Source organism: Narcine bancroftii, chromosome 5, assembly GCF_036971445.1.
Source record: "Narcine bancroftii isolate sNarBan1 chromosome 5, sNarBan1.hap1, whole genome shotgun sequence".
Taxonomy (NCBI): Eukaryota; Metazoa; Chordata; class Chondrichthyes; order Torpediniformes; family Narcinidae; genus Narcine; species Narcine bancroftii.
This window is the reverse complement of record NC_091473.1, coordinates 201,028,751-201,100,266: the sequence shown is the minus strand read 5'-3', so window position 1 is coordinate 201,100,266 and position 71,516 is coordinate 201,028,751. Positions and strand designations below refer to the sequence as shown.

General features: G+C 46.6%; 3 protein-coding genes, 1 long non-coding RNA gene and 1 pseudogene across 4 annotated transcripts; 2 read left to right on the top strand and 3 right to left on the bottom strand.

Moving 5' to 3' along the window:
• Positions 1-20,200: 20,200 nt before the first annotated feature.
• On the bottom strand, positions 20,201-21,473 carry LOC138765466 (zinc finger protein 239-like; annotated as a pseudogene).
• A 20,454-nt stretch (positions 21,474-41,927) lies between these two features.
• Positions 41,928-42,324, bottom strand: LOC138765465 (zinc finger protein 239-like). The gene is made up of 2 exons (XM_069942505.1): positions 42,275-42,324; positions 41,928-42,228 (listed from the first exon to the last, which is right to left on the bottom strand). The coding sequence occupies exons 1-2, from the start codon at positions 42,322-42,324 to the stop codon at positions 41,928-41,930; spliced, it is 351 nt and encodes a 116-aa protein (XP_069798606.1).
• Positions 42,325-43,818: 1,494 nt separating this feature from the next.
• Positions 43,819-50,861, top strand: LOC138764560 (uncharacterized). The gene is made up of 2 exons (XM_069940650.1): positions 43,819-46,230; positions 49,498-50,861. The coding sequence occupies exon 1, from the start codon at positions 44,843-44,845 to the stop codon at positions 45,755-45,757; it is 915 nt and encodes a 304-aa protein (XP_069796751.1). The 5' UTR covers positions 43,819-44,842; the 3' UTR covers positions 45,758-46,230; positions 49,498-50,861.
• Positions 50,862-50,877: 16 nt separating this feature from the next.
• LOC138764573 (uncharacterized) lies at positions 50,878-53,244 on the bottom strand. Its single transcript, XR_011358194.1, has 2 exons — positions 52,422-53,244; positions 50,878-51,590 (listed from the first exon to the last, which is right to left on the bottom strand). It is a non-coding gene; the product is annotated as an uncharacterized lncRNA (long non-coding RNA).
• On the top strand, positions 52,113-64,075 carry LOC138764558 (zinc finger protein 436-like). Its single transcript, XM_069940647.1, has 2 exons — positions 52,113-52,550; positions 61,656-64,075. The coding sequence occupies exon 2, from the start codon at positions 62,230-62,232 to the stop codon at positions 63,247-63,249; it is 1,020 nt and encodes a 339-aa protein (XP_069796748.1). The 5' UTR covers positions 52,113-52,550; positions 61,656-62,229; the 3' UTR covers positions 63,250-64,075.
• The last annotated feature ends 7,441 nt before the right edge of the window (positions 64,076-71,516 follow it).

Genomic DNA, 71,516 nt, shown 5'->3' with positions numbered 1-71,516 from the left:
CTCTTCAGGGGACCACCTAGAATTACACATGTTGGGGAGAACGACAGGAATGTAAAGGCTGGTCACGGGACCGCCTAGACGTACCTATGTTGTGGAGCACGACGGGAATGTAGAAGCTGGTCTGGGGACTGCCTGAACTTACCCACTTTGGGTAGCATAATGGGAATGTAAAGTCTGGTTAGGATACACTCTTGCCCTACCCACATTGGGGAGCACGACGTGAATGTAAAGGCTGGTCAGGGACTGCCCGAACTTTCCCACGTTGGGGAGAACGACGGGAACGTAAAGGCTGCTCTGGGCCCGACTGGGTTTACCCACATTGGGGAGCACGATGGGAATGTAAAGTCTGTTCAAGGCACCACCTGGACCTACCGATGTTGGGGAGCATGCTGGGAATGTAATGTCTGGTCAGGGGACTGCCATGACTTACCCACGTTGGGGAGCACGACGGGAATGTAAATTCTGGTCAGGGACCGCCTGGAATTACCCACATTGGGGAGCACGATGGGAACGTAAAGGCTGCTCAGGGCCTGCCTGGATTTACCCACATTGGGGAGCATGACGGGAATGTAAAAGCTGGTCAGGGGACTGCCTAGATTTACCAACGTTGGGGTGCACAACGGAAGTGTAAATTCTGGTGGGAACCACCTGGACTTATCTACGTTAGGGAGCACAATGGGAATGTAGTGGCTGGTCAGGGGACCACCTGGTCTTAACCACATTGTGGAGAACGAAGGGAATTTAAAGGATAGTCAGGGGACTTCCTGGACATAACTACGTTGGGGAGCATGACAGGGATATAAAAGCTGGTCAGGTTACCGCCTGGATGTACCCACTTTGGGGAGCATGAGGCGAATGAAATGGCTGGTCAGGGGACCTCCTGGACTTACCCACGTTGGGGAGAACAGGAACGTAAATTCTGGTCAGGGAACCGCCTGGACTTACCAACGTTGGGGAGCACTACGGGAACATAATGTCTGGTCAGGGGACCATCTGGGCTTACCCACGTTGGGGAGCATGACGGGAATGTAAAGGCAGGTCAGTGGAGCAGCTTGACTTACCCACGTTGGGGAGCACGATGGGAATCTAAAGCTGGTCATGGGACCTCCTGGAATTACCCACATTGGGGAGCACGATGGGAACGTAAAGGCTGCTCAGGGCCTGCCTGGATTTACCCACATTGGGGAGCATGACGGGAATGTAAAAGCTGGTCAGGGGACTGCCTAGATTTACCAACGTTGGGGTGCACAACGGAAGTGTAAATTCTGGTGGGAACCACCTGGACTTATCTACGTTAGGGAGCACAATGGGAATGTAGTGGCTGGTCAGGGGACCACCTGGTCTTAACCACATTGTGGAGAACGAAGGGAATTTAAAGGATAGTCAGGGGACTTCCTGGACATAACTACGTTGGGGAGCATGACAGGGATATAAAAGCTGGTCAGGTTACCGCCTGGATGTACCCACTTTGGGGAGCATGAGGCGAATGAAATGGCTGGTCAGGGGACCTCCTGGACTTACCCACGTTGGGGAGAACAGGAACGTAAATTCTGGTCAGGGAACCGCCTGGACTTACCAACGTTGGGGAGCACTACGGGAACATAATGTCTGGTCAGGGGACCATCTGGGCTTACCCACGTTGGGGAGCATGACGGGAATGTAAAGGCAGGTCAGTGGAGCAGCTTGACTTACCCACGTTGGGGAGCACGATGGGAATCTAAAGCTGGTCATGGGACCTCCTGGACTTAACTACGTTGGGGAGCATGATGTTAATGTAAAGTCTGGTCAGGGAACCATCTGGACTTACCCACATTGGGGAATACGACGGGAATGTAAAGTCTCGTCAGGGGACCGCCTGGACTTACCTCTGTTGGGGAGCACAACAGGAATGTAACTTCTGGTCAGGTTTACCCACATTTGGGAGCACAATGGGAATGTAAAATCTTGTCAGGGGACTGCCTGCAGTAGTTTCAATGAGTAACCAATTTGACCCTTAGTGGGATATGGACATGCTCCAGGCATACCTACTTTGGGGAGCACGACAGGAATGTAAAGTCTGGTCAAGGGTCCGCCTAGACTTACCTACATTGGGGAGCATGATGGGAATGTAAAGTCTGGTCAGGGGGTGGACTGTGGAAGATTTAATTATTATCAAATTTGACCCGTAGTAGGGTATAGACATGCCACAAGCTTATCCATGTTGGGGAGCACATCGGGAATGTAAAGGTTGGTCAGGGTACCGCCTGCGGTAGTTTTAATGAGTAACAAATTTGACCCATAGGGGGATATAGACATGCCGCAAGCTTAGTTGAGGGCAGAACAACCCTCTCGAACAATTAATGCAATACAAATGGGGAATGGCCAGGTCTCGTACAAACCAAAGGAAATTAATGAGACCTTCAGGGAATTTTATGAAGGATTATATAAATCTGAATTGTCTGGGACATCAATCAAGAGGACGAGTTCCTGGCCAGATTAGATCTCCCCTGCCTGAACCAAGAGGAAGAGGCAGGATTAGATCTTTCTTTTACTGAGGAAGAACTGGGTAAAGTATTGAGTACATTGCAAACAGGCAAGTCTCCGGGGGAGGACAGGTTCCCAGTATCCAGACATCAAAAGTTATAGAGTGGGGCAGGAGGAACACAAAATTTACTTGTTCGCTGATGACGTATATTTGACAGACCCTGCAACTTCCTTGCCTAGGCTGAACAAGATCAATTGGGTTAAGAGTGAGATGATGCCACTCACTGAGGGTAATTATAATCAATTTAAAGGAATTAGTAGTTTAAAGTGGCCACAGAAGAGGATCAAATACCTCAGAATTAATATTGATAGTGCCTTGAATCATTTATACAAGTTAAATTATGCCCCCTTGCTGGGAAGAGTCGAGGAGGCCCCTGCCTATCACACTGGTGGGCAGGGTCAACTGCATCAAAATGAATGTGTTTCCAAGATTCCAATATCTTTTCCAAACATTGCCTGTGCAATTGCCCCAGGGTTTCTTCAAACAGTTATCACATATGGTTAGGAGGTTTCTTTGGAATGGTAAGGTACCAAGGGTACCAAGGGTATGGAAAAATTAACATAGGACTATAGTCTAGGCGGATTGAGATTGCCGGACTTCAAAAAATATTATTGGGTGGCTCAGTTGAGATAGACCGCCTCTATTTTTTAGGGAGGAGATGTACCATCATGGACACAAATTGATCTGTAGCTGATGGGCAAGAAGATAGCAGAGTATTTTATTTATAAATGGGACATTAAATTGTTGACAGGGAAGAAGTGCAGCCCCATATTAAAACAAATGATTAGTATCTGGGCCAAAATCAACCAGTATTTGGATATTAAGATGGGGCTGTCCCCAAAAATGCCCTGGACTCCGAATAAATTAATATCACTGACAGTAGGTAACAAAATTCTGGACATCTGGCTCTGTAATGGAGTCAGATGGATAGAGGATTGTTACAAGCAAGGGCAATTAATGTTGTTTGAACAGCTTAAAATTAAAATGATTTACCGAATAAAACATTCCACTGCTATCTTCAAATAAGGTCCGTGAGCAGGAAAGGGCTTTGGCAAATACCAGAGCACCTCGGATGCCCCCCCAAGTTCCTCAACATGGTTATCCAACTGCACGAAAACCAACAAGGTCGGGTCAGATACAGCAATGAGCTCTCCGAACCCTTCTCCATTGACAACGGCGTGAAGCAAGGCTGCGTCCTCGCACCAACCCTCTTTACTATCTTCTTCAGCATGATGCTGAAACAAGCCAATAAAGACCTCAACAATGAAGGTGGTGTTTTACATCCAGTACCGCACAGATGGCAGTCTCTTCAATCTGAGGCGCCTGCAAGCTCACACCAAGACACAAGAGCAACTTGTCCGTGAACTACTCTTTGCAGATGATGCCGCTTTAGTTGCCCATTCAGAGCCAACTCTCCAGCGCATGATGTCCTGTTTTGCGGAAACTGCCAAAATGTTTGGCCTCGAAGTCAGCCTGAAGAAAACTGAAGTCCTCCATCAGCCAGCTCCCCACCATGACCACCAGCCCCCCCCCACATCTCCATCGGGCACACTGAACTCAAAATGGTCAACCAGTTTACCTACCTCGGCTGCACCATTTCATCTGATGCAAGGATCAACAGAGATAGACAACAGACTCGCCACCTGAAGAAACACACAAAGATCAGCGTGTACAGAGCCGTTGTCATACCCACGCTCCTGTTCAGCTCCGAATCATGGGTCCTCTACTGGCATCACTTACGGCTCCTAGAACGCTTCCATCAGTGCTGTCTCCACTCCCTCAACATTCATTGGAATGACTTCATCACCAACAACGAAGTACTCGAGCTGGCAGAGTCCGCAAGCATCGAATCCATGCTGCTGAAGACCCAACTGTGCTGGGTGGGTCACGTCTCCAGAATGGAGGACCATCGCCTTCCCAAGATCGTGTTCTATGGCGAGCTCTCCACTGGCCACTGAGACAGAGGTGCACCAAAGAGGTACAAGGACTGCTTAAAGAAATCTCTTGGTACCTGCCACATTGACCACCGCCAGTGGGCTGATATTGCCCCCAACTGTGCATCTTGGCACCTCACAGTTCGGCGGGCAGCAACCTCCTTTGAAGAAGACTGCAGAGCCCACCTCACTGACAAAAGACAAAGGAGAAAAAACCCAACACCCAATCCCAACAAACCAATTTTCCCTTGCATCCGTGCCTGCCTGTCCCGCATCGGACTTGTCAGTCACCAACGAGCCTGCAGCAGACGTGGACATACCCCTCCATAAATCTTCGTCCGCGAAGCCAAGCCAAAGAAAGATTAGGTCCAGGTATGGTCCTACCTTGTTGCAGTAGCATAGAGGTCCTGATTCGAAGAGGGATCGGCAAGAAATTTATTTCAGCAATGTATTACCTGTTCCAGTCAGAGGGACCCAAACCGGGCCTTCATAGGTCGAGAGAAAGATGGGAGTCGGACTTGGGTATTACAATTGGTGAGAAGTGCTGGTCTGACCTGTGCCGGGAAAGCATGACCACAGTCGTTAATGCAAGGTACAGGCTTGTCCAGTATGCACCAGTTGTACATAGCATCGCAGAAAATCCATAGATCAAAGCTAGAACTCCCGGACAAATGCTTCAGGTGTGGTGTTGCAGCTGGCACATTTTTACATGTAACCTGGTCATGTTCAGGCCATTTTTACATGTAATCTGGTCGTGTCTAGGCCAAGTCCTGGAAAAAATTATAGGTAAACAGTTCCTTCAGGACCCAAGGTGATCCTGCTGGGGAATATAATGGACATAAGGCTTACAATGAAGCTGTCCAAATTTCAAACCCAATTTGAGTTAATCGCATTGGCAGTGACTAGGAAGTTCATTGTGGTGACCTGGAAGATGGAACAAGGAAATGCAAAGTTGCGTTCCCCTGGAGAAAATAACTTATGATCTGAGAAACAAGTACAGGACCTTTCGGAAGATTTATCAGCCATACATGCACTACATAAGTGCATGGAAGTGATTGTTCTACCGTTCCTTGCTGCAGCTCCCTCTCTCCCTCACTGATCTCGATCAAGGAAAGTCAAGAATAAGCACCAGAAGCCATCTGTTGAGCCATGATAGTCCCTGTTTCTTTTTATTATTTGTATTCTTAATCATTTTCTTAATGTTAGTGTTTGTTATTGTTATCGACATTGTAGTATGAACAAATTGTTCTAGGTGGGGAGGGGGTGGGCAATGATGCGGGCTTGTATATATAGTCATAGAGAAAAGGAATATATGTACATGTATCTTCTTCTTTGGCTTGGCTTCGCGGACGAAGATTTATGGAGGGGGTAAATGTCCACGTCAGCTGCAGGCTCGTTTGTGGCTGACAAGTCCGATGCGGGACAGGCAGACACGGTTGCAGCGGTTGCAGGGGAAAATTGGTTGGTTGGGGTTGGGTGTTGGGTTTTTCCTCCTTTGCCTTTTGTCAGTGAGGTGGAGATTGTGAACTGCCATCGTTGGCAGGTTGCGGTATATGACAACAAGCCTGTATGAAAAATTAGAAATAAAATATTCAAAAAAATCTTAGGTAAAATGCTCATTTTAATAGAATTGATGATGGAAATAGATAAAGGCGACCATCTTGTTAGCAGTAATTTGATCCGATTAAATAAAGTAGAAACATTTTCCTTAAAAAGATATTTATTACTCCTAGTAATTGTAATTCTGAGATAAGTAAATCGATCCTTCACAATCTTAAAAGGAAAATTAGAGTAACTTGGTATAGAACCATTTAAAGGGAAAAGTTCACTTTTATGCAGATTCAACCAGTACCCAGAAAACAGACTAATATGAGAAAACAAAGCTAATTTGCTTGGTAAAAAACATCTGGATTAGATACAAAAAGCAAATGATCATCTGCAAATAAAGAAACCTTGTGTTCCTATAAAATCTTTACTTTCACAAAGAACAATTGCTAAAGTCAAAGAGTAATGGACTTAAAGGCCAACCTTGACCAGTATCTGTTGAAGATTAAACGGTTTTGACTGCTGCAAATGAGCAAGAATTGAGGCACAGGATCCAATATTGTTTTTATTGTGTAATATTTCAGCAATAAGACCAAAATTGACATTGAATTTATATCAAAAAGAATGTAAAAATTGAAATAGCAGTTGCAAGAAAATATATGGCAGTGTTGTGGAAATCGGATTCGCATTTAGGTTTGGAAAGATGGCATAGGGAATTCATAGTTTTAAACCTCTTGAGAAGATTACATATCATTTAAGGATTAAATATGATGCTTTTGTGAAAATTTGGTGCTCATATTTATATATTGTAGATATAAATTTATATAGTTTTCCCTAAACCTCGTGAAACCTTATTAATTCCTTGGAACAAATAAATAAATAAAACTCAAAAATTTTTGAGGCAGTAGGACATAAATATAACAATTCAATCCATTTAATAAAGCATGGTCCAAAATGGCAAATAGATAACCCCACTCCACCCAATCAAAAGCCTTCTCTGCATCTAAAGAAAGGACACATTCAAGGGCCGAGTAAATATGAAATATTCAATTAATGATTTTTAATAAAACTGGATTAATCCTCAGAAATGATTAATGAGAAAATATTCTCCAATCTGCGGGCCAATATTATGGACAAAAATCTTCATATCATATCTCATGAAATAGGCCTATGGAAGCACATTAATAGAATAAGAGAAATACAAGCTTCATTAAAGGATGATGGAAGATTCCCTTGTTTAAATGGGTCATTAAACATCCATTATTTCAATGCTGACCACATTTTCCTATGGTCCTGGAATAAACTAACTGAACAGATCTTCTTTGCCACCATCAAATAATAAACTGCATACATTATATCACTTATGGAGTTAATAAATGAATAAGCAACATAGGCAAATACTGTCAACATTAATAAGATTATGTGATGGTGTGAGATTATGTGATGGTGTTAACGACTGTTTTTATTCAAATTCAACACGCCCCTTTAAGGGCAACATGAGCTCAGTCACCTGGTGCATTGTGACATCATAATCGCTGCCCAGGGTGCGGGCTGGAAGGGAAGATGGAGTCAGAGAGAAACCTCCGATGACGCCATTTCCCCATGGCTGCCCCGCCACGTGGCGATGCAAGTGGGGCTGGTTCGCCATGAGGATGTGTGCCGCCACAATTAATACAATCTATTAAATCTTTAATATCAAAGATAAACAAAATGAACTAAACAAGCCTAGTTAAAATAAAAACCATGTCATTATTAAATCAATTAACTCTTCAATTGACACAAGAAACGAATGGTCAGATTTCCCCCACTCGAAAAGAGACCCCCCCCCCTTCAAGATAGAAAGAACTTCAGACACAGACTATTTGTTCATATTAAACTTGCAGTTTGAATGGAATCAACCAAAACTTTGCAAGCTTCATCCACCGAATTTAAAAATTTCTTTTGGCCGTTTTCCAAGGTGATCCACAGATGAACTGGATACAACAAAGCAGGTCTAAATCCTTTCATAACCTCAGTCATAACCTCTCTGTAATCTTACCACAGCTCCACAATTTCATGGCATAAACCTTCCACAAATCTAATTTGTTGACCCTGATCATTGAAATTTCTGATCCAACGAGCTTCATGAATAAACACAATCCTTTTCTTGGTAATAATGAAAATGAAGAATTACCGTATGTGAACGATGTTCTGAGGTTGCCTTGGGAACCAGAGAACGATGTGCTCTGTCAAGCTTGGGCTTAGCAGCAAAAATCTCTCTTCCAAACCCCTCCATGAGTAGATTTGAGAAGAGTTAACTGGCCTTTTTCAGTGTCTTCCTTTCAGCCCAGGATCTGAGCATTTTGACGTCTGTTCCTACTCTCCAAATCAACCACCTTCGAGGCCAACTTAGAGTTGGTGGCAGACATGACTTCACATCGAGTTTCTAGCTTATTTATAGCAGGGGTCCCCAAACTTTTTAGACCCATGACTCCTATGTGGTCCCAGGCAAGGAATGCTGGACTGGAGGATGGGAGGGAGGGGGGAAACAGGTGGGCTGGACAGGATGTGGGGGCTGGATGAGGGAGGGGGCTGAGTAAGGTGGACAGACATCCAGTTTTAGGCCTCAAGTTGGACATTAATTTGTCCTCCACTTGGGTGTGTAAACGCTACAGCCAGAAATAGAGGACAAATTAATGGGCAGAAAGGGCACTTACTTGTTAAATGCAGTGTACCAGGGTCCACAGGCCGTACATGTCCATCTGGCACATACGCGATGAGGGGGAAATGTGATGGTGATGCTCGAAGTGCTGGCTGGCACCTGCAGGTCGAGAGGGAAGTGCAACGGCAGAGCATGAAATTAAGATTCTTGACAGGTCAGCCTCCTCCCCCCACCACCTCACCAAATTGGGGGATGGAGCTTATGGAGGTGCTATTTCAAATTGTTTCTCCCACATTTTTGACACCCTGGCATTTATCGACTCCTGGATGGTCCCATTGCCCCTGGGGGTTGATACCGGGGTTTTACTGGGGGTTGGTCATTAACAGACCAAACTATCCTTCAGTTTTCAAATGCTCTTCAATTGCTGAAATCACTTGTAAAACCTTCTCAAGTTGAGAATTAATCTCTCATTGACCTTCTTTCATCGATGTGGTTATTTCTCATGTTATCTCCTGTGATTGTTTTTTCAACATGTCTGAGACAGTCTGCAGTCAAGGGGGCCGTAATTTCTTTACCATTTTTTGCTGCTTTAGTTCAGCATCTGGGAGGACTGCGTGAACCCTTTCCTATACTAGGGGCAAATGAACGGCCGCTCCCTGAGTGTACCCGCTGGTTGGTCAGCAGCTGAGAGTACTGGATGAAGCCCTTTCCACATTCAGGGCAGACGAGCAGCCTCTCCTGCAGTGGACCTGCTGGTGGGCCCACAGCTCATATGACTGATATAAGTCCTTCCCGCACTTGGGGCAGGTGAAGGGCCTCTTGCTGGTGTGGACCCATTGGTGTCTCCTCAACTTGCTGGAGTCACCGAACCTCTCACCACATTCAAGGCAGGTGAAGGGCATCTCCCCCTTGTACATCTGTCAGTGTGTCTCAAGGGTGGCCAACCTGGTGAAGGCCTTCTTGCATTCGGGGCAGGCGAAAGGTTTCTCCCTAGTGTGGACCCGCTGGTGCATCTGCAGGCTGCACATCTAGGAGAACCCCTTGCCGCACTCCGAGCACGTGAAGGGCCTCGCCCCTGTGTGGACTCTCTGGTGTGTTTCAAGGCTGGACAACATGGTGAAAGCCTTCTCACACTCAGAACAGGAGAAGGCCCTCCCCCCGGTGTGGAACTGTTGGTGGGTCAGCAGGTTGGTGAGCTGTGTGAACCCCTTGTTGCATTCGTGGCAGGTGAAGGGCTTCTCCCCGGTGTGAACCCACTGGTAGGTCACCATGGTGGAGGACTGGGCGAATCCCTTCCCACACTTGGGGTAGCTGAAGGGCTTCTCACCATTCTGGACCTGCTGGTGTATCTCAAGGATGGAAAACTTGGTGAAGCCCTTTTTGCACTCGGGGCAGGTGAAGGCCCTCTCCCCAGTGTGGACCCACTGGTGTCAAATTAACTGATTCGACTTTTTAAAGTTCTTCCCACAGACGGGGCACTGAAATGGGTTCATCGCTATGGGGATGAGATATTGACTAGGGGATAAATAAATGCAGTCTTGTCCCAGGGACACAGCACGTGCTTAGCCTGATTGAGGCTCCAGGAGAGCTGGGCAGTGGGTTAAATGAACACCAAGGCTGGGACTAGGGCCAGGACCCAGGGAGAAGCGTCCTCAAGCTGGGCATTGGAAATTCTGGAACCACGGAGCCCCCGTTCCAGAACCTGGTGCTGTGCTCTGCTCTTAGTGAGAGGGGAGGACAGAGAGAGACAGGGGGAGGAGGGAGAGGAGGGGGATGAGGGGGGTGGGTGAGGGGAGTGAGAAGCAGGGAAGGAGGGGGAGGGGGGAGGAGAAACCAGAAGTGGGAAAAGAGGGAGAGAAAAGTGAGGGGACAAGGGGGGACCAGAGGAAGGGAGAAAAGAGGGAGAGAAAAGAGAGGGGGATGGGGAAGGGGAGGAGTGGGGGAAGAGGGGGAAAGGGAAGAGAAGGAGAACAGGGAGAAGAGGGATGATAATGTGGTAAATTGGATCAGCAACTTTGCAGATGACAAAAATTGGTGGCGTGGCAGAGAGCGATCAAGGTTTTCCAAGCTTATAGGGGGACTGGACAATGGAAAAATGGGCTGAAAAATGGCAGATGGAATTTAATGCAGACAAGTCTGAGGTGTTGGATTTTGGAATGACAAACCAAGTTAGGACATACATGGTAAATGGTAGAGCACTGAGGAGTGTAGTAGAACACAGGGTAATATCAATGTTGCTGGGACCTCAGGAACTGAGTGATAAGCGAAGGTTAAACCGGTTGGGACTATTCGCTGGGACTCGGGCGGGGACCTAGGGAGAAGCATCCTCTCACCAGGCGTTGCAAGTCCTGGGTCCACGGGAGCTCCACGTTCCGGGACCCAGTGCTGTCCTTTGCCCCTGGCGCCCAATTCTGAATCGTCTTCGATCTCCAACCAGCGCCTGTCAGGAGCCGCATTCAGATGAATCGCCTGGAGGGTGCGGCTCCAGAGCGTCTGCGGAGGGACGTTCAGGTGCCAGCGCTGAAGGTGGTGTTCTGTCACCTGAAAGGTCTGCAGCGGGGAAATAGGACACAGAGCAAATGCCGGCTCCTGAGTCAGGGCAAGGCAGCCGTCTGACAGCTCGCCACCCCGCTGCCGACAGCCCCCTGGCACGGGACTGGAGCAGTTGGTGTGGGACATCAGGGCTGCTTGACCACAGGGCTGGGGCAGCCGGCGTGGGGCATCAGGGCTGGGGCAGCCGGCGTGGGACATCAGGGCTGGAGCGTCTGGCGCGGGACTACAGAGCTGTGGCAACCATGCGGGAGGTCCCGTGCCGGCCGCCACAGCCCTGACGACACGCACAGGCCGCCCCAGCCCTGTAGTCCCGCTCCGGGGGTTTGTCAGGCAGCGGGGACTGCTAGCCACGTGAAAGCTGCTCGCCGGCTTTGCCTCGTTCTGCTTTCAGGTGGAATTGGGGAATCTCCGAGCCGGAGGGGATTCTCCAAGGCGGAGGCCACTTTCAGGTGGCCACCCGACAGCCGCATTGGAGTAGAATAGGCAGCTTTCCATGCGGGTATTCTGGCCCCCGGCGCCCGATTCTGAATCGTGTTCGATCCCCGACAAGACGCGCACTACGCCCGTCTGGGAAGGACTTCATTGGGCTGCAGCCCCGCGTCATCCTGGCGTCCATCGTGATGATATCACCCAGTGGGACGTCTCTGTCTTTAAAGGGGCGGAGCTCCGCCATGTGCCTGGACTTGGTGAACATGAGTTTCCTCATTGAACAGAATTGGAACAACGTGAGTGAAGATCCGTCATTGATCTGAGTTCTCATCCAATGTGGAATTAGGGCTGTTGGAAAGATTCCCATTTATTGCTTCCACACTGGAGATTAATGCTCCCCTCTGGCCCGGGCGCTGCTGTCGCTGTGCGGAAAGTGGGGCGACAGGGAGCTCAACCGGATCAGGGAGAGGAGACGTGGGTCCGTTTGAAAGGGAGCCTCGTCCACTGAAGCCGCAGGAACATGATGGAGGGAGGGAGGGAGGGAGCGCGGAAATCGGATTCCATCGCCAACATCTCCAGCTGTGTCCGAACCAACCTTTGAGCAGGGTGATGCTAAACCCTCTTTCTCAATCTGCTCTCTCCTTATTGTCCATCACTGAGTCCAGAGCCCGCCCGCCCGACACTCACTGAGCGCAGCTTCACTGCTGACTTTCGGCACCGTTTGCCTGTGAAAACCCTCAACATGAACTCTGACCGTCTATTCTCCCCATTTCGGGCCAGTTTTATCCCACACTCCCGTTTCCCTTTTTTATTTATCCCCCTCACCCTTCGCTGCTTTATTCCCCCTTGTTCCCGGTTCCAATCAGCACCGCTTCCCCGGGGGCAGATTCCCCTGGAAAGGGCTCAGGATCAGATTACCTTGGAAAGGGCTGGGGACCTAGGGAGAAGCATCCTCTCACCAGGCGTTGCAAGTCCTGGGTCCACGGGAGCTCCACGTTCCGGGACCCAGTGCTGTCCTTTGCCCCTGGTGCCCAATTCTGAATCGTATTCGATCTACGCATGCGCAGGTTCAGCCTGGGCACTACCACAGCTCTGATTGACAGCTCCGTCCCCCCCCCACCCACTCCTCCCGGGTTGTGTCCGCCCTGTCATGTCACGGTGTGTCCAAGCCCAGCTGAGTGCGTGCTGACGTTACAGGGCCAGCGAGCGTCCTTGAATTCCATTCCTTCAGCAACGGTCTTGGGCCCGGGGGTGGAGGTGAGACTTGCCGCAGGTGAGCGGGGAGCGGCCGGGGGAAATGGGGGACATAAGGCAGACATGGTCTCCACCACAGGGCGGACCGGCTCGCTGGGGGAGGGACAGGAGGCTCCTGTCACCATCACCATCTCACACACGGACTCCCGGTGCGTCCTTTTGGGGGGAGATCCCTTCTCAGGGGAAACAGCAGCATCAGCCGGGTCCGTGGCCCCACCACTGGGGCTGCTGTGAAGCTGGGTGGCGCTCAGTCCCAATGCCCAGGAACTGGGGACTCTGGGGTCCGGGGCACGGACACACACTTGTGTGAGGGGGAATCCAGGACGGGGAGTTGCCTCCTTGGTGCCAGGGTCACGGATGTTTCAGAGCAGGTTCAGGATCCAGTCTCCTGGACAGGGAGAAGGAGCAGCCAGATTTGGTGGTTCATCATGGTATTGGCAGGAAGAGAGGTGAGATCTTGAAGGTAGAGTTTACAGCATCCAAAATTAGAAATGCAGTGTTGTCATCTCAGGATGTCCTGAACCAGTGATGTAGTAGGTGAGAAATTGGAAAACTTTCCAGTCAAACATGTGACTAAGGAGCTGATGCAGGTGTGATGGCGTCACATATATGGGCACGGGGCTCCCTTCCACAGGAGGTGGGATGTTACAATATGGGCAGATCCGTGTGGTCCTTTGTACCAACAACATCGGCAACATAAACAAGATGAGTTCCTTCAAAGAAAAAGTGAAGACTTCGGTAGCAAGTTAAAAGATTGTGAATTTTCCGATCTGAGGTTTACTCCACATGCCACGAAGTGGGTAAGAATTTAAAGACGATGAAGTTGATTCTGTGGCTGAGGAACTGATGCAGGTTGGGGGCAGGTGGGCCTGAAGTAGAGGAATGCTCAGATGCTGTCAGGGAGATGTGCTGGAGCTTGTCTGGCAGGGGGGTTTGACCCAAAACAATCGTCTTGCAGATGGAAAAGATGGGGCTGATAAACAGATTAAAGGATGCAGGTTGAGTGGACAGGAGAGACAGAGGCAAGTCAGAGGTCAGTGCTGGGCCTGCAACTGTTCATAGTATACATCAGCAATCTAGAAGAGTGGATAGAGTGTAATGTATCTAAGTTTGCTGATTACACTAAGTTGAGTAGAAAAGCCAATTGTGCAGAGGAATTGGAGAGCCCACAGAGAGATATAGATCGGTTACGTGAGTGGTCAAGAGTCTGGCAGATGGAGTACAATGTTGGTAAATGTGAGGTTATCCACTTTGGAAGGAAAAATAGAAGATCAGATTATTATTTAAAATCCAAGCGATTGCAGTAAGCTGCTGTGCAGAAGGACTTGGGAGTGCTTGTGCATGAATTGCAAAAGGTTGGTTTGCAGGTGATCAAGAAGACAAATGTTACTCTTTACGGCTAGAGGGATTGAATTTAAGAGCAGGGAGGTTGCTGCAACTGAACAAGGTACTGGTGAAGTCGCATCCAGAGTGTTGTGTGCAGTTCTGGTCACCTGATTTGCAAACGAGGTTCTCCAGTTGATTCTAGAAATGAGTGGTTTATCCTATGAGGAGAGATTGCACCAGGTTGATTGCTGGGATTAGAAGAATGAGAGGGGATCTTCTAGAAATGTATGCTGTGGCGGTACACACCTCTATGAGCGAACCAACCCTGTTTGTACAGCCGCGCTAGTTGGACAGCTGCAGAAGATGGTGCCTGCTCATTGCCTCGTGGCTTAGGCCACAGCTTGCGCCCCAGGCCACATGATGAAGTCACCTCTGCATGGGGCGGAACTCCCGTTGGCCTTAAAGAGGCGCAGGCCTCTTTTAAATAAGCAGTTCTACTGGAAACCTTCACCGAGCTCAGAGGTGGGTTTCTGTGTTTTGCAGCTGCTACACTGGTGACCCCGCAGAGCACAGACGTTATCTGGTCTCCAAACATGGATTCATCAGCAATCAGCGCTGTCCCCGTGAAGCTCCCCCTCCCTTTTGGACCCATCGGCCTCACACGTGGTTCGGGCAGGCGGAGACGCAGTTTCATCTTCGGCAGATCACCTCGGACTCCACCATGTGGTGAGCATCCTCGATGAGAAAACTGGCCAGAGTGGATGACCTGATCCACGATCCTCCCGAGGAGGGCAAGAACATCACCCTCAAAATCCTCTTCCTCAGCACCTTCAGTCTCTCCTGGCAGCAGAGTGCGGCCAGGCTGATGCACCTCGATGGGCTGGGGGACAGAGCCCTGTCCGCCATAATGAATGAAATGCTCGCACTGGCAGAGGGTCACAAACCCTGCCTGATGTTTGAGCAAGCCTTCCTCGAACAAATGCCAGAGGACATCCAGCTCCTACTAGCGGACGAGGACTTCTCGGATCCAGGAAGGTCTCAGTCTGCACCGATGTGTTGTGGCGGATTAAGCAAGAAAATTAGGCCACTTTGAACCAGGTCCCCCACCCTAGACCCAGCAGACCACAGCCCGCCCCCAGATAGAGGACAAAGGAGCACTTATCAACCTGGTGCTTCTATCACCAACACTGGGTAGCACAAGCCCGCAAGTGCTGCCAACCCTGCTCGTACCAGGGAAATGACCAGGCCAGCCGCTGCTGATGGCCACGACAGCTAGCCACACAAACAGCCTCTTACACAAGACCAATGGATGGCGTTTCCTAGTGGACACCAGAACAGTGTTGAACTGCCCCCAACCACGTTTGAGACCTGCAGGAGAGCATGAGGCCCCACTCTGTGGACAGTGAACGGCACCAACATAAAGACCTTCAGCACACAGACTGTTCAGGTACACCTCAGGCAGGATAAATACCACTGAAAGTTCCTATTGGCCTCCGTGAGAATGGCGCTGTGAGGAACCGACTTCCTCTGAGGCTGGTCAATCTGAAGGGCAAGAGGCTTGCGCATGCCTGTACCTTCCAGACCCTCCGACTTGAGCCATCCAATGCGCACAGCCTGGGGATAGCAACCATCTGCACCCCTAAGAACGTGTACTCCCACATCTTAGACAAGTTCCCCATCATTTTACGGCAACAGTTCATCGTCACAATGCCTCAGCATGGCGTCTGCAGGGCCTTCCACTCCACGCCAAGGCCAGACAACTGCCGCCAGAGAAGCTGCAGTTAGCGAAAGAGGAGTTCTCCCACCTCCAGGAGCTTGGCATAGTCCACGGGTCGGGCAGCCCCTGGGCCTCTCCCCAGCACATGGTCCAAAATGCCTCTGGGGGTTGGCACACATGCAGGGACTACCCCCGGCTCAATGACGAAACCACAGCTGACCGATATTCCATCCCCCACATCCAGGACTTTGTGGTCAACTTACATGGTGCCAAGATTTTCTCCAAGGTCGATTTGGTCAGGGGCTACCACCAGATCTCCGTACACCTGGATGATATTGGCAAAACCACCATCACCCCATTCAGCCTTTTCGAATTCCTTCAAATGCTTTTTGGCCTGAAGAATGCAACCCAAACTTCCAGCAGCTCATGGATTCAGTGGGTAGAGACTTGGACCTCGTGTTCATCTATCTCGATGACATCCTCATCGCCAGTCGAGATCACATATCCGCACACTGTTCGCCCACCTGGCTGAATTTGGCTTCACCGTCAGAGTGGCCAAATGTCACTTCGGGAAGGATACGCTATAGTTCCTGAGCCATACTATCACCATGGATGGGGCAGCACCATCACAAGACAAGGTCAAGGCCATACAACAGTTCCCCAGGCCAAGCACCCTCAAAGGCCTGCAAGAGTTCACCGTCAACTTCTACCACCGTTTCATCCCGGGGGCCACACGCATAATGCGCCCACTGTTCGCCCTGATCTCCACCAAACAAAAGACAATTGAGTGGTCAAAAGAGGCTGAGACACCCTTCGCTCAGATGAAGTCTGCCCTCGCGGGCGCCACCCTACTATCCCACCCATGACCCAACACCCACACACCACTCTCGGTGGACGCATCCACCATGGCCATCGGGGGCGTCCTTGAGTATGAGGTTAATGGGCAGTGGCGCCTGCTGGTGTTTTTCAGCCGGCACCTCCAACCACCCAAGCTGAAGTACAGTGCGTTCGACAAGGAACTCCTGGCCCTGTAACTCTTGATCAGGCACTTCTGCTACTTCCTGGAGGACAGACCATTCACCACCTTCACAGACCACAAGCCACTTGCTCATCCGACACCAGGCGGGTAAGGACAGTGTCATTGCTGACACGCTCTCCAGATCCACCATCCACAACTTGTCCCCTGGCCTGAACTAGGCCCAATTAGCTCAGGCCCAGAGGGATGATGAAGAGACGCAGGCCCTCCAAACCACCATCACCAGCCTGCGCCTTGAGGACCTGAAGCTGCCAGGCAGCCATGACACGGTCCCGCAACCAGTAGTCCCCCCACAGTGGAGGCAGGAAGCATTCCAGGCGATCCATGATCTGGCCCATCCCTCAGTCAAGACATCGGTGTGCATGGTGGTGGAACATTTTGTCTGGCAAAAACAAGTGGCCCAGATGGTGAGGAACCAAGCATCCAAGCCAAGCATCCAAAGTCCAGCACCATGTCAGAGCCCCGATATAGCATTTCGACCCACCAGCCAGGAGGTTTGACCATATCCACATCAACATAGTGGGCCCCCTACCGGTTTCCAGGAACACCCGCTACCTCCTGACTGTAGTCGACCAGATGACGAAGTGGCTGGAAGCCATCCCCAACAGGGACACTTCCGCCGAGTCCTGCACCAGAGCCCTGCTCACTAACTGGGTCACCCGTTTCGACGTTCCAGCCCACATCACAGGCAACAGGGGTGCCCAGTTCACCTCTGCCCTCTGGGCGCATCTGGCAAACCACTTGGGGACTAAACACAACAGCTTATCCTCCCCAGGCGAATGGACTCATAGAACGTTTCCACCGACACCTCAAGGCGGCTCTCATGGCGTGGCTAAAAGGACCCAACTGGATAGATGAGTTGCTGTGGGGCCTGCTTGGTATTCAAACAGCTCTGAAAGAAGACCTCCAGGCTTTGTATCCAGAACTTGTCTACGGTGCACCACTGTCATTACCAGGGTAGTTCTTTGGAACAGGCACCAAACCTGGAGGTGAGACCCCAACCCTTCTCGCGGACTGCCGCAACAAGCTTACCTTGCTGGCACCCCCACCACTGACCCACCATGGCAAGCACCTAGCGAACGTCCCCAAAGAGCTGGTCTCAGCAAAGTTCATGCTTGTCCGGGGTGGCCCGTATCTGGCCTTCCTGCAGCACCCGGACGAGGGCCCATACAGGTCCTCCATCGATCGGGAAAGACTTTCACTCTGGATATTGGGGGCAGGGAGGAACTTTTCACAGTCGACCGACTAAAGCCGGCACACAGGGACTTAAACCAGCCCGTGCAGACCGCCCAATGTAGACGGAGAGGCCAGCCACCCAAGCAGCAGGATGTGTAAACTGGTTCTGGAGGGGGTTGTGTGGTGGCACACATCTGTGAGCAAAACGGCCCCATTTGTACCGCCGCGCTGCCAGGGCAGCTGCAGAAGGTGGCAACATCAGGGCTTACTCACTGCCTCAAGGCTTAGGCCACAGCTCGCACCCTGGGCCACAAGATGATGTCACTGCTGCGCGGGGTGGAACTCCCGTTGACCTTAAAGAGGTTCACGCGAAATTCAAATAAACAGTTCTACTGGTAACCCCACCAGGTCAGTGGTGTATTTCTGTGTTGTAGCAGCGGCTACAAGAGTTTATAATAATAATGAGATACAATGAGATGATATGAATAGTTCCACATAATTAATAAAATAATCGTATCAAAACCAAACAAAAATTGTAAAACATTTATAATTCACAATCCAGACCATATTTTAAGAGAAACTAATAAAAAATGAAAAAAAGAAAAGATGGATGGAAAAAGTATAAAGAAACCAAACCAAAACAATAAAACTCCGTCCCCTCCCTAATCACATTGCCGTGTGATTAGAATTAAAAGAAAAACGAAGGGAAAAATATTTTAAAAAACACAAGTCGGACAATTCAGTGACATTGGAGTGAAATTATAAAGTCAGAAAGTGAGTTGTCGTAAATGGGGATTCTGCACAATGCAAGAGAGTCATTGAGCTCAGATGACCAGAAATTGGAATAAAATATTTCAGTTTTCGTGTGGAACCAGAGTTTTAAAATGTATTTAAATTAAATTACTCACTATTATTAGAGAAAATAAGAGAAGATTTGGAAAGAAAGCATATGTCACCTATCACATTAATAGATGGAGTAAATTGTGTTAAGATGAATGTTTTTCCTAGAATACTTTATCTTTTTCAATCGATTCCAACTGCAATTCCTCTAAAATTTGTTCAGGAATTAAATGCTTGTGTGAGGAAATTTTTTATGGAAAGGAAAACTGTCCCCAGTGCAGCATTCATAATAATCAAGCGCAGAAAAGAACGACACACACATACACCAAATCCTTGGAATCAAGACTGGTTTATTGCTCTGGCTGTCAAACTTTTATGGGTCCCGGGTGCTGACATCGGGGCACTGCGTCATTGGAGCGCCATCCTGGGATTTGCCGGTATTCCTGCCACAGTTCCCTATCTCCCCACCGTGTGGGAGGCCATCTGAGATGATGGCCGGAATCACAGCCAGATTTGCGCTGTTGCCGCATTTGTCGACCTTTTTGTGGGCCACTACACAATTTCCCCCTCCCAGAACCAGTAATCGGGCCTTTGTCCACTGACTTGGGTGGTCTACCCCTGCGTCGTGGGGAAGGAGTGGAGACAGCTAGTCGCAGTCCAGATATGCTAGCTGACGGTAAAAGTCTCCTCCTTACCGCCGATGTCCCTGATGACTCTGTGAATCTGTAGGGACCATCGTAGGGTTGTTGTAGAGACGGTCAGTCTGCTCCCCTTCACACGAACATGTACTGACAAGTCTTCAAGTCCCTCGGGATGTTATGCTTGGGCTGGCCTTGTGGTTGGAATTGCCACAGGACCAGGGACCCCAGTTTTCACTGCAAGTTCTCGAGGGTCACAGAGGGATATTCGGGCATTTGTCGGAGGCCAGGAACTCCCCTTAAATGATTATGGGTAGGTCGTAGACCATCTCCGCTGCTGAGGTGTTAAAGTCTTCCTTCGGCGCAGTGTGAACCCCAGCAAGACCAAAGGCAGTTTGGGTCCATTCATTTTGGACCCTTGAGTTACCTGTGAAACTGCTCCAACAACAGTTCTCTTTAAGTGACAGGCACAAAATTAACTAAAAATCAAAAACATCAAGGTTTTAACCTTTACACCATTAAACCTTCAACCTGGCAGTGACTCTGGATTTCAGCATTAACATTTAACCATTTAACATGCTGTGTAGTTAAACCATCATCCTGGTGAGGACCTGCTGGTGTCTCAGCAGGTTGGAGGAACGAGTGAACTCCTTCCCGCACTGAGAGCAGGGGAACGGCCTTTCCCCGGTATGAATTTGTTGGTGTCTGTGTAGGTGGGATGAGCTGGTGAACCTCTTTCTGCACTCGATGGAGGTGAAGGGCCGCTCCCTGGAGTGGGCCACTGGTGGGCCAGCAGGTTGGAGGGCCACATGAAGCACTTGCCACACTGTGAGCAGGTGAAGGGTCTCTCGCCAGTGTGGACCCACTGGAGGGTCAGCAGGTCATATGACTGAGCAAATCCCTTCCCACACTCTGAGCAGGGGAATGGCATCTCCCCGGAGTGGACCTGCTGGTGCCTCTTGAGGCTAGTGGACTGACTGAAGCCCTTGTCACAGTGGGGGCACGTGAAGGGCTTTTTGCCAGAGTGGACTAGCTAGTGCCTCCACAAGTGAGAGGTCTCTGTGAAGCCTTTGCCACACTCAGGGTGGACGAAAGGCCTCTCCCCACTGTGGACCCGCTGGTGGGCCAGCAGATTGGATGACCACATGATCCCCTTGCCGCAGTCAAGGCAGGTGAAGGGCCTCTACCCAGTGTGGACCCGCTGGTGTCTCGTTAACTGACTTAAACTTTTAAAGTTCTTCCCACAAACGGAGTACTGAAAGGGTTCATTGCTGTGGGAATGTGAGGGTGTGACCAGGGGATAAATCAATGCAGTCCTGCCCTGGGGTGCATAGCACGTGCTCTGTGTGCTCAGCCTGATAGATATCCACAGAGAGCTGGGCAGCAGGTTAAATTAATACCAAGGCTGGGACTAGGGGCAGGACCTGGGGAGAAGTGTCCTCTCATTGGGCATTGCAAGCCCCAGAACCATGGGAGCTCCCCGTTCCGGGACCCGGTGCTGTGCACTGCTCCCAGCACCCAGCACCGAATTGCCTTCGGTCCCTGATAAACACCTTACCCAGGATGAATTCCCAACTCCCCTGCACAGTGCTCAGAACGGTGGCTGCGGAATCCTTTACCGAACATGAGGTATTGTGGTCAGAGAAGCCTCCATTGATCAGGTGCTTCATGGGTGGTGAGCAAACTGCTTCCTTGGAAATGCAAGTGGGGAGAGTGAAGGCTGGGCATAGGGAGCTGGAGTTGCCTCTGACACACGGGCTGATTTAAAATCCAGGTGAGGAAACCTCTCCTGATGCTGCGAAGTTCACGGACGTGATGACTGTTGGTGACTGTAATAATATCATAAGCAGGTTCGGTCATTCGGCCCATCTAACACCCCACCATTCTATCGTGGCTGATTTACTATCCTTTTCAACCCCATTCTCTGCCTTCTTCCTCATCCTTGATTCCCCTCCTATCACCAAATGTCAGCAGCTGCTCACGACAACGAATTCCCCAAATTCATCACAGTCTGTGTAAAGAAATTCCTCCTCTATTTTCTAAAGGGATGTTTTCTATCCTGAGGTTGTGCCCTCTGGTCACAGATTCCCCCACCAGAGGAAACATTCTTTCCATGTCCACAAAGTCCAGGTCTTTCAGTATTCCATGGGTTTCAATGAGACCCCGCGCCCTCATTCTTCTCAACCCCGGCGAGTACAATCCCAAAGCCTTCGAATTCTCCTAGTATGAAAATCTGAAGGTCCAGGGGTCATCCTTGTAAACCTCCTCTGGGCCCCTCTCCAATGTGAACACATCCTTACTTTGATATGGAGCCCAAAACTGTGCTCTCACCAATGCTTCATAGAGTTTCATTACATCCCTGTCTTCACATTCTATCCCTCTGGAACTGAATTCCAACATTCCAATTGCCTTCCTCATCACTGACCCTATGTGCAAGTTCACCTTTTGGGAGTCTTGCACAAGAACTCACAAGTCCCTCTGATTTCTGAACATCCACGTCTTTATTCCTTCCAGCAAAGTGCATGATCATACACTACTATAAACTCCATCTGCCATTTCCTTGCCTAATTCACCAACCTAAGCCTTACTGCAGACTATCTCAACACTACCTGCCCCTCATGATCCCAACACTAGGCACATATTACTCTCTCCTCCCCTCACCGCCTTCCACAGGGACCGCTTCCTCCACACCTTGTCCACACCTGGTCCCTCACCACCGTTCTGGCCCCCTAATAGTCCTTCCAAATGAAGTAACATTTCACTTGTGAATCTGCCGGGGTCATCTACTGTATCCAGTGCTCCTGTTTTGGTCTCCTCTACATTGGAAAGGCTGAACATAGACTGGGAGATCATTTTGTTGACCACCTTGGCTCTGTCCACCGCCATAGCGTGGATCCCCCAGTGGTCACCCATTTCAATTCTCCATCCCATTCCCTTGCTGACATGTCTGTCCATGGTCTCATGCACTGCCAGCCTGAGACCACCTGCAAACCGGAGAAGCAACACCTCATCTTCCCACTGGACACCCTCCAACTAGATGGCATTAATATCGACGACTCTGGCTTTCGTTAAACCCCCTTGCCCCATGGCCTTTCCTTATCGCTGTCTCTACATTCCCTGTCTCCTTTCACACAAACATAATCAATTCTCACTTCGACCCTCATCATATCCAATGAACACCTTTAGTTGGTCTGGATTCCTCCCCCTTTGTGAGAATTCTGAGATTTTCTGCTTCTGGCTTATTCTATTTATTCCTTGAAGAAAAGCTCTGGCCTGAAATGTTGGTAATGTTGCGGCACACATACTCATGGAGAACTAGCCCCGCTTGTACTGCCATGTGGTGGAGAAGCCGCAAGAAGATGGCACCGTCTGATGATCCCCTTGCCTCGTGACTTGAACCCAGCACACGCCTCAGGGAGGCATGATAACCTCACCACCCACGCAGAGACGGAGTTCATGCTGCCCTTAAAGGGGTGTGCGCGAGTTTTGAATAAAATGGTCATTGGTGGTTGTGAGTCTCATTCCTCGTAGCTGCCGCTACATTGGTGACCATGACGAGTCCAGACGTTTTTCTGGCCTCTCACTATGGATCCCACAGCGATCAATGCAGTTGTGGTGAAACTGCCCCACTTCTGGACACATCATCCACGTACGTAGTTCGGGCAGGCGGAAGCGCAGTTTCACTTCCAAAACATTTCTTCAGACGCCACGATGTTTTACCACGTCATGAGTGTACTCGACAAGGAGATCGCAGCCAGGGTGGACGACCTCATCCACAACCCGCTGGAGGTTGGTAAATACTCCGCCCTCAAGAACCTCCTCCTCGGCACCTTTGGTCTCTCCCCTCAACAGTGCGCCTCCAAACTCCTGCACCTGGGCAGGTAGGGAGACAGAACCCTGTCGGCCCTGATGGACGAGATGCTGGTGCTGGCAGAGGATCATAAGCCGTGCTTCTTGTTCAGGCAGATCTTCCTCGAGCAAATGCCCGAAGACATACAGCTCCTGCTGGCAGACGAGGACTTCTCTGACCCACAGCTAGTTGCGACCCAGACACCCTCTGGTGGAGCAAGTGGGAGAATGAGGCCACCCTCAGCCAGATCACCCACTCAGGGCCGAGTTGGCCACAAGCATCCCCCAAGCACAAGACGGAGGAACACCACCCCACCTGGTGATTCTACCACCAATGCTGGGGGGCTCAAGCCCACATTCAGGCAGCCCTGTATCTTTCAGGGAAACAACTTGGTCAACCACCATTGATGGCTGCGGCGGCTGGCCACGTGAACAGCCTCCTGCACGTTACTGACAAGTCCACCTGCCAACATTTCCTAGTGGACACCGGAGCGGAGCTGAGCATTTTACCCCCACTGCCCTTGAGACCCACACCCGAGCATGGGGCCCCACCCTATGGGCAGCCAACAGATCCACCATAAAGACCTTTGGCACTCTCAAGGCACAGATCCAGATCGGGAAGGACAAGTTCCAGTGGAGGTTCATGCTGGCCTCAGTGGGCACGGCGCTGTTAGGTGCTGACTTCCTCCGAGTGCACAGCCTGCTAGTGGACGTCAAGGGCAAATGGTTAGTCCACACCCATACCTTTCACTCTGTCCATCTCTTTTTTTTTAAACTTTATTTAAAATTTTATGACATGAATAAAATAAAAATTACATTTAAAGAAATAATAAAAAATAAGATAATAAAAATTAGAATACTACATCATTAAACTACACAAATTACCCCCCCCCCCAATAATTATAACACAACATTAATCATCTAATTTCAAATTAGTCCAACCCTCCCCCAAAATAAAGAGTGAAGAATTAATTAACAATGTTGTAAATAAAATAGAAAAAACCCCACTTACAAAAAAAAGGATAAAACTTAACAACAAAAAAATTACTAACAACAAAAAAATATCAGTACTAAAATAATACCCTTAAACATATATTTAAATCAAACATAATACATGTATTTAACAAATGAAATCCACTTTAAAACTAAGTTCAAATATTAAAATCATATATCAACCACATATCTGTTATACAAAAAATCATAATTAATAATACATAAATACAGAATTTCCATTAATACCAAGTTTCCTTTATAATTCATCGAGAGAACAAAAACATCCCTTAGGAAAACAATCAGATACACTTTTTATTCCCTTCCCCTCCCCTTATATAAAAAAAAGAAAAAAAGTTCAAACTCTTATAAAATTCTCCATATTCTTCATTTTAACATCTTCAAAATTCTCTATTGAAATTAACTTAATTTTATTAAACTCTTCTCCCTCAATGTATTTGTACTTAATTTTCTTCTTTTTCTTCTTATCACCTTTCCCCTCATCTTCCTCTTCATTTAATTCAACATCCTCAATTTTTGACATTATCTTCTGTGACATCAACCTCTTAAAAAAGAAAGAAAAAAGAGAAAAAAAAGGAGAGGAAAAAACCTCCTAATTCCCTCTCAATTACAATCAGAAAACAAAAAGAGTTTTAAAAAATTATTTATTAAAAAATAATAATTAAAAAAAAACCTTCACTTCTTAACCGAAAAATTAAAAAGAAAAAAAACAGGTCGGAGGTCACAACTACCTCCTCCTGTTTAAACGGCCCAAAGCGGTAACTCTCCCAAAATATTGGGTGTGAGATAACGCACAGGTAGCTGATGACTTCTGGAAACTAGTGCCCACCCAGTTCCCTCTCCCAACTCCCATTTCATTAAACTATCATCATTATTTAAACTATTTAAACTCTTCTCAAAAAGAAAGATAAAAGATTTTTTTTAAATCAACGTTACCACTTCGGTCACCATTGCTTCCATTTCTTTTAAAAAACTGGATCCCACCTTACATCTCTACTCTCTTTGGAGACCTTGAAGGACTACATCGTTCCTGAAACAGCATGATTGGTAGAGACTGAGCAAAGTCCATAACCTCTTTAGGATTGTCAAAGAACTTTGGCTAATTTCCAACCTAAAAAATCTTCAGTACCACAGAATACCTAAATTTTGCCTTATGTCTTTTTTTCCACAACCGTTCTTTCACAGAATTAAATTCGCATCGTTGAAACATAATTTCTTGACTCAAATCTTGATAGAAGAAAACAGGATTATTCTGAACCTTCAAAGGAGATCTATTTTGCTGGGCATTTCTAATCTTTTTTTTTCTTTGGCTTGGCTTCGCGGACGAAGATTTATGGAGGGGGTAAAAAGTCCACGTCAGCTGCAGGCTCGTTTGTGGCTGACCAGTCCGATGCGGGACAGGCAGACACGATTGCAGCGGTTGCAAGGGAAAATTGGTTGGTTGGGGTTGGGTGTTGGGTTTTTCCTCCTTTGCCTTTTGTCAGTGAGGTGGGCTCTGCGGTCTTCTTCAAAGGAGGCTGCTGCCCGCCAAACTGTGAGGCGCCAAGATGCACGGTTTGAGGCGTTATCAGCCCACTGGCGGTGGTCAATGTGGCAGGCACCAAGAGATTTCTTTAGGCAGTCCTTGTACCTTTTCTTTGGTGCACCTCTGTCACGGTGGCCAGTGGAGAGCTCACCATATAATACGATCTTGGGAAGGCGATGGTCCTCCATTCTGGAGACGTGACCCATCCAGCGCAGCTGGATCTTCAGCAGCGTGGACTCGATGCTGTCGACCTCTGCCATCTCGAGTACCTCGACGTTAGGGATGTAAGCGCTCCAATGGATGTTGAGGATGGAGCGGAGACAACGCTGGTGGAAGCGTTCTAGGAGCCGTAGGTGGTGCCGGTAGAGGACCCATGATTCGGAGCCGAACAGGAGTGTGGGTATGACAACGGCTCTGTATACGCTTATCTTTGTGAGGTTTTTCAGTTGGTTGTTTTTCCAGACTCTTTTGTGTAGTCTTCCAAAGGCGCTATTTGCCTTGGCGAGTCTGTTGTCTATCTCATTGTCGATCCTTGCATCTGATGAAATGGTGCAGCCGAGATAGGTAAACTGGTTGACCGTTTTGAGTTTTGTGTGCCCGATGGAGATGTGGGGGGGCTGGTAGTCATGGTGGGGAGCTGGCTGATGGAGGACCTCAGTTTTCTTCAGGCTGACTTCCAGGCCAAACATTTTGGCAGTTTCCGCAAAGCAGGACGTCAAGCGCTGAAGAGCTGGCTCTGAATGGGCAACTAAAGCGGCATCATCTGCAAAGAGTAGTTCACGGACAAGTTTCTCTTGTGTCTTGGTGTGAGCTTGCAGGCGCCTCAGATTGAAGAGACTGCCATCCGTGCGGTACCGGATGTAAACAGCGTCTTCATTGTTGGGGTCTTTCATGGCTTGGTTCAGCATCATGCTGAAGAAGATTGAAAAGAGGGTTGGTGCGAGAACACAGCCTTGCTTCACGCCATTGTTAATGGAGAAGGGTTAATGGAGAAGGGTTCAGAGAGCTCATTGCTGTATCTGACCCGACCTTGTCAGCGGCTCAACGGCTCAAACTTTCCAGCGCTTGATGAACGTGGCAGGCAGGGACCTGGACTTTGTGTTCATCTACCTCGATTACATCCTCATCGCCAGCCGAGACCACGACATCCATCAAGGTCCATCTCTGTACCCTGTTCACCTGTTTGGCAGACTTTGGCTTCACGGTAAATGTGGCCAAGTGCCAGTTTGGCAGGCAGACCCTGCAATTCCTGGGACACACCATCTCAGCGGCAGGAGCCATCCCAGCACCAGAGAAGGTCGCAGCCATGCACCAGTTCTCAAAATGCACCACCCTCAAAGGCCTGCAGGAGTTCATCACCATGGTGAACTTCTACCACCGGTTTATCCCTGTGGTGGCCTGCACCATGCGGCCGTTATTCTTGCTGATCACCACGAAAGACAAGGTCCTAGTATAGTCAGATGAGGCGGAGGGTGCTTTCACCCCAACAAAAGACACGCTGGCGAGCGCCACTATTGGCCCACCCGTGCCCAGAGGCCCACACCGCGATCTCAGTGGATGCCTCATCCACGGCTGTTGGGGGTGTGCTGGAGTAATAGGTTGATGGCCAGTGGTGCCCGCTAGCCTTCTTCAAGCCCCTCCAGCCCCCAGAACTCAAGTACAGCACTTTCAACAGGGAGCTCCTGGCCCTGTACCTGCTGGTGTCACAACTTGGTGGTTGTGAGTCTCTTTCATTGTAGCTACCGCTACAGTAATTTATCTTTGTCTCCTATGGACACTGAAAAGACCAGCTGAGTTGCTCTGGCATTTCAGTGTGTTTTTATCAACCTGCCCGTCCTCCCATCTTTGTATCATCTGCAAAGGAAAACCGCTCCAGGGTGGCCATTCCTCGAAGAGGTTCTGCAGTGGAGCAGCTGAATGAAGTTAGACAAGGAAGTCTGTAGATGCTGGTTGAGAGCAGAGGATTACAGAGGGGGAACAGTAAGTGAGACTCTCACAGAACTCCCTTCAAAGGGGTTCTTGTATATGTATCTCGATCGATAGTTTTCCCCTCTTATCCACTGACGTGAACAACAATGGGAAAAGTAGAAACATAAAATGGTGAAGAAACTCAGCAAGTCAAACAGTGTCCTTTATGTAGCAAAGGTATAACTGACATTTTGGGCTTGAGCCCTTCATCAAGGAATGAGAAAGTGCCGGGAGGCTGCAGCAAAGGTAAAGATACACGGCCGACGTTTCAGGCTTGAGAAATGGTCATGGAGTTGGTTAAGATCGTCCAATACTGAAAAGTCTGGAGGGGTGACGGGGTGAAGAGGGTATTGCATTCAGTCCTGGTTACCTCGTTACAGGAGTGGGTGAAGAGACTGGGGTGGTTTGGTTAGCAAAATGTTGTTTCGGGGCCAGCAATCATGACTGGGATTCAAATCTGCGCTGTCTGTAAGGAGTTTGAACATTTTCCCTATGTCTGCGAGGGTATTCCCCGGGGGCTCTGGATTCCTCCCAGCTTTCAAAATGTACTGGGAGTTGTAGGTCAATAGGGTGTAATTGGGCAGGCACAGGCTCGTGGGCCAAAAGGGCCTGTTCCCGTGTTGTATGTCTAAAAATTTTTTTAACTACAAACCCTGAACATGTTTGAAAGACAGAAGGAAGCTGGAGCACCCAGAAGAAATGCACGCAGACATGGGGAGAACATACAAACTCCTTCCAGATTGTACCTGTGTTGTTGGTACAATAATGGCTGCGAACTGTGCCACCGTTGGGGGTAGGATCTTTCACAGGAATTATTCAGCATATCTTTGGATATTTTGAAGATGAATTGCCTGTGAGCTCCCTTCCGGCATTGGCACCTGGTCTCAGAGCATGCACCCGGGTCTCCGTTAGAAACCCTCGGGCATCCGCAGAATCCCAGCGCTGTCCGAGGTGTACACTTCATGGAGCGTGTCCAAGGTTTTCTACGACCCCATTAGCATTGTATAGTAGACAGCTATAAACAGTCCCAGGAGCAAGACTTTCTTCTTTCTCTACACTGCAATTCCAGTTCAGTTCATTATGTACATATACAACCAGGTAAAATGTTTCTCCAGACCACAGTGCACACACACACACACACACTCACTATACAATACAAACGCAGTCAATCACAAACTCAAACACATACTCATACAAACGGGTAGGTCATAATGCACAATAATGACACAGATACAAAAAGATACATGAAGTAAAATACAGAGATATTTTGCAATACATGTTCATTGTGTACTTTTTTTTCCATTACCGATAAGTGGTAATTCTGCCTGGTCAACAAGAAAAAGGATCTCAGGGTTGTATGTAATTATTCTGACAATACATCTGAAATCTGAATCTAAAATCTAATTCACTCCTATTATTTATGAGAGACCCAAGGTTACAGGACACTGTTCACCAATCTCACAGAGTGTGGGAAGACGTTTTTTCCCATCATGGATGTTTTGATTTTCATTAAATGCTGGGAGAACTCAGCCGGTCTTTTCAGTGTCTATAAATTTTGATGCCCCTGTACCTCTAGTAAAAATGGTCGTGCCCTGGTGAGAAATAGTTTGGAGTTCAATCTACAGGGCTATAAGAGTGTCAAAGAGGATCTCTGGAGTTTTCTGTCCCACCCCCCCCCCCCCCACTGGGATTTTCTGGGATCGTTGTCTGAAGAGAGTGCGCAAAATCATTCAGGATCCCAGTAAACAGCATCTTTCAGCTGTTCCTGTCAGGAAAAAGATACAGGAGTATCAGAGCCAACACCACCAGGCTGAGTAACAGCTTCTTCCCACAGGCAGGGAGAATTCTGAATGACCAAAGGAACTGCTCACACTGACTATCCAAGACTCTCGTGTATTTATGTATTTGTGTGGATGAAATACTTATCCTGCATATGTATTATTTGTGTGTGTGTCTCCGTGTTTTGCACCGATAACCTGAGAACGCAGTTTCATTGGGTTGTCCTTGTACAATCAGATGACAATAAACCAGACTTGAAAAAAAAAAGGCCAAGACACGAGAGAGTGATGAAGTGTGGAGCTAAACACAATCTGCTGAATGGTCAACATTTTGAGCAAACCCCTTTACCAAGTCTCAATGAGCAGTTCTGACCTGAAACGCTCAGAAATATTTTTCTCCCACTGATGATGCCTGAACTGCTGAGTTTCTCCAGCTGTCAGTATCTTTGACCCACTTCCATCAGGTAGAAGATATTAGAGCATCAAACTCAGGGCTGCCAGGTTGGGAAATAGCTTCTTCCTGCAGGCTCTGAGATTAATGAGCAGTGGCCTGTTACTGAATAAATCATTCAAAAATATTTATACGTCAATATTCATACATGGGCAGCACAGTTAGCAAAGCGGTTAGTGCAATGCTGTTACAGCTTCAGCAATTGGAACCGGGGTTCAAAACCCACGCTTTTCTCTGGGTCTCTGGTTTCCCCCCACCCTCTGAAATGTACCAGGAGTTGTACATTTAGTTGGCATGGGCTCGTGAGCCAAAAGGGCCTGTTACTGTGCTGTAGATAAAAATTTAAATAAATAATTTGATTCAGAGAAACACGATTTTTATCAGTCAGATGATAATAAATTTGAACCCGTGTCTTTTTCTTTGGCTTGGCTTCGCGGACGAAGATTTATGGAGGGGGTAAAAAGTCCACGTCAGCTGCAGGCTCGTTTGTGGCTGACCAGTCCGATGCGGGACAGGCAGACACGATTGCAGCGGTTGCAAGGGAAAATTGGTTGGTTGGGGTTGGGTGTTGGGTTTTTCCTCCTTTGCCTTTTGTCAGTGAGGTGGGCTCTGCGGTCTTCTTCAAAGGAGGCTGCTGCCCGCCAAACTGTGAGGCGCCAAGATGCACGGTTTGAGGCGTTATCAGCCCACTGGCGGTGGTCAATGTGGCAGGCACCAAGAGATTTCTTTAGGCAGTCCTTGTACCTTTTCTTTGGTGCACCTCTGTCACGGTGGCCAGTGGAGAGCTCGCCATATAATACGATCTTGGGAAGGCGATGGTCCTCCATTCTGGAAACGTGACCCATCCAGCGCAGCTGGATCTTCAGCAGCGTGGACTCGATGCTGTCGACCTCTGCCATCTCGAGTACCTCGACGTTAGGGGTGTGAGCGCTCCAATGGATGTTGAGGATGGAGCGGAGACAACGCTGGTGGAAGCGTTCTAGGAGCCGTAGGTGGTGCCGGTAGAGGACCCATGATTCGGAGCCGAACAGGAGTGTGGGTATGACAACGGCTCTGTATACGCTTATCTTTGTGAGGTTTTTCAGTTGGTTGTTTTTCCAGACTCTTTTGTGTAGTCTTCCAAAGGCGCTACTTGCCTTGGCGAGTCTGTTGTCTATCTCATTGTCGATCCTTGCATCTGATGAAATGGTGCAGCCGAGATAGGTAAACTGGTTGACCGTTTTGAGTTTTGTGTGCCCGATGGAGATGTGGGGGGGCTGGTAGTCATGGTGGGGAGCTGGCTGATGGAGGACCTCAGTTTTCTTCAGGCTGACTTCCAGGCCAAACATTTTGGCAGTTTCCGCAAAGCAGGACGTCAAGCGCTGAAGAGCTGGCTCTGAATGGGCAACCCGTGTAACGAGAGGGTTAATGACATATCTTTTTGTTTAAAATGGAGTTGTCCACTAGAGTTGATCTTCCCAGTTAACAGGCGGCTCATTTTGATCACGTACATAGTCCAGCAAATAAGTCACAGTGCAGGAGTGCAAGTTCCAGGGACAGATCAGTGGGTACATGGCAAAAGCAGCATTATTTTACAAGGGTGAGGATCATTCAAGAGTCTGATAACACAGGGAAGGAACTGTCCTTGAATTTGATGGTGTGTGATCTCACACTGGGGAATCTTCTCCAAGAGGAGGAGGGGAGAGGGAGTGTGTCTGGGGTGGGGTAAATCTTTTAATATGTTGGTTGCTTTTCCAAGTGGAGGTGGAATGGATTCTCTCCATCAGTGTTAGTGACTCCGATTAAATATTTTTAAAAATTAACAATACACCCCGTTTAAGGCTCTCCGGCCCATGAAACCTGTGCTGCCCAATTAACCTACCAATCATGGAGGGAACATACAGACAGAACTGGATTGAAACCTGGGTCATTGGTTATATAATAGTGTTTTGCTAACCATTCCACCAAATTACAGAAATTTAATTTCATATCCTGGATCGAGACAAAATAAAGCAGCTGTTTTTGGAAACTGTGTCTCATCCCCTTGTATCTCTATCATACACTCAATGCAGAGAACAAAGACAAGGTCATTCAGTCCATCTGGGGTCACACTGGGAGCATCCTGGTATCTCCCCTCTTATCAGTGTTTCTGCTCCATACCAACCCCCACCCTCCTCAACCTGCTGGATTCTCTTCAGGTTCTTTCTCCACTCTGTGTTCACTGAGATTCCACTTCTCGACGGCTGTGCTGTTCACCTCAAGGAAAGAAACAGGAGCAGGAGTTGGCCACCCGGCCCCTTGAGCCTGCTCTGCTATTCAATAAAATCAAGGCTGATCTGACCTTGGACTCAGCTCCCTTTACCCACTCGTTTCCTACCATCCTTAATTCCCCAGTCCATTAACAAAACTATCCATACATGTCGAAAATACTTTCAACAAGGCAACTTCCACTGCTTAATAGGACAGGGAATTGCACAGATCCACCAGTCTGTGAGAATCCAATTTCTGGTTCCACCCAGATGGCGGGACACAAACGTGCTCAAGAAACTCACCAGGTCATCAAGCATCAGGGGTTGTAGGTCCATTGGGTGTGATTGGGGGCACGGGTTTATCGGCCAAAATGTGCCAGATTCCCCAGTGTGAGATCAGAGGGTGGACTTGGGAGAGCCTGTGGATGTGGTGTATTTGGACTTCCAGAAGGCCTTTGATAAGGTACCGCACGAGAGACTAGTGGGCAAGATCAGGGAGCATGGTATTGGAGGTAAGGTGCTGACATGGATAGGAAATTGGTTAAGAAATAGGAAACAAAGGGTTGGGGTAAGCAGGTCTTTTTCAGGATGGCAGGATGTGACGAGTGGAGTGCCGCAGGGATCGGTATTGGGTCCTCAGTTGTTTGTAATTTATGTAAATGATTTGGATGAGGGGATTATTAATAATTTGAGCAAATTTGCAGATGACACGAAACTGGGTGGCGGTGTGGGGTGTGAGGAGGATGTCAGGAAAATGCAGAGGGACTTGGACAGGTTGGGGGAGTGGGCTGCTGAATGGAAGATGACGTTCAATGTAAGCAAATGTGAGGTTATCCATTTTGGGGGCAATAATAGGAAAGCTGAGTATTATTTAAATGGAGACAAGCTAGGGAGTGGGGAGGAGCAAATGGATCTGGGAGTACTTGTTCACCGGTCACTGAAGACTAGCATGCAGGTTTAGAAAGCTGTGAAGAAGGCTAATAGCATGTTGGCTTTCATAAAGAGGGGATTGGAGTATAGGAACAGAGACGCCCTTCTGCAGTTGTACAGGGCCCTGGTGAGACCCCACCTGGAGTATTGCGTCCAGTTCTGGTCTCCAATTTTGAGGAAGGACATACTAGCTATAGAGGGTGTGCAGCGCAGATTTACAAGGTTAGTTCCAGGGATGGCGGGGTTGACATATGCTGAAAGGCTAGAAAAACTGGACTTGTATCCGATGGAGTTTAGAAGGATGAGGGGGGACATGATTGAGGTATACAAAATTATCAGGGGGATAGACAGGGTGAAGTCGGATTACATGTTCCCAATGATGGGGGAGACGAGGACTAGAGGGCATAGTTTAAGAATACAGGGTAGGCCCTTTAGGACTGAGATGAGAAAACATTTTTTTACCCAGAGAAGTGTAAATCTGTGGAATGCTCTGCCACAGAGGATGGTAGAGGCAGATTCGCTGATTATGTTCAAAAGAGAGTTAGATAAGACTCTAGTGGGCAAAGGAGTTAAGGGTTATGGGGATCAGGCTGGAAAGGGGTACTGATGGTAGTGATCAGCCATGATCTGTAAAATGGTGGTGCTGGCTTGACGGGCCGAAGGGCCTACTCCAGTTCCTATTGTCTATTGTCTATTGTCATACACCATCAAATTCAAGGACGGTTCCTTCCCTGTGTTATCAGACTCTTGAATGATCCTCACCCTTGTAAAATAATGCTGCTTTTGCCATGTACCCACTGATCTGTCCCTGGAACTTGCACTCTTGCACTGTGACTTATTTGCTGGACTATGTACAGTCCTCAAAATGAGCAGCCTGTTAACTGGGAAGATCAGCAAGTCAAGGTCCTGATTTATGGGGTCCAATAGGCCTTTTATACCTGCACATGGGACATAAAGCTTTGTGAGAAGATGAATTAGGTGATGGCCAACGAGAAGGTGCAGATGAGGAAAGAATCAGACTCTCTGATTATATCAGTGTGTGCAGTGAGCAAGTTATTTCAACTTCTCACCAGAATTTCAATTGGTGCCAGTTCCTGTGAGCCTCTCCAAGCCAGCCATCCCAAACCAGAGTCCACGATGAGAAGTACATTTGGTTTTGTTGATCTTTCATGTAACTTAAGGCACTTTACCTCACTTTTACACCCTGGAAGTGCTCTTTCCCCCTAATTGACCTGAATCCTTGAAAACCTGTTGATTTTACCTCATTACAACTTGAAATGTAAGATTTGGTCAAGGTGCTGAGCTACTCCTTTACAATCCTTCAGATTTTTTTTGACATAGCACATTTTGGCCGATAGACCCGTGCCCCCAATCACACCCAATGCCACCTGAACGTCCCTTCGCAGACCTCTGCAGCCACACGCTCCAGGCAATTCCACCTGAAAGTGGCTCCTAACAGGCGCTGGTTGGGGATTGAAGATGATTCAGAACCGGGTCCCGGAACGAGGAGCTCCCGAGGTTCCAGGGCTTGGAACATCCAGCGAGAGGATGCTTCTCCCAGGGTCCTGGACCTAGTCCCAACTCTCATGTTGATTTATCCCGCGGCCCAGCTCTCCGGGACCCTATCGGGCTGAGACCATGCTGTGGAGCCCAGGGCAGGACTGCATTGATTTATCCCCTGGTCACGTTCTCTTGTCTCCCCTCCAATCCAAAATTAAGAAAGAAACACTGACCATTTAATATATAACAATATGAACAAAGAGTAGACAATCATTAATTGTTATTAAAAATTATGAATTAAGAGGAGTGGGTAATGTAATGGATAAATATTGGGAGGAATTTAGTAAGATTAGTGGGTTACACACGTTTTAAATATTTGAAATATTGAAGAATTCATATTCAGTGAACTTTGCAGAAAGAATGGAGAATGCTAAGCACATTTCACAAGTAGGTGCTAATTGAAATGACGTCATGAAATTGAAAAGCCATTGTTTGGATTGGAGACAGGCTGGCTGGTTGAATAACAAGGCTTCTGACCTTACTACAGAATGCTTGCAGAAAGGTCACTCCTGGATTTTGTTTATCTAAGACATCAGATGGGAGTAGAAGGATGATTCCTGTGGTTTGCTGAAGATGGTGGGGGGTTTTGCAAGTGAGAGAGTCACATGGGCTTCCTGGTGAGGTGAGGAAGCAGAAACAAACTCTCTCAGCTCGCTGGTGTGCGTGACACTGAAAGTAGCTGAACAGTGCAACCCAGGAGAAGCTGGTTGGAAACAGAAAAGCTGCAGAGTGGCAGATGGCTGAAAGTGCTATCTGTCTGATGTTTCTCTTGGAATGAGTGGAACAGAAAGGAACTCTGTAGTAGCCTGAAAGAAAGAGATTACCATCTGAAAAACACTGATGAGGCGAGTTTCATCAGCAAGATATTGAGGTGACTAATGGTGATACCTCAGTTGTGGACATCCTGGAACAACAAATATCTCTGTCTGCAAACCCTACAAGAACCTCCATGAGTGGTAAACATTTACCTTTCGAGCACCAAAGTCTGGTGATCTTGATAAATGTTAAATTCTGCGCACAGTATAAGAATTGCCTGCAACCAGAGAACTTGGAAGAAAGAGAAGTGAGATTGTGAACCAAAGAACTTTTCTTAAATTTACACACACATCCTACACATATGCTTAGAATTCGAAGGAGGTTAGCTTGGGTTAATTGAGTAAATAGAGTAAGTTAAAGTTTGATTCTATTTTCATGTTTAAAGTTAATTAAAAACAACTTTTGTTTAAATAACCATTTGTCCTGGTGAATGTCTATTGCTGCTGGGTTTGTTAAGTTCTTTGGGCTCGTAACAATAAGATAGAAGAGGTGGACAGAAAATTATCCATAAAATCCATATATGGTTTCCAAATACTATAAAAATTTTCAACTCGATTCCTTAAATTATTGTATTTTTTTCCAAAGGTATACAATTTTACTTAATAACACTTCTCTATTATCTTTCCATGATATTTCTAGACATTTCTTTGCAGTTGCTATTGCAATACTTAAAAAATTCTCTTGGTATTTGTCCAAATTTCAATTTTATATCATTTTCATAAATATTCTTGGATCCTTTGGTGATGCTTTGTTGGTCAGAGAGGATCTCCAGGGCACTCACCTCTTGATGAGAGAGGCTCAAGTTGGGGGCCCTGTCATCCCACAGCCAGAGCAGCTACATGGCCAGGTACTCGCCCGGCCGTTAGTGGTAGCAATCTGCCAGCAGAGGCAGCTCCTTTGGGGAGGAATCCCAGGTCTCTGTGGTCTCGGAGTGTCCATGGGCATACACCCCTGTGGCTTGATCGTCTGCATCCTCCTCCTCTCGGTGGTGGATCTTGGATCGGTGGTGATGGGTCGAGCATGCAGGGGTTCGGGTGCATAGGGGGAAGAGTGGTTGTGGGACCTGGGCTCCTCAGGCACCCCCTCCTCGTCACTGTTTAACCATATACCCCCAGCCATGCATCCAGCTGTTACCATGCTGGACTAGGGCTCAGTATTTTTGTGGGTCTGGCTACCAGCCAGAACTGTGGGCTACCCACACCTGCTGCAGCTGTATTAGTCTGCAGGTGACTTCAGTCCCCCTGTCCTTGAGATCGTTGGCTCAAGCCTGGAAAGCCTCCTGGAGTGGGCAGCAGCCCTGCCAGAACACTTCTAAATCCCTGCCCTTCTAGCTGCAGAAATGCCGGGTCTGGTTGGTAATCCCATCTCAGGAGGAATGTAAACTGCCAAAAAGCATCCCTTTGACTCCCTTTGGCTTTGGGGAACCCCATCCTCTTAAGGAGGGAGAGCACCTGGTGCCCCAGTTTCTCACCACGTGGGTCCAATTGTTCAGACCACTCCACTGGTGGTCTGCCAGAATGCACTCAAATCCCTCCCTTTCATCTATCCACTTGGGAATCCTATCTTTGGTGCCTGCACTGGCTTTTTTGCCCCTGTTCCAGAACATTTCCCCATACCTGTGTCCAGCAAGGACTCTTGAGACCCTGCTCGCAGCGCCAATTATGAGTGAAGAAACAGGTTTAGAAGGTCTCAAAGGCAAGGACTTTGAACACAGTTTTGATGGGGAAGGATTTTTTAAACATTTCTTAAAATTCTCATTGATCTCTAACGGACTATATGAAACCTGTTTATCCCTCTTGCTTGTTGCTATAATAGTCCTTATTGCTTGTTTTGCTTTCAGTTGCCCAGACAAAATTTTGTGTGTTTTCTCTCCTAATTCAAAATATCTTTGTTTTGTTTTTATAATATTTTTCTCCACTTGGTATATTTGTCATGTGTCAATTCTCTTTTGTTCCATATCCTCCTTTTCATTAAATCTTTCTCTATAGTTACCGTATGTTTTTCTAAATGCTCTATTTCCCAATTGTATTCTTTTTAAATCTTGGTTGAATAACTAATTATTTGTCCCCTAATAAAGGCCTACATTGCGTCCCATAATATAAATTTGTCTGTTACAGAATTTGTGTTTATCTCAAAGTATATTTTAATTTGTTGTTCCATGTATTTCTGAAAGCCTTGTCTTTTTAACAACATAGGATTCAGCCTCTATCTGTATGTTTTTGGTGGAATATTCTCTAGAGCAAGGGTGAGTGGTCTGATAAAAGTCTTGCCTTATATTCAGTCTTTTGGACTTTCCCTTGAACCTGTGGTGACAATAAGAACATGTCAATCCCAGAAAAGGTTTTATGTCTGTTTGAATAATATGAATAATCTTTCTTTTGGATGTTGTTTTCTCCATATATCATTTATCTTCATACCATGCATTGAATTTAAAGTAAATTTGGCTGCTTTATTTTTTTAATAGTCTTCCCAGTTTTATCTATTGATGGTTCAAGGTTAAAATTAAAATCTCCCCCTAGTGTCTGCTATCTTTAAAAAAATGTCCTGTATAAATTTCTGGTCATCTTCATTATGTGCATAAATGTTCAACAAGTTCCAAGATTCTGAATAAATCTGGCACATCACCTTTACACATCTACCCGCTGGGTCTGTTATTACTTTTCTCTATTTTAACTGGTATTTTTTTATTAACTAGGATAGCTACTCCCCCGGCTTTTGAATTGATGCTACTTTGTGACCTACCCAGTCTCTCTTCAGTTTGAGATGATCTGACTCTGTTAAGTCTGTTTCTTGTATGAATGCTATAACTATTTTTTCCTTTTTAAGTAGTGTCAGTAACTTTTTCCTCTTGATTTGATTGTGAATTCCATTAATATTTCATATATTTCAATGTATTCATTCTATCAATCCACTTTCACCTCTATTCAACTTCCCTATCTCTCTTCTAAAATCAAACTTTTGATTGTTCTCATTCTTTACTATATGCACCAACACAATTAGTAATAAAATAACAAAAACTATAAAAAGGTTAAAGAACAGTAGTAAAGAAAGCAGCATTAAATCCCCCTTTAATGAGTTGTCCTTGCTACCTCGCAAGACAACCATAACTCCCTTTCCTACATGGGTTGTGGCATATACCGGAAATGTCAACAGATTACACAGTGGGCAAATCCTCTCCCTCCCTAGCCCCCTCCACAGAGAAATCATTATATTCTAAAAAATATAACAAAGCATTTTTTTCTTTTTTAAACATCTATACTTCAAGTATTAACTTTTGAACTTATTTATAACCATTATCTTAACAGTCCTTTTGTTATTTTCCTTCCTCTTCTTCTTGTTGCTCAGTTGGCAATTGATCTGCAAAACGACGAGCTTCTTCTGAATCTGAAAATGATGTAGAGGCCCCAGCATAAGCCCCAGACACAGTGAATGATGCCTTGTAGAGTCGCTAGTGAAGTGTTGCTTCACTTGTAAGGACTGTTTGGGAGATGAGCCAGGAGATGTGGGTGTAGCATTTGGTGCAGTCACAGGGGTGGCTCTCAGGGACAAAAACCTTCAAACTGCAGGATGCCGCAAGACAAAATTCTAAACTTTCCTCCATAGTAAAGTTTTTGTTAAGTTGAACTCCTTACGCTTCTTGAAAAGATCGAAGCTTATATCTGGGAAGAAGAATTTTGTTTTCCATTGCACTCCAATGGTTCCTTGTTTTCTTTTTCTCTTCCAACAGCCAGCTCCAATATTTTCTCCCTTGTCATGTATGGAGTGCAGTTTCTGCTGTGGCTACGGCTTTTGCGCCAGTGTCCTGTGGACTCTTTCAATTTCTCTCTCTTCTTGGAGTTCTTCTACTCCCCAAATCTGTGGGACCCATTATTTTATAAATCCTTTTCTATCCATGCCTTCTTCTCCTTCTTTCAGGCCCACTATTTTTATATTATTATGTCCACTAAAGTTCTTTAAAATGTCAATTTTCTGGGCCAATAAGTCATGTGACATCTTAATCTCATCTCTATCTTCCAATTTTTCTCTGAATTCGTTCACCTCCATTTCCACATCTGTCTTCCACTTCTTCACTTCACTTTCTCATTTCTGTCATTATATTCTCCATTCTTTGGACTTTTGCATCTGTCTCTTGCATAGTCTTTCTAATAGCTTTAAACTCAACCATTATTGTTTCCATTAAAGTCTTTATTTGTCTATCGAAATCCTCCTTATCCACCATCTGTATTTGTTTTATCCCTTGTGATTTTTCTTGTGTTTTTCTATCTTCTTGAGTTTCTCTTCCTTACTCCGTATCGTCGCTCAGTATTAAGCCTGTGTCTATCACTGCCTTCCCCATGGCAGTTAGCAGCGTCCTGCTGCCGGCATCCGCTTTCCTCACCATCTTCCTCAGAATGCAAACAACATTGTGTTAGCAGCATCCCGCTTGCCGGCTTTGCAGCTTGGGGCATCTTCTTCAGGAGAGCTCCCTGCTCGCGGATTCCAGGAAGGCTGACTTCTTTTTTGTCGGGTGATTTCTTCACTTCTTCTTTACTTGTTGTTGTCGGCTTCTCCTTCTTCAGAGCCATCTTCAGGCTCCTCTTGTACTGTTTATTTTGCAACTTTTTAATGTTTTATTTCACAGCTTTGCTTTTCTGTCTTTTTTTAAACTTTCTCTGCAGAGGGCTGGCTTTACCTGACCAGCCACTTCTCCATCACGTGTCTCCCTACAATAGTAATAAGTTGAAGTTTGATTCTGTTTTTATGTTTAAAGAAAATTAAATGTAACTTTTGTTTAAGTAACCATTTGCCTTGGTGAAATTCTATTGCTGCTGGGTTTTGGGGTCCCCTGGGCCCATAACATTAGCCTCAGCTTGGCAGTATATGAGGCCACAGACTGACAGGTCAGTGTTAAAATGAGTTGGTGAGGGAGTTGCAGAGGGAGTGGGTCCCTGTGGAGAGGGGACGGGAAAGGTGTGTCTGGTGGTGGGACCCTGTTGGAGGTTGTGGACTTTGTATTGAAATTCCCACTTGATGCAAGGGAGAAGAACCAAAGGAGTTGGCTGCAAAATGATTGGGGCTGGCATCAGTCTGGGAGAAGCTGCAGCAAAGGCAGGTGGACACAGACTCAAATTTTAATCAAAAAAACAAATTTAGACATTCAGCATGGTAACAGGCAATTTCGGCCCATGAGTCCATGCTGTCCAATTTACACCCAAATGACCTTCATCCCTGGAACATTTCAAATGGTGGGAGGAAACCGGAGCCCCCGGGGAAAGCCCACACAGACACAGGGAGAATGTACAAACACATTAGTTAGAGTGGGATTTGAACCCGTCCCGAACGATGGCTCTGTAAAGGCATTGCACTAACCACTACAACAAATGTGCCACCCCTCTTGCTTTCCAAAGGAAATGAAATGGAAATTATAGGACTCCGGAGAAATTGCCTCAAACGAGGCTGAATGAACCAAAAAGATTGAATCAACAATCTTGTGAATTGTGAGGAGAAGCTGGAGCAGAGGGTGCTGAGGGAGGCAGGATTTTATGGAGATTTATAAAATGACCAAGGGCACGGAGAAAGTCGTCAGTCGTCATCTTTTCCCCGGGGAGGGGAATCTAAAACTAGAGGGCGGAGAAGGAAAAGATTTACAACAGTCCCAAGGGGAGCATTCAAATAATCCGAATTCAAGCCCAAGTCCAGCCTTCACTATTCAACAGACAACACGTTGGATGTTCATGGTTCAGGTCATTTATTTGGCATGTGCCAAGTACATTCAGCTGCAGGACAATTACAGGAGCTATTAAGATCAGCTGGATGGGGACAGGACAGTGGAAATGACAGGGGTGTGTGGTCAGATCAGCAACAGAATCCAACTCACTTGTGGACCCACTGGTGCTACCCAGGCCTGCTGACTGGGATAAGCTTTTTCCGCAGCTGAAGCAAGTGAAGGGCCTCTCGCTGGTGTGGACCTGCTGGTGGATCAGAAGGTTGTGCAACCTGGTGAAGCTCTTGCTGGAGTCAGGACAGGTGGATGGCATCTCCTTGGTGTAGAACTGCTGGTGGGTCAGCAGGTTGGTAGTAATGGTGAAGCCCTTGTCGCACTTGGGACAGATGATCGGCTTTTCCCCAGAGTGGACCCACCGGTGCATCGACAGGCTGGAGGTCTGGGTGAAGCCCTTCCAACACTGTGCCAACTGAAGGCCTCACCCTGGTGTGGATCTACTGATGTCTCAGCAGTTGGAAGGACCAAACGAACCTCTTCCTGCACTCAAGGCAGTTGAAAGGCCTCTCCCCAGTGTGTACCTGATGGTGCGTCAACAGGCTGGAGGCCTGGGTGAAGCCCTTCCCACACTCAGGGCAGGTAAAGGGCCTCTCCCCTGTATGAAACTGCTGGTGTCTCGGCAGGTTGGATGTATAGGTGAAGCTCATCACGCACTCGGAGCATGTGTGAACCCGCTGGTAACTCAACAGGTGGGTGGTCTGGGCGAACCTCTTCCCATACTCAGGACAGGTGAACCTCCTGGTGTATTCGCAGGCTGGAGGTCTGGTTGAAGCCCTTACCGCACTTGGGGCAGACGAACGGCTTTTCCCCGGTGTGGAACCAATGGTGTTTCATTAACTCACTCAACCTTTTAAAGTACACATGTCAAACTCAGGCACGCGGGCCAAATTTGGCCCGTGATATAATTATATTTGGCCCGCAAGATCATATCAAATATGTATTAGAGCTGGCCCGCTGGCCGCCGCGCCAGTATAGCGCATGCACAGCTAATACTATAAATCCCAGAATGCTTTGCAAATGCGTTGGCGCCGGCCCGTCAGCCCGCTAATCGCCCCCATCTCCTCTCTTTACTTTCATTAGCATCTGCGACCTGTCGCCCAACTCACATGTAATAAACCCCTTACGAAAAATGGCCAAATGAAAGACAGAAAACAGGACCTTTCAAGACAGGTGGGAGGCAGACTATGTGTTCATCATTTTAAAAGACAAACCTGTTTGTCATTGAAGCAAGTTGTTATTTTTTTGACTTGTTGGCTTGTGAAAAAAAAAACATTTAAAAGGAGCTTAAAGGCTGTAGAGAAATATTATTTATTGAATATTTTATTTTTCATTTGTTAATGCTTCTTCTGGAAAGAGTTTAACCAAAACTATTATTAAACATTTATTTTAATAAGAAAAAGTTTAACATGCAAAAAACATGCAGATATTGTTGAAAATTTTCAATAAATATTTAGTTTGGTCCACGACTTAGTCCAAGTTTTTAATTTTGGCCCTCTGTGAATTTGAGTTTGACACCCCTGTTTTAAAGTTCTTCTTGCAGCTGGAGCACTGAAACTGGTTCATCTTGTGAGGATATGACCAGGGGATATATCAATGCAGTCCTGCCCGGCCTCACAGCGCGTGCTCAGAGGGTCGCGGAGAGCTGGGCCGCAGGTTAAATCAACGGGGAAGTTGGGACGAGGGTCGGGACCTGGGGAGAAGCGTCCTCTCGTCGGCCGTTACATGCCCCGGAATCACGGGAGCCCCCGTTCCGGGTCCCAGTGCTGCGCTCTGCTCCCGGCGCCCGGTTCAACATCGCCTTCAGTCACGACGAGATGCAGCATTGTGCAGCTCACGGGCACGTAACATCAACTCTCATGCGCCTGCGCCCTCCCGTTTTTTTTCCACAGGTTGATACGGCACTTTCTTCGTCGAAGTGATTTCTGGGTAATGGTAATCACCATGAAAGGCGCTGAGCGATTGTCTTTAAACCAGGCTGTTCTCGGGCCCGTGTCTCCCAAATCAATCTCCCAGCGAATGCTCCAATGGAGGAAACACGACCCCCATCAATGCACAGAAAGATCCCACCAACGATGACGACAAGAGTCATTGTTTTTCTGTTGAATGGGGAGTAAATATTCCAGGATTATTTCCCAGCGCCTCCTCGGAACATATCAGGGAACATTTTGTATAACCGTGATGAGAGGGGGCGTCGGAAGGCGCTGGCCACGTTGCGGATTCTTTTTCTCTTCCACCGATGCTACTCGACCCGCTGAGACCCTCCCGCAGAGCGGAGCGACCAGCGCAACGTTATTACAGCGCCAGGGATCCGGGTGCGACTGGTGTTATATATAGAGAATTTAGGTTTAAATGGCTTAAGTTAAAATGTGATGATTAATCATAAAAGGGGAAGCCAGAACGGACAGGGAGCTTACTAGCAGCCAAGGACAAAAGGTTCAGCTGGATATGTTTTTTTTTAAACCTATCTTTTCATGGTCATAGTGAGAGACATGCAGGAGACAAAAGATTGATAAGAAGGGTGAGAAACAGAATTTAGTGTATGTAGAGTTCGCAGCGTACGTAACGAACGTGATAATTAAAAATGCAGTTATACTTAGAATGCTTTTGCAATACTAACCAATTAAAACCGTATAAATAAGAAGGGGAAGGGCAAACAATAAGGGTATAAAAATCAATGCACTGTATGTATCGGGGCTTAACTGGTGAGAATCCAGTTGAGTCCAACTCTGCAGACTTGTAAATAAAGCTTGTCGTGTCATCAGTTTTAAAGAGACTCATGTGTGAGAAGTTTTATTTCTGACAAATGGGGGCTCGTCCGGGATCTACACTCCAGCCGTGGGGGGAGGCGAGAAGAGGGACATCGGAGGCGGTGCACCCCGCTGAGTTCAGCGGCTCCTAGTCCCTTGCTCGTCGCTTCGGGCGGCTTGAGCGAGTGGTATCCGGACAAGGTGACACGACAAGACGGAGAGGAGAAGGGTGACGGTTCAATCCCCAGGAAGACACCGGTAAGTGACGACTTACGATTGTGATGTGGGGATTGGGTAACAGGTGTAACGGGATACACCTGTTTGGATAAAAAAAAAAACCTAACGTAATAGATCAGGTATAGAGCTTTTGTCGTGGCGTGAGGACCCTGTCGTGGGACTCTAGGATAGACCCCAGGGAAACCTCGGCGGTAACCGAAGGAGGGACAGCACCTCCGACGAAGTGCCGAGAAGAGAGGGGTCAACCCCAGGGAAACCTCAGCGGTAACCGAAGGAGGGCAGTACCTCCGACGAGGCGTCTGAGAAGAAGGGAGTAGGGTCCAGAACGAGAGGGTCCTCAGCAACGATAAACAGATCTAGGTGGGAAAATGGGAGGATCAAAATCTAAGGGTTCGTCTGAAAATTCAGGACAATTCCTGGGAGTTCCCCTTGACAGCCCTTTGGGGAGAATGTTTGAAAATTGGGCTAGTAAAAGATATCGAGACAAAAACAAGAAAAAGATGGTTCAATATTGTCTCCTTTGGTCGAAACAACCTATTAAAGGTTCCTCGGTCTGGTGGCCGAAATTTGGATCTGATGAGGATTGGGTTAGACAAGCATTAAACATATATGTAAATTCGAGACCAAAGGTGAATCAAGAAGAGTCAGCATATGCATTTTGTTGGGTTCCCTGGCCAGGATCCTTAACAAAATGTTTTAAATTGAGGGTAGCGGGAGAAAAGAAGTGGGAACCTCTGGACAACCTTCCCCCTCCTTATATTCCCCCGGTGCCTACTGCGCCCGAGGAAAGCTCATTACCGGAGGGGAAAGGTGATGAATCTGATTGCCCCGAAAGGGGCCGGGAAAAAAAGAATGAATTAAGGGAGTCGGACCCTAAACTTCCACCGGTAAACCGACCCTGGACAAGATCCCAGACTGGTCCAGGACCATCAAAGTTTTCAATAAGCCTAAATCCCCTGAGGGAAGTTCCTATGGGAGGACCGGGAGGGGGAACGGGATATGTGAATGTTCCCCTAACTAGTACAGAGGTGCGGGGATTTAAGAAAGAAATGAAAAAGTTATTGGAAGATCCTATAGGACTGGCCGAACAGCTCGACCAATTCCTGGGACCAAACACATATACGTGGGAAGAGATGCAGGCAATAATGGGAACATTATTCTCATCCCAGGAGAGGCAGATGATTCGACGGGCTGCCCTCCTCATGTGGGAATATGAACAACCTGGGGACCCCAGACCCCATGAACAAAAATATCCCTTAAATGAACCCAGGTGGGACAAATGAACACCCGAGGGATTGGCAAGTATGAGACAATATAGAGAGTGGACAATTAAAGGGATACGGGAGGCTGTGCCAAAGGGTCACAATTTCACCAAGGCATTTGGGAACCACCAGGGGAAAGACGAGTCCCCTACTGATTTTTTGGAGAGGGTGAGAAAGAATGTCCAACAGTATGCGGGCGTGGACCCTAGTACACCAATGGGTGAACAGCTTATTCGAATTGAATTTGTTTCCAAATCATGGCAGGACATTAGAAAGAAACTAGAAAAGGAGGAGGACTGGAGCGAAAAACCCCTAAGCGACCTGTTAAAAAAGGCGCAAAAAGTATATGTTTAGAGAGAAGAAGAAGATCAAAAGAGGGCGACAAAGGTTATGGTACAGACTATCCGACAGATGAATGCCGAATCCAGAGGGGAAAGAAAACAAAACCTTCCTCTAAACAATCCAAGATATCCAAGAGAGGGAAGACCCCGAAGGTTCGTTAAGTGCTATTACTGCAATGAGGAAGGACACTTTAAGAGGGAATGCCCCCGATACAAGAGGGAATTGCGTGCCCTCGAACTTATGGAAGAAGATTAGGGGGGGTCAGGGGTTCCAAATGTTGGGGACCAAGTATAAGAGGGAACCCTTGGTAAAACTAAAAATTGGTCCCAAGGGAGAAGAGGTGGTGTTTATGGTGGACACAGGAGCGGAACGAAGAAGTGTAATAACTGTGCCAATCGGAACTGAACCTGTAAAAAGTAATTTGACTATTTCTGGGATAGAAGGGGCTCCCAGAATGGTATCAATAATTCCCCAAGTAACAGTGAAACTGGAAGAAAGAGAAGGGGTACAAGACCTCTTGTTGTTACCGTCGGCTGGATTTAACCTCCTAGGAAGGGACTTACAGGCTCTCCTAGGTTTGGGTGCTCTCCCTGTGGACGGAGAAGTGCGAGTCCACCTCTGTACTTTAAAGGAAGAGGATGAACGGCAGATTGACGAGAGAGTCTGGTATAAGGAGGGAAATCGAGGAGGTCTGGACATCCCACCTTTACATGTCACATTAATACCAGGTCATCAGCCGGTAAGGAAACGTCAGTATCCTATTTCTTTGGAAGGGAGAAAAGGGCTACAGCCGGTAATTGAGACTCTAATACGAGATGGACTATTAGAAGAATGTATGTCACCTTATAACACCCCTATACTCCCAGTGAAAAAGTCAGATGGATCCTATCGCCTAGTTCAGAATCTAAGAAGTTTGAATGCTATTGTTCAGACCCGCCACCCAGTGGTGCCTAATCCCTATACTATTATGAGTCGGATTCCCCCAGACCATGAGTGGTTTAGTGTTATCGATTTGAAGGATGCCTTCTGGACGTGTCCATTAGAAGAGGAAAGTAGAGATATGTTTGCGTTTGAATGGGAAAATCCATGGACAGGTAGACGGAGACAGCTTCGGTGGACTGTATTGCCCCAAGGGTTCACTGAATCTCCGAACCTGTTTGGACAAATGCTAGAACAAATCCTGGTGGACTATCCACAATCTGATGATTCCCAACTAATGCAGTATGTGGACGATTTACTATTATCAGGACCCAAGGAACAAGAAATGAGGGGAGATACAATTAGACTCTTGAATTATCTGGGGAAAAAGGGTCTACGGGTGTCCAGGAACAAGTTACAGTTCGTTGAGAGAACTGTGGTATATCTGGGACACCAGATAAGTAAAGGACAGAAACGGATTACCCCTGAACGGATTGCGGGAATCACTAGAATGCCGTTACCCCGTAATATGAAGGAAATAAGACAATTCCTGGGACTCTTAGGTTACTGTAGGTTATGGATAGAGGACTACTCAGCTTTGGTGAAGTTTATGTATGAAAAACTGACAAATGAAAATGAATATCCATTGAAATGGACCCAGGAGGAGGAGGGATGGTTTGAGGACTTGAAGCATCGCCTGACACGAGCCCCAGTACTCACTCTGCCCTCTTTAAAACAGCCCTTCCAGCTATTTGTCACTCATAACCAAGGAACAGCTGTGGGAGTTTTAACACAGGAAAAAGGCGGTCAGCGACACCCAGTGGCTTTCCTTTCAAAAATGATGGACCCAGTGTCTCGCGGATGGCCGACGTGTATCCAGGGAGTAGCGGCTGCTGCTCTGTTGGTAGAGGAAGCACGTAAACTTACTTTTGGAGGAAAGATGACTGTGTACACCTCCCATTCTGTGAGTGTTTTATTAACACAAACTGCCCATTCTCGCATATTAAATTCTCGCATATTAAAGTATGAAACCATTTTAATGGTTGGAGAAGATCTACAGTTTGCAAAGATTAATAGCTGCAACCCAGCTCAGTTTTTATACGGCAGTGAAACAGAGAGAGAGGTGGAGCACGACTGTGTCGAGTTGACAGATCTTCAGACCAAGACCCGAGAAGATCTTTGCGATACTCCGCTGGGAGAAGGATATGAATTCTACATTGACGGCTCTGCCAGATGTGTTGACGGAATGAGAAGAAGTGGGTATGCTATAATAGAAGGAAATACTTGGAAAGTAGTAGAATCCACGAGACTACCCGGAAGCTGGTCAGCACAATCCTGTGAACTATATGCCTTGCAGAGAGCCCTCAGAATACTGGCAAAGAAAATTGGAACGATTTACACTGATTCCAAATACGCATACGGGGTAGAGCATACCTTTGGTAAGATCTGGAAGGAGCGTGGTCTAATTACATCAAGAGGAAAGGAATTGGCACACGAACAGATGATTACTCTGACTTTAGAAGCCTTGACATTACCCCAGGAAATAGCAGTGGTCTACATACCAAGCCATCAAAGGGGAGATACCCCGACAGCAATTGGAAACAGACTGGCTGATGAAGAAGCCAAAAGGGCAGCCATGCAACAAGAAGTCCGTTTGCTGACCTTAATCCCAATAAGACAAGGCATAAAGAAGGCTCCCATTTTCACTGCTAAGGAAGAAAAGGACATGGCTCAGCTGGGCGCAAGCCAGCTGCCTGATGGAACATGGAAGACACCAGATGGAAGAATGGTTCTAAATAAAGAAATAACTCGCAATATTTTAAAACACCTGCATCATCAGAGCCACTGGGGCACCCAAGCCTTATGTGACACAGTGCTTCGAGAATATGTGTGTAAAGGAATCTACACCTTGGCCCAACAGGAAGTGCAGAATTGTCACCTATGCACAAAAATTAATAAGAAAGTAATGAGGACAGGGACCATGGGAGGTCAACCATTAGCCATACACCCTTTTCAACGTATTCAGATCGACTTCACAGAGTTACCTCAAGTCCAAAGATGGAAGTATCTATTGGTGGTAATAGATCACTTTACCCGATGGGTGGAAGCCTTCCCAACAGTAAATGCTACAGCCTCTACAGTAGCTCGCCTCCTCCTAGAGCAGATAATCCCCAGATATGGTATAATGGATTCTATAGACTCAGACAGGGGTCCACATTTTTCTTCAAAAATCCAGCAATTGATTTGTAATGCATTACAGGTCTCTTGGAAATTGCATACCCCTTGGCATCCACAAAGCTCAGGGAGGGTTGAACGTATGAATGGAACCCTAAAAATGCAATTGACAAAATTAATGGTGGAAACTAAAATGCCTTGGATAAAGTGTCTGCCCCTGGCTTTATTGAGAATTCGTACTGCCCCACGAAAAGATGTAGGATTGTCCCCTTATGAAATGATGTTTGGGCTTCCCTTCTGGAGTACAGTTGAGGGCTCTCTTACAGATTTACGAAAGAGAGGACTATTGGCACAAACACCGCCTCTAGACTTTTCTTTACACAAAGTGGAACCAGGAGACTGGATTCTCATCAAGACCTGGAAAACTGAAAAACTCCAGCCCCAGTGGGAAGGTCCATACCAAGTTCTCTTAACTACAGAGGCTGCAGCACGAACAAGAGAGAAGGGGTGGACGCATGCATCCAGATTTAAGGGACCTGTAGAGGCGCCTCAGGACCCTGATACGAACTCAGAGTGGACTTGTGTTCCTGGAGAAAAACCTCTTACTTTGCGATTTCGCAGAAAGACTTGATTCACAATGTTATTGTTATGTTCTTTGATTTTTCTTAGTTTGCCTATGTCTTTATCAGGTGTGAAATGTAAGAAATGCAGAGACACAGTGGTCCTGTTTCAGGACCACATTTGGGGAAGAAAGGAGGGTAATTTTATTTCCCATACCTCAGTTCCTGAGAAATGCTGGGCAGAAAATACCACCCAACATCCATATACCCCTTGTGTGGAAAAAGAAGGAAATAATATGGGTCATTATATACAGATTCCTAATACCACTCCTTTCCCTCTTAACGGTTGGAAGGGTGACTCAGGCCCACCATGCCCTGATGGACTCTGGTTTTGCATACACCAGCGTACTGTTCCAATGAGAAGTTCCACTCCACACTCGAAAGTGCCTGCCCCTTTAAGACAGCCGGACTTAGTTCGAGTCCATCCAAATAACCATGAAAGTTTCGGTCACGCAGTTGGGGGAGATAACCTTTTTGTTGATCTTGCAACTAGAATTGCAGGAACTTTTAATGTAACCAATTGTTGGGTCTGCGGGGGTCCACTTCAGCACGAGATTAATTTATCATGAAACGTTTCTCTTCCCCGAGTTAAAATCCCCATTCATATATATATAATACACACATTTTAAGGAGAGAAAGGGGTGGATTGTTATATATAGAGAATTTAGGTTTAAATGGCTTAAGTTAAAATGTGATGATTAATCATAAAAGGGGAAGCCAGAACGGACAGGGAACTTACTAGCAGCCAAGGACAAAAGGTTCAGCTGGATATGTTTTTTTTAAACCTATCTTTTCATGGTCATAGTGAGAGACATGCAGGAGACAAAAGATTGATAAGAAGGGTGAGAAACAGAATTTAGTGTATGTAGAGTTCGCAGCGTACGTAACGAACGTGATAATTAAAAATGCAGTTATACTTAGAATGCTTTTGCAATACTAACCAATTAAAACCGTATTAATAAGAAGGGGAAGGGCAAACAATAAGGGTATAAAAATCAATGCACTGTATGTATCGGGGCTTAACTGGTGAGAAGCCAGTTGAGTCTAACTCTGCAGACTTGTAAATAAAGCTTGTCGTGACATCAGTTTTAAAGAGACTCATGTGTGAGAAGTTTTATTTCTGACAACTGGCACTAACATTCATGACACGGGGTCAGGTTTCACGTGTCCATTGGTCACTTTCCCCTGGATCTTTCCATCTCTCGACCACTTCACTCTGTCAGGTCGCTCACACTGTTCAGCCAACACGAGAACGAGCAGAAAACACGTGAACCTGGGGAAGACGCTGCCGTTGTGTTTGGACCCAGTACAAACTCTACTTCCATTCCCTGGAATAGTGGCGCCTGTTCGCCTTGTCTCCGATGATCGGTCCGTGTCTGTTCTGGGCAGCGTGACCCGGGATCCGGATTCGGAAACACCGTCAACGCTGATGAAAATGAACGCTCCAAATTCTATCTCGTCATCGAAGTAACGGCGTAACAGTCGGCCACTTATTACTGGGCCTTATGGATGGACACAGCGCGCAACAGGAACACAAGCTCAACACAAAAACCCGAGCCGCCTGTCACGGACACACAACTCCTGGTCCAGAGCCGCAGCTCAGGCCGCGATGATCCTTCCGCGGGGGCAGGTGCTCGGGTCCGGACAAGAGGCGGTCACTGTAGTTTGAACCAGCCACTTGTGAAGTGGCCGGATTTGTCGCTACAAGAAGGAAGCGGCCTGGTGCCGTCCACGTTTCTGCAGGGTCTCTCCTCTGGGGTGCTGAGTGAGGGGCCCTGTCACCCGGAACACGCCGCACCCTGGTCGGTGAGGAGGCAGAAGGGCTCACAATGGGCGATACCGGACCACACTCTTCCCCCGGCGCCCTGAGCTGCGCACTTTCCTCTGACTTCCCAAAATCTCCCGACCCCACTCCCCACAAACCGACATATTCTGAAACTTTAACAGGAACATTTTGGCAGGAAACCCTGCGAATTTGGACGGGGTGGGAAAAGACCAACAGCATTGTTAAAGAAACGCGGGAAACGGCGCCGGGAAATGGAGAAGCTGCGGGGAAGGTGGGGCGACAGGGAGCTCAACCGGATGGTGGAGAGGAGACGCGGGTCCGTTTGAAAGGGAGCCTCGTCCACTGAAGCCGCGGGAACATGAGGGAGGGAGGGAGGGAGCGCGGAAATTGGATTCCATCGCCAACATCTCCAGCTGAGTCCGAACCAACGTTTGAGCAGGATGATGCTAAACCCTCTTTCTCAATCTGCTCTCTCCTTATTGTCCATCACTGAGCCCAGAGCCCGCCCGCCCGACACTCACTGAGCGCAGCTTCACCGCTCACTTTCGGCACCGTTTGCCTGTGAAAACCCTCAACATGAACTCTGACCGTCTATTCTCCCCATTTCGGGTCAGTTTTATCCCACACTCCCGTTTCCTTTCTTTATTTATCCCCCTCACCCTTCGCTGTTTTATGACCCCTTGTTCCCAGTTCCAGTGAAAACTTCGCTTCCCCGGCAGCAGATTCCACCTGGAAAGGGAGGGAAGCCCCTGTGCGCATGCGCTAGGACACATTCGCAGCTGGCTCTGGAGTGACATTCTCCCAGCTGAAAGGAGCTATTGACAGTTTCCAACACGCCACCTACCGGGCTGCTGCCGCCGCGTCCCGGCCCAAGCGTGTATGTGATGACGTCACAGGGTCTGCGAGCGTCCCTGAGGGCCGTTCCCTTAGCAACGGGACGGTCCACGGAGGAAGCCGGAGCCCTGGGTTGGAGGTGAGGCTTTCCTCGGGAAGGTGGAGCGTCCGAGGTCAGGTGGGGAGGGGGGGGGGCTGTAAGTGTTGGGGTCTCGAATGTTCGGGGCCCAGCCCCTGTTGGAGCCGCGTTGCCCTAAGGTGGAGCCGTTGCTTCCGGGGGGTGGGTGCGGCCTTGCGGAGGAGGGCGAGCGGCACCAATGTCCGGCTGGGGCCTCGTCCCTCCACTGTCGGGCCGATGAGGAAATGGAAGGGGCGGGGAGGGGGGGTGAGGAAAGGGAGAGGGGTGAGAACAGCGACCACGTCTCTTGTCAAACTGGGGGGGAGGGGAAATCAGGGAGAAGGGTCCCTGACAATGTCGTGGGCAGCGAGCGTGTCTGGCTGCAGCCCCTGTTCCCCCCCCCCCCCCCCTGGCCGCACGGATGGGTGGGTGCAGCAGTCGGACTAACGGGGGGAGTGGGACAGGGGGCAGACAGGCTCCCACACAGGAGGGACAGGGTCCCCACCACAGGGCGGACGGCTCGCTGGGGGAGGGACAGGAGGCCTCTGTCACCGTCAGGTCTCACGAACACCCGGGGCATCCTGTTGGGGGGAGATCCCATCTCTGGAGAAACAGCAGCATCAGCCGGGTCGTGACCCCACCACAGGGGCTGCTGTGAAGCCAGGTGGCACTCAGTCTCGGTGCCCAGGAGACTCAGGTCCGAGACACAGACACGCACGTGTGAGGGGGGGATCCAGGACGGGGAGTTGCCAGGGTCACGGATGTTTCACAACAGGTTCAGTGTCCAGTCTCATGGACGGGGAGAAGGAGCAGCCAGAGTTGGTAGTTCATCGTGGTTCTGATGACATTGGCAGGAAGAGAGATGAGATCTTGCAGGTACAGTTTACAGTATCCAAAATTAGAAATGCAGAGTGGGCAAGGGTCTGGCAGATGGAGTACAATGTTATCCACTTTGGAAGGAAAATTAGAAGATCAGATTATTATTTAAATTCTAAACCATAGCAGCAAGTTGCCATGCCAAAGGACTTTGGAGTGTTTGTGCATGAATTGCAAAAGGTTGGTTTTGGGAAGTGAAGTCCGGGCATTCCACCCAATTGCAGAAATTTAATGTCATGTCCTGATATCAGATAAAATAAAGCAGCTGTATCTCTGTAATGCAGTCAATGTAGAGTACAAAGGTAAGGTCATTCAGTTCATCTGGGGCCACACTGGGAGCATCCTGGTATCTCCCCTCCTGTCAGTGTTTCTGCTCCATACCACCCCTCATCCATCTCACCCTGCTGGCATTCTCATCTGTTCCTTTCTCCTCTCTCTGTTCACTGAGATTCCACTTTTAGACAGCTGTGCTGTTCACCTCAAAGTAAGAAACAGGGGCAGGAATCAGTCATACGGCCCATCAAGCCTACTCTACTATTCAATAAGATCATGGCTGATCTGCGGTTGACTCAGCTCTCCTTACCCACTCATTCCCTACCACCCTAATTCCCCAATCCATTAAAAATCTATCCATACATGTCAAAAATACTTTCAACAAGGCAACCTCCACTAATTATGGAATTCCATGTATCCACCACTCTGCAAGAATCCAATTTCCAGTTCCACCCAGATGGCAAGTCACAAACGTGCTGGAGAAACTTACCAGTTCATCAGGCATCGGTGGTTGTGGATCCATTGAGTATGATTGGGGGCATGGGTTTATCAGCCAAAATGTGCTGTATGTCAAAAAAAAAAATCTGAAGGATTGTACAGAAGTAGCTCAGCAAATGTTCCATTTCAAGTTGTAACGAGGTAAAATCAACAGGTTTTCAAGGATTCAGGTCAATTAGGGGGAAAGAGCACTTCCAGGGTGTAAAAGTGAGGTAAAGTGCCGTAAGTTACATGAAAGATCAACAAAACCAAATGCCCTTCTTATTGTGGACTCTGGTTTGGGATGGCTGGCTTGGAGAGTCTCAGAGGAACTGGCACCAATTGTGATTCTGGTGAGAAGTTGAAAGAACTTGCTCACTACTCACACTTATATAATCAGATAGTCTGTGGTTCTTTCCTCATCTACACCTTCTAGTTGGCCATAACTCTCAAAACCAATAGTGAAGAACAGGCCTTACATTGTTCACCTAATTCATCTTCTCACAAAGCTTTATGTCCCGTGTGCAGGTTTCAAGGCCTAATGGACCCCATAAATCAGGACCTTGACTTGCTGATCTTCCCAGTTAACAGGTTGCTCATTTTGAGGACTGTGAGCGGATAATTCCATTTTAAACAAAAATGTGTCATTAGCCCTCTCGTTACACAGGTTTGTTTATTATCATCTGACTGAATTAACGAGAACAAACAGGATTTCTCTGGATCAAATTATTTATTGAATTTTAAATTCAGTCATACAGCACGTTAACAGGCCCTTTCAGCTCACAAGCCCGTGCCAACCAATTGACCTACAATCACGGTACATTTTGGAGGATGGGAGGAAACCGGAGCCCCAGGGGAAAGCGTACAAACTCTTACAGACAGTGCGGGATTTGAACCCCAGTCCCAATTGCTAGCGCTGTAACAGTGTTGCTCTAACTGCTACACTAACTGTTCCTCTCATGTATGAATATTTTTGAATTATTTATTCAGTAACAGGCCACTGCTCATTAATCTCAGTGCCTGCAGGAAGAAGCCATTTCCCTGCCCGACAGCCCTGATTTTGTCAACTATGCCGACAGCTGGAGAGACTTGGCAGTTCAGGCATCATCAGTGGAAGAAAAATAATTGTAAGCATATCAGGCCAGAACTGCTCAAAACATTGGCCATTCAGCAGATGGTGTTTAGCTCCACACTCCAGCACTCTCTCGTGTCTTGGCTTTTTTTCCCCCAAGTTCAGTTTATTGACGTCTGATTGTACAAAGACAATCCGACGAAACGACGTTCTCCGGTTCTTAGTGAAAAAGATGCAGACAACCACACACATACAGACACACACACTACATATGCAGGACAAGTATTTCATCCACACAAATTTATACTGTTTTGTCCAAATGAGAGTCTTGGATGGTCAATTTGAACAGTTCCTTTGGTCGTTCAACATTCTCCCTGCCCGTGGGAAGAAGCTGTTCCTCGGCCTGATGGTGTTGGCTCTGATACACCTGTATCTTTTCCCTGACAGGAACAGCTGAAAGATGCTGTGTGCAGGGTGGAAGGGGTCCTGAATGATTTTGTGCACTTTCTTCAGTCAACGATCCCAGTAGATCATGTCCATGGTGGTGGTGAGGGGGGAGGGTGGGGAGGAAGGGAGATTACATTGATTCTCTTTGCCACTCTTGTGGACCTGTAGACTGACCTCCAAATCATTTCTCTGCAGCAACTGTACCACAATGTGATGCAGCCAAGCCAGGATATTCTCGATAGAGCTCTTGTAGAAGGTTGACATAATGGTGGCTAGTAGCCTTACTCGCTGCAGTCTTCTCAGGAAATGCTGTTGCTCCTTCTTGACGTGAGGAGATTTTGAGAGGACACGATAGGTCACTAGTTAAATGAACTCCAAGGAACTTGGTGCCTGCCCAGTGCTAAGCACCTTCTTCACCACCCTCTCCACCTGAGTACTTTGTCTCCAAGTCTCTCTGTTATACGAATCTCTCCAGGGCACAACCATTTTTACAGGAGGTACTGGGGAATCAAAATTTATAAATGCTGAAAAAATCGGCTGAATTCCTCCAGCATTTCAGTATGTTTTAACTTTTCTCAAAATCAGAACATCCATGATGGGAAAAAGCTTCCCACATACTGTGAGATTGGTGAACCTTGGTAACATGTAACCTTGGTTCTCTCATAAATAAAAGGAGTGAATTAGATTTTTGATTCAGATTTATTGTCAGAATACATACATGTTGTTGCATACAACCCTTTTTCTTGTGAGCCAGGTAGAATTATCACTTATCAGTTATAGAAAAAACAGTACACAATGTACAATTATTGCAGAATATCTCTAATTTTTGCTTCATATATCTATTTGTATCTGTGTGATTATTGTGTGCTGTGTAATACTTATTTGTATTTGTGTGAATGTGTTTGTATTGTGTCGTGTGTGTGGTTGCACCATAGTCTGGAGAAACATTTCACCTGGTTGTACCTGGACAGACAGATGATAATGAACTGAACCTGAATTGCAGTGTAGAGAAAGAACTTGCTCCTGGGACTGTTGGATAGCCATCTACCACACAACACTAATGGGTTCATAGAAAACCTTAGGCACGCTCCTGAAGGAGACCAGGGCACATGCTCTGAGACCAGATACTGACACTGGAAGAGAGGTCACAGGCATGCACAGTGCACACCTCCCCGACAGACGGCAGGGAGGAAGGCAGCGCAGCGGAGCAGCTTCCATCAGTGTGGAGATCGAGGCCGGTTCGACTGGCCCTTAGAATCACAGGCTGGATACGATATCACAGGTGCTGCACAGACCCTTTCTGCCTCGTGCTCCTCACCCATGACCCACGGGGATTTCTCCTGCTTTGTACCATCAACCTTACCATGATACATTGTGGGCGACAGGCATGCACATTACCCTGGCACTGGCAAAGTGGTTCCAGCTGCATGGGGGATTATGGGTAGACGGAAAGCGAACAGGCAAATTGTGGCTGTTTTGATCTGCAGACTTTGCCGAGATCCAAACCCTGGTAGGTAATGGTGACCATTGGAACTGACACAAAGCACAAGTAAGAAATATATAATAAACGCAGAAAACACTGGAACATTCAGACAGTGTCTAAGGCAGTGGTTCTCAACCTTTTTCCACTCACTATCCACTTGAAGTCATCCCTTACTAATCCCTTACACAGGATGCCACAGGTGCTCTGTGCTTAGTAAGGGATGACTTCAAGTGCTTTGTGAGTGGGGGGAAATGAAGGTTGAGAACCTCTGGTCTAAGGGCTCGGACTCCATATGTTGACAATTCTTTTCCTCTCACTGAAGCCCCTCGAGCTGACAACTTCCTCCTGCAGATTGGGTTTTGTTTCAGATTCTAGAATTTGCCGTCTCTTGAACCTGAACCCTAACGTCTCCAGGTCCTTTTTGATTAATGGGGGAACTAAAACGTAAACTCTTTCCTGCTTTTGTTCTGATCCGATTTCCATCATCTGCAGAATTTTACTTTCCAAAAATAAGAAGTCGAATTTAAGCCTGAAAGAACAATTAAGATTCTTTCATTCAAGTATCTGAATAACTGTGGAAATAAGTTTCTCTTCTGAATTTCTTTCTATTTAGAAAACTCATCACAACTTCCTCTATTCTGAGGTGACCAGCTTTTCCACAGTCAAACCTGATAATGGAAGGGCCTCATCCCGAGAATTATTCTGGGATAAATCCCCAATTCATCTCCAAAATATCCAAAGATATGCTGAACGATTCCTATGAAAGATCCCACCCCCAACATTGGCAGTTCGCAGCTATTATTGTACCAACAACACAGGTACAATGCGGTGCTGTCTGGAAGGAGTTTGTATGTTCTCCCCGTGTCTGCGTGTGTTTCCTCTGGGTGCTCCAGCTTCCTCCTGTCTCAAAAATGTGCAGGGTTTGTCAGTTAAATTTTTTTTTAGATATACAGCACCCTATTGACCTACAACTCCCAGTACATTTTGAAAGCTGGGAGGAATCCAGAGCCCCCGGGGAAAACCCACGCAGACACAGGGAAGATGTTCAAACTCCTTACAGACAGCGCGGATTTGAATCCCGGTCCTGATCGCTAACCCCGAAACAACATTTTGCTAACCAAACCACCCCAGTCTCTTCACCCACTCCAAAGCATCTACATCTCTCCTGTAATGAGGCATCCAGGAATGAATGTAATACCCTCTTCACCCCGTCACACCTGATCTTAACCAACTCCATGACCATTTCTCAAGCCCAAAACATTGGTCGTGTATCTTTACCTTTGCTGCAGCCTCCCGGCATTTTCTTATTCCTGATGAAGGGCTCAAGCCCGAAATGTCAGTTATACCTTTACTACATAAACGACACTGTTTGACTTGCTGAGTTTCTCCACCATTTTATGTTTCTACTTTCCCATTGTTGTTCACGTCAGTGGATAAGAGGGGAAAACTGTCGATTGAGATACATATACAAGAACGGAGTTAAGGATGCGAATGTTGGGGAGGGCCTTGATAAAATAGTTGTTACAAAGGAAGTAGTGATGGAGAAACTAATGGGACTAAAGCCAGACAAATCACCTGGTCCTGATGATATGCATCCAAGGGTTCTGAAGGAAATGGCAGAAGTTATAGTTTGGTGTCATACACCAAAATTCCTTGGATTATGGGCAGGTCCCGGCAGACTGGAAGACAGCAAATGTCACGCCACTTTTTAAGACGGGACGTAAGCAGAAGACTGGAAATTATCAGCCAATTAGCTTGACGTCTGTAGTTGGAAAAATGCTTGAAGCCATCATTAAAGATGAAATAGTGAAACTTTTGGAACGTAAGAGTTCAATCAGGCAGACGCAGCATGGTTTTAGAAAGGGAAGATCTTGTTTGACTAACTTGTTAGGATTCTTTGAGGATATTTGGATTTCCAGAAAGCATTTGATAAGGTGCCACACAAGAGACTTATGAGTAAGTTACAGGAAAGTGGAGTCCGGGGAAGTATATTGGCCTGGTTTGAAAATTGGTTGTCTGACAGGAGGCAGAGAGTCGGGATAAATGGGAGTTTTTCAGGTTGGCAGAGAGTGGTAAGTGGGGTGCCGCAGGGGTCAGTGTTAGGCCCACAACTGTTCATCATTTACATTGATGACTTGGAGGAGGGGACAAAATGTGGTGTAGGCAAGTTTGTGGATGACACCAAATTGAGTGGAAGAGCAAATTGTAATGAGGATGTGGAGAGTCTGCAGAGGATATAGTTAAGCTGGATGAGTGGGTAAAGGTCTGGCAGATGAAGTACAATGTTAGTAAATGTGAGGTTATCCACTTTGGCAAGAAAAATAAAAGAGCTGAATATTATTTAAAGGGTGTTGTGCAGAGGGACTTGGGAGTGCTTGTGCATGAATCGCAAAAAGTTAGGTTGCAGGTGCAGCAGGTTATTAAGAAGGCAAATGGAATGTTGGCCTTCATTGCTAGAAGAATTGAATTCAGGAGTAGGGAGGTAATGTTGCAACTGTATAAGGTACTTGTGAGACCGCACCTGGAATACTGTGTCCAGTTCTGGTCTCCATATTTGAGGAAGGATATACTGGCTTTGGAGACGGTCCAGAGGAGGTTGACTTATGATGAAAGATTGTATTCGCTCGAGTTCAGAAGAATGAGAGATCTTATAGAAACATATAGGATTATGAAGGGTATGGATAGGATAGATGTAGGAAGGTTTTTTGAGCTGGCCGGGGAAACTAAAACAAGAGGACACAGTCTCAAGATTCGGGGGAGTAGATTTAGGACAGAGAGTAGAGAATGTTTGGAATTCTCTAACCAGGGAAGTGGTTGAGGCTGCCTCATTAAACATATTTAAAATTCGGTTAGATAAATTTTTACATGATAGAGGAATTAGGGGATATGGGGAGAAGGCGGGTAGGTGGAGTTAGGTCAAAAATTAGATCAGCCATGATCGTATTGAATGGTGGAGCAGGCTCGATGGGCCATTTTTGGCCTACTCCTGTTCCTACTTCCTATGTAACTAACATACAAGTCTCCCTTTGAAGGGAGTTCTGTGAGAGACTCTCTTACTGTCCCCCTCTGTAATCCTCTGCTCTTTGTTGCTTAACACCATTGAGCTGCTCCACTGCGGAACCTCTTTGAGGAATGGCCACCCTGGAGCGGTTTTCCTTTGCAGAGAGGATGGGCAGGTAGATAAAAACACACCGAAACACTGGAGGAACATGGCCAGTCTTTTCAGTGTCCATAGAAGACAAAGATAAATTGCCAAAGCTTTTAATAATTAGAATAAGCCAGAAGCAGGAAGTCTCAGAATTCAGACAAAGGGGGAGGAACCCAGACCAACTAAAGGATGTGATAAGGGTCGAGGTGAAAATTGATCATGTTTGTGTGAAAGGAGAGAGGGATAAGGAAAGGCCATGGGGCAAGGGGGTTTAACAAAAGTCAAAGTCGATATTAATGCCATCTTGTTGGAGGGTGTCCAGAGGGAAGATGAGGTGTTGTTCCTCCAGTTTGCAGGTCGCCTCAGGCTGGCAGTGCACGAGACAGTGGACAGACATGTCAACAAGGGAATTGGAAGGAGAATTGAAATGGGTAGCTACTGGGGGATCCACGCTATTGCAGCGGACAGAGCCGAGGTGGTCAACAAAGCAATCTCCCGGTCTGCATCCAGTCTTTCCGATGTAGAGGAGACCAAAACAGGACCAGCGGATATAGTAGATGACCCTGGCAGATTCACAAGTGAAATGTTGCTTTACATGGAAGGACTGTTTGGGGCCCTGAACGGTGGTGAGGGAGAAGGTGTGGGTTCAAGTGGAGCATCTCCTGTGGTCACAAGGATAGGTCCCAAGTGGACAGTTGGTTGGGTGGGAGAGTAGACAAGGGAGTAATGGAGGGAGTGGTCCCTGTGGAAGGCGGTGAGGGGAGGAGAGAGGAATATGTGTCTAGTGGTGGGATCATGAAGGGCAGGTAGTATTGAGGAAGTCTGCATCAGGGCTTAGACAGGTTGGTGGATTAGGCAAGGAAATGGCAGATGGAGTGTAGAGTAGAGAAGTGTATGATCATGCACTTTGCTGGAAGGAATAAAGACATGGATGTTCAAAAATCAGAGGGACTTGGGAGTTCTCGAGCAAGACTCCCTAAAGGTGAACTTGCACCTAGGGTCAGTGGTAAGGAAGGCAAATGGAATGCTGGAATTCAGTTCCAGAGGGATAGAAGATGAATACAGGGATGTATTGGGGAGAGCACAGTTTTGGGATCCATATCCAAGGAAGGGTGTGTTCACATTGGAGAGGGCCCAGAGGGGCTTTACAATATGACCCCTGGGCCTTCAGATTTTCATACAAGGAGAATTCGAAAGCTCTGGGATTGTAATCGCCAAGGTTGAGAAGAATGAGGGTGGGGGTCTCATTGAAACCCATGGAGCACTGAAAGGCCTGGATATAGTGAATATGGCAAGGTTAGTTAGATGGGCCGAATGATCTAACTTGCTTATGAACTTATTGTATTACAGTCAGCAACAGTCATCATATCCGTGAACTTTGCAGCATCGGGAGTGGTTTCCTCATCTGGAATTTAAATCAGCCCGTGTGTGTCACAAGCAACCCCAGCTTCTAATGCCTGGCCTTCACTCTCCCCAACTGCATTTCCAAGGAAGCGGTTTGCTCACCACCCACAAAGCACCTGATCAATGGAGGATTCTCTGACCACAATGCCCCACGCTTGGCAAAGGGTACCACAGCCACCTTTCTGAGCACCGCGCATACACCTTCCAGGGGAGTTGGGAATTCATCCTGGGTAAGGGGTTTATCAGGGACCGAAGGCGATTTGGTACCGGGCGCCGGGTGCAGAGTGTACCACCAGGTCCCGAAACGGGAGGCTCCTGTGGTTCTGGGGCTTTCAATGCCCAGCTAGAGGACAACTTCTCCCCACGTCTCGGCCCTAGTCCCAGCCTTGGCATTGATTTAACTTGCTGCCCAGCTCTTTGTGGATATCCATCAGGCTGAGCACACAAAGCACGTGCTGTGCGCGTCAGGGCAGGACTGCATTGATATATAACCTGGTCACACCCTCACATACTTACATCAATGAACCCCTTTCAGTGCTCCGTCTGTAGGAAGAACTTTAAAAGTTTGAGGCGGTTAACGAGACACCAGTGGGTCCACACTGGGGAGAGGCCCTTCACCTGCCTTGACTGCGGCAAAGGCTTCATGTGGTCCTCTGACATGCTGGCCCACCAGCGGGTCCACACCGGGGAGAGGCCTTTCGTCTGCCCTGAGTGTGGCAAGGGCTTCACAGAGACCTCTCACCTGCGGAGGCATCAGCTGGTCCACTCTGGTGAAAAGCCCTTCTTGTGCCCCCACTGTGACAAGGGCTTTAGTCAGTCCACTAGCCTCAAGAGGCACCAGCGAGTCCACTCTGGGGAGATGCCATTCCTCTGCTCAGAGTGTGGTAAGGGATTTGCTCAGTCATATGACCTGCTGACCCACCAGCGGGTCCACACCGGCGAGAGGCCCTTCACCTGCTCAGAGTGTGGCAAGGGCTTCACGTGGTCTTCCAATCTGCTGGCCCACCAGCGGGCCCACTCTGGGGAGCGACCCTTCACCTGTGTCGATTGTGGGAAAGGGTTCACCCGCTCATCCCACCTGCTCAGACACCGACAAATTCACACTGGGGAGATGCCGTTCCCCTGCTCCAAGTGTGGGAAGGGATTTGCTCAGTCGTCTGACCTGATGAGCCACCAGCGGGTCCACACTGGCGAGAGACCATTCATCTGCTCAGAGTGCGGCAAGAGTTTCACTCTGTTTTCCAGCCTGGTGAAGCACCAGCGGGTCCACACCAGGGAGAAGTCCTTCATCTGCTTGGAGTGTGGCAAGGGCTTCACATGGTCCTCTGACCTGCTGACTCACCAGCGGGCCCACTCCGGGGAGCGGCCCTTCACTTGTGTTGAGTGTGGGAAGAGGTTCATCAGCTCATCCCACCTGGTCAGACACCAACAAATTCACACTGGGGAGAGGCCGTTCCCCTGCTCCCAGTGTGGAAAGGAGTTCAGTCGCTCCTCCAACCTGCTGAGACACCAGCAGGTCCATACCAGGATGATAGTTTAACTGCACAGCATGTTAAATGGTTAAATATTGATGCTGAAATCCAGAGTCACTGGCAGGTTAAAGGTTTAACCTTGTGTTTTTGATTCTTATTTAATTTTGTGCCTGTTTCTTTAAGAGAACTATTTATTAATCTAATAAACCAAACATTGTAGATGCAGCTCTATGTAGCTTTAATTTGTTGATAAAATGGATAAACATTTTGCATAACTTTGCATTAAGATTTTTGCTACAGTTAAAAGTATAATAATATTCAACTTTACAGAGATATACAAAAGGAATAAGATAAAATAAGATGAAACGATGAATTCAAAGAAAATTATCTCAAGCCCATGTTCCCTTCATAATTCGTCAAAGAATGCGATGTAAACTCTTGGTCTGCATGGATATTATGTCATAGTCACTATGGTAACACTACAAATAACAGTGTTTCTTAAAGAGACAAGCACAAAAGAATCAAAAACACAAGGGTCTAACCTTTGCATTCTAGCCCTTTATTATTATAGACATTAATGGCTAATATATAATAATTACTATTACAGTTACAAATTAAATATGGTAAGTATAAGATTAGAAATCAAAACTTTCTGCTTTTTATAAAAGGTAGATTTTAGTAATAGGTCAATTTAAGTAACCAGTCTTGGATTTTATCCGCACTTGCCGAACGAAACCTTTCTTGTCTGGAACTATTTGCATGATTTTCCCCAGCAACCAAGAATTTCTTGGTGAAGAATCGTCCATGATAATTACAATGTCTCCACATACAAAATTGCATTTAGCTTTAGACCATTTTTGTTTTCCTTTTCAAAAATAAATCCACTATAAACTGCACTTGTCTCCATCTATGCCTTGCATAAATATCTTCTTTCTGAAATTGACTTGAAGGCAATGAGGTGAAGTTCCTTAGAAACCAGGTTTGTGATCTGGAGTTTCAGCTAGAGGACCAACTGCTTATCAGGGAAAACGAGGAGGCAAGTGAGAGGCCCTTTCCCCTCCCCAGAGTGCATGCGTGCAAGGACACAGCAGTTAAAGGATAAAATTAAGGAGCTGGAGTTGCAACGTGATGATCTGAGGCTTATTAGGGAAAGTGAGGAAGTTATTGATATGACTTTGAAACAGGTAATTACCCCCAGATTGGGGGGGTGGGGGGTGGTCAGGTAAGTGGACTACTGTCAAGGGTGGGAAGAAAGTTGCTCAGTCAGTGGAGAGCACTCCTCTTAGCAACAAATATATTGTATTGGATGATGTTGGATCAAGGGAGTCAGCGATGCAGATGGAAGGAGGAGGGACAAGGTGGTCATTGGGGTCTCCATCATTGGGGAACAGACAGAAGGTTCTGCACGCCTGACAAGTATTCCCACATGGTATGTTGCCTTCCAGGAGCCAAAGTGCAGGATATCTCGGACAGGGTTCATGGTATTCTGAGAGGAATTTCTGAGCAGCCAGATGTCCTGGTACACATGGGTGCAAATGACATTGACAAATTGAGTGAGGAGATCCTGAAGAGGGAATACCATGAGCTAGGATGGAGATTAAAAAGCAGGACCTCCAGAGTTATTATCTCAGGGTTTCTACTTGTGCTGCATGCGGAATGGGGCAAAAATGAAAAAAATTAGGAAGTTAAATGTAGGGCTGGAGGAATGGTGCAGAGTGCAAGGTTTCAGGTTCATGGATCATTGGGATCTCTTCTGGGGGAGACATGACCTCTACAGGAGGATGTGTTGCATCTAAATCCAAAGGGGGACAATATACTTGCAGTAAGGTTTAATAATGCTGTTGGATATGTTTTAAACTGAATTGGCAGGGTGAGGGGAACCAGACTGATACTGAAATGGATAGGAAGGACAACATAGGGGTAGTTCCAATAGACTATGAAATCTCAATGCTGGAGGGTGCAAAGAGGGTTAGGAGAGTTTCAGAGAGGGTGTCAGGCAGGAAATTGGAGAGAGCAGGGTGGTCAGTTTCAAGGTATTGTATATGAATGCACCGAGTATAAGGAATAAAATGGATGAGCTTGAGGCGCAAATGGACATGGGAGAATATGATGTTATCGGAGTAATGGAGACATGGCTGCAGGAGCGACAAGTTTGGGAAATTAATGTTCCGGGGTATACGTCCTATCGAAAAGACAGAGAGTTAGGTAGAGGACGTGGAGTGGCTCTGTTGGTGAAGAATGAAATTCAGGCGATGGAAATGAAAGACATTGAATCAGGTGGAGTAGAGTCTGTTTGGATAGAGTTGAGAAATTGCAAAGGCAAAAGAACCATATTTGGGGTCATAAACAGACCTCCGAACAGTGGCTTAGATGTGGGAATCAGTATAAATAAAGAATTAAGAATGGCATGTCAGAGTGGTAGTGATACAGTAGTTATGGGTGACTTCAACATAAAAATAAAAGAGAAGGAATATAAAATCAGTCTATTTTCAGGTGACATCATAGTATACTTAACAGAACCAGAATTATCATTAAAAGAATTACATAAGAAATTGAAGGAATATGGAGAAATATCGGAGTACAATATCAACGCAAATAAAATTGAAGCGATGCCAATGAATAATGCGGATTATACGAAGTTTAAAAAAGAATCACCATTTAAATGGCAAACACAAGCAATCCAATGCATAGGTATTAGACTAGATAATAATCTCGGCCATCTATACAAATTAAACTATCAGTCATTAATGAAGAAATTACAAGAAGACTTAGAATATTGGAAAGATTTACCACTAACACTGATAGGAAGGGTAAATTGCATTAAAATGAATATCTTCCCAAGGATACAATAGCTATTTCAATCATTAACACCTTAACAGAGAAATTCTTCAATGAACTAAAGAGAATAATAAGGAAATTCTTATGGAAAGGGAGGAAACCAAGGATAGCACTAGATAAATTGACAGAATGGTACAAACAAGGTGGTTTTCAGCTACCAAACTTTAAAAATTATTATAGAGCAGCACAATTAAGATATCTATCAGATTTTTATCAAACAAGGGAAAAACCAGATTGGACCAAGATAGAGCTAGATAAAATAGGAGAGAAGGTACCAGAACATATACTTTATAAGTGGGATGAAAAACTGGTGCAATATAGTTCACCAGTAGTGTACCATCTGCTCAACATTTGGAAGAAGATTCATGTAGAAAGGAAAAAAAACAAATTACCAGCTACCAAAATTATTATTGACGCAAAATCAACTAATCCCTTTCATAATAGATAACCTTTCCTTTAGAGAATGGGAGAGAAAAGGAATTAAAAGAATAGAAAATTGTTTTTTTGGGAAATAATTTATTATCATTTGAACAAATGAAGTACAAATATGGTATAACTCGTGATACAATGTTTGCATACTACCAACTTAAAACCTACTTAAAGGACAAATTGGGAAGCAGACTGAGGTTACCAGAAGGAAGCAGCTTTGAATATGTGATTACAGACACAATGATAATTAAAAGATTTATAGCAAACATGTACATCAAGCTGCAAGAGAAAGAAAATGATGAAATAAGTTATAAACCCAAACAAAAGTGGGAACAAGATCTAAACATAAATATAAAAAATGAAATATGGGAAAAGCTATGCTCTGGAACTATGAGAATAAATACGAGGTTACGCATGATACAATATAATTGGTTACACAGGCCCCAACTGGTTATCACGCCCCAAAAGTTAAATAAATGGGACCCAACATTATCAGATAGATATTTTCGCTGTAAGAAGGAAACGGGAACAACAGCATGTGAGAAAGTGAAAAAGTTTTGGGAAGATCTAAATCGGGTATTAAATAAAATCACAAAAAGCAACATACCAAAAAATCCAGAGATCTTTCTTCTAAGTAATATAAGAAGTAAAGAAATAGGCCTCAAACTGGATGAAGCGCAAAAAAGATTTATTGTGATAGCCTTAGCTGTAGCAAAAAAATGTATAATGTCAACTTGGAAATCAGAAGAGAGCCTGAGAGTACAGCAATGGTACATAGAAATGAATAAATGTATTCCATTGGAAAAAATAACATATAATTTAAGAAATAACATCATAGTATTCAAACAAATTTGGGAACCGTACATGGAACACAACAGAGAGGGCCTACCGTGGACCTCCACCCCCTAAAATGATAAATGAGAAGGAGATGAAATAAACTGACCCAGTGTGTAAAAGTAGATGACACAATTTTCTTATTTATTTTCATTGTGTGATGACATTGTTTAATGGGTTTATTGTATTGTATATGTTGAACGTTTAATGGGTTTGGAGGGGGGGGGGAGGAAGGAAGCAAGGGGAGAAAATGACACTGTGTATATTCAAAAGGGAAATATTTGTGTGTATTTTGATTAATATGGTTCATAGTGTGAAAAATAATTTTTTTTTTAAATTTGCTAGTGGACTGGGAAAATCAAGTAGGTGTGGGAAAGCTAGAGAGTGAGTTTATAGAATATCCGAAATACATTCTTGGAGCAGCTTGTGATGGAACCTACCGGGGGGAGTCAATTCTTGACTTCATACTGTGCAATGATATAGAGTTAATAAGGGACCTTGGTAGGGATGCCATTAGGTAATAGTGACCATAGTGTTACGAGCCCAAAAGACCCCAATACCCAGCAGCAATAGACATTCACCAAGACAAGTGGCTTTCAAAACAAAAGTTATTTTTAATCAACTTCAAACATGAAAATAGAATCAAACTTAACTAACCCAAATTAACCCCCTTCTAATTCTAAGCACACATGTATGCAATGTGTGTGTAAATTCAAGAAAAGTTCTTTGGTTCACAGTTTAATCTCACTTCTCCTTCTTCCAAGTTCTCTGGTTGCAGCCAATCACCATACTGTGCACAGAATTTAACATGTATAAAGTTCACCAGGCTTGGTGCCTGAAAGGTAAATGTTTACTGCTCAGGAAGGTTCTTGTGGGGTTTGCAGAGAGAGATATTTGTTGCTCCAGGATTTCCACAACTGAGGTTCCACCACTAGTCACCTCAGGGTCTAGCTGATGAAACTTATAATCTCAGGGTTGCTACCTGTGCTGTGTAACCTCTTTCTTCAAGCTACCACAGAGTTCCATTCCTTCCTCTTATTTCAAGAGAAACATCAGACAGATAGCACTTCCAGCCATCTACTGCTCTGGAACTTGCTTTCATCAGTTTCAAACAGCTTTCCCTGGATTGCACTTTTCAGTTACTTGTCAGTGTCCCACACACTGACTGACGGACTGACCTGTTAACTCAACTCTCTTTTCCAACTCCAACTCCAAAGAGAGCTTGTGACTCATGTCTTGCAAAACAAGAGGAGTTCTTCTGCTCCCATCTATTGTTAGATAAATAAAATCCAGGAGTGACCTTTCTATGAACACTTTGCAGTAAGGGTACTGACAGCATCTTCTTCTTTGGCTTGGCTTCGCGGACGAAGATTTATGGAGGGGGTAAAAAGTCCACGTCAGCTGCAGACTCGTTTGTGGCTGACAAGTCCGATGCGGGACAGGCAGACACGGTTGCAGCGGTTGCAGGGGAAAATTGGTTGGTTGGGGTTGGGTGTTGGGTTTTTCCTCCTTTGCCTTTTGTCAGTGAGGTGGGCTCTGCGGTCTTCTTCAAAGGAGGTTGCTGCCCGCCAAACTGTGAGGCGCCAAGATGCACGGTTTGAGGCGTTATCAGCCCACTGGCGGTGGTCAATGTGGCAGGTGCCAAGAGATTTCTTTAGGCAGTCCTTGTACCTTTTCTTTGGTGCACCTCTGTCACGGTGGCCAGTGGAGAGCTCGCCATATAACACGATCTTGGGAAGGCGATGGTCCTCCATTCTGGAGACGTGACCCATCCAGCGCAGCTGGATCTTCAGCAGCGTGGACTCGATGCTGTCGACCTCTGCCATCTCGAGTACTTCGACGTTAGGGATGTAAGCGCTCCAATGGATGTTGAGGATGGAGCGGAGACAACGCTGGTGGAAGCGTTCTAGGAGCCGTAGGTGGTGCCGGTAGAGGACCCATGATTCGGAGCCGAACAGGAGTGTGGGTATGACAACGGCTCTGTATACGCTTATCTTTGTGAGGTTTTTCAGTTGGTTGTTTTTCCAGACTCTTTTGTGTAGTCTTCCAAAGGCGCTATTTGCCTTGGCGAGTCTGTTGTCTATCTCATTGTCGATCCTTGCATCTGATGAAATGGTGCAGCCGAGATAGGTAAACTGGTTGACCGTTTTGAGTTTTGTGTGCCCGATGGAGATGTGGGGGGGCTGGTAGTCATGGTGGGGAGCTGGCTGATGGAGGACCTCAGTTTTCTTCAGGCTGACTTCCAGGCCAAACATTTTGGCAGTTTCCGCAAAGCAGGACGTCAAGCGCTGAAGAGCTGGCTCTGAATGGGCAACTAAAGCGGCATCGTCTGCAAAGAGTAGTTCACGGACAAGTTTCTCTTGTGTCTTGGTGTGAGCTTGCAGGCGCCTCAGATTGAAGAGACTGCCATCCGTGCGGTACTGGATGTAAACAGCGTCTTCATTGTTGGGGTCTTTCATGGCTTGGTTCAGCATCATGCTGAAGAAGATTGAAAAGAGGGTTGGTGCGAGAACACAGACTTGCTTCACGCCATTGTTAATGGAGAAGGGTTCAGAGAGCTCATTGCTGTATCTGACCCGACCTTGTTGGTTTTCGTGCAGTTGGATAATCATGTTGAGGAACTTTGGGGGACATCCGATGCGCTCTAGTATTTGCCAAAGCCCTTTCCTGCTCACGGTGTCGAAGGCTTTGGTGAGGTCAACAAAGGTGATGTAGAGTCCTTTGTTTTGTTCTCTGCACTTTTCTTGGAGCTGTCTGAGGGCAAAGACCATGTCAGTAGTTCCTCTGTTTGCGCGAAAGCCGCACTGTGATTCTGGGAGAATATACTCGGCGACACTAGGTATTATTCTATTTAGTAGAATCCTAGCGAAGATTTTGCCTGCAATGGAGAGCAACGTGATTCCCCTGTAGTTTGAGCAGTCTGATTTCTCGCCTTTGTTTTTGTACAGGGTGATGATGGTGGCATCACGAAGATCCTGAGGCAGTTTTCCTTGGTCCCAACAAAGCTTGAAAAACTCATGCAGTTTGGCATGCAGAGTTTTGCCACCAGCCTTCCAGACCTCTGGGGGGATTCCATCCATACCTGCTGCTTTGCCACTTTTCAGTTGTTCGATTGCCTTATATGACAGCATATTGTCAGTTCAATTAACACACTACTTGTGAAAGCTGCTTACATCTAGAGATCCTGCAATGTGAATTCTCCAGTCTTTCAAATAAGATCTGTTTTAAAATGTGTGTATGTATGTGACCTACTCTAAATCTTATAAATTCTCCCCAAATATTAATAATGTTACACCTCCCTTTCTTTAAAGGAAATTTAACTCTGAGTTAAAATTCAATAATAACTAAACTGTATTTAAAACCTCTGAAAATATAACAATTCACCATATATACATGTCATAATAAAGTAACACTGTTGACACCATTTTATACAAGATAAAATTTAACATCTTGATGGACAGTCCGCTATTATATTATTTAAACCTCTGAGAGAACAATTTGCAGATTATATTCTTGTAATATCAAACTCCAGTTTAACAATCCTCTGTTCTTTTTCTTCATTTTATTCAAAAACACCAGAGGATTGTGGTCAGTAAATACCTCAATTGGTTCATGAGATGTACTGAGATACATATCAAAATTCTGCAAAGATAACATAATTGCCAATAATTCTCAATAGTAGAATAGTTCCTTTGATGAACATTGAATTTCTTTGAAAAGTAGGCAACTGGATGGTCAATTTCATTAAGTGTTTGCAATAAAACTGCACTGCTGCTCCCTCACTCACGTCCACTGCCTCAGAAAAAGGTTTATCAAAGTCAGGAGATTTTAACACAGGATAATGACATAGCATATCCTTTAAATTTTCTAAAGTTGTCTGACACTCTCTAGTCCACACAAATTTCTCAGCAAAATTTTCTGCAATACCCTGCCATTCCTAAAAACCTCATTGTCTTCTTACCATTGGGAAAAGGAAACTCAGAAATTGCATTCACTTTTGCTTGAACAGGTGCAGCTTTTCCATGACCAACTGTCTTTGGTAAACTTGTACCTCTCACTTTGTTCGTTTTAGATTGGTCACAGTGTTTGAGCTACCGAAAGAAAATAGACACCCACACCGAGAGCAGTTCAGATTATACAAATGTTTATTACAAATTCAAAAGCTGATTTCACACTACAATATGCAACCCCTTCCCAACTATACTTATCAATGCTTGGACTGGTCCCAACTGCC

What these genes read in the sequence shown, in the direction of transcription:
- LOC138764560 (XM_069940650.1), top strand. Translation starts at nt 44,843, where the DNA reads ATGGGAGGATCAAAATCTAAGGGTTCGTCTGAAAATTCAGGACAATTC.
- LOC138765465 (XM_069942505.1), bottom strand. Translation starts at nt 42,324, where the DNA reads ATGAAACACCATTGGTTCCACACCGGGGAAAAGCCGTTCGTCTGCCCC. An exon ending in AAGCCGTTCGTCTGCCCCAA is followed by an intron (nt 42,229 to 42,274) that starts GTGCGGTAAGGG and finishes CGAATACACCAG; the next exon opens with GAGGTTCACCTGTCCTGAGT.
- LOC138764558 (XM_069940647.1), top strand. Translation starts at nt 62,230, where the DNA reads ATGAACCCCTTTCAGTGCTCCGTCTGTAGGAAGAACTTTAAAAGTTTG.